The sequence below is a fragment of the Lupinus angustifolius genome, chromosome LG16 (genome assembly GCF_001865875.1).
Source record: "Lupinus angustifolius cultivar Tanjil chromosome LG16, LupAngTanjil_v1.0, whole genome shotgun sequence".
NCBI classification, from domain to species: Eukaryota; Viridiplantae; Streptophyta; class Magnoliopsida; order Fabales; family Fabaceae; genus Lupinus; species Lupinus angustifolius.
This window is the reverse complement of record NC_032024.1, coordinates 8,541,508-8,613,596: the sequence shown is the minus strand read 5'-3', so window position 1 is coordinate 8,613,596 and position 72,089 is coordinate 8,541,508. Positions and strand designations below refer to the sequence as shown.

Sequence of the window (72,089 nt, the reverse complement as noted above, 5' to 3'; positions counted from 1 at the left end):
ACTGTAACTATATTGCAGGTTTGTTCCGTTTGGTGCAGATCAAGATTGCCACTGTGGTGCTGTTGGATGTGGGCGCAAGCTGGGCGTCAAACCTGGCAAGCCTAAAATGTCTTCAGATGCTCCATTATGATTAGTTGCATCTCAGGTGGCTTCATCTTCTCTTAAAAAATAGCTATTCTCTTCAGAATAGTTATATGTCTTTATGACTGATTAGTATATAAACTCCTGAACCAAACTGAATTTTATCGTCTTTCTATTATTTGCAAACCTTTACTATGACCTAATGCTTTGAACTGGTTCATATACTTTGTTGTTCTTCATTTGATTTGCTATATAAGAAACACAGATACTTTGTATGTTCTACTATTATATTGTTTTCATCATTTTTCCTGTTGGTATTTGATAAGGCATGTGTTACTATGCCTTCATTATTGGTGTAGGTTTTATGCTGAAAAATATATTTTCATATCCAATTGCTATGATTTTGTATTTTTTTAACTTAATTATAATTTAGGCTATTGTCTAGTGTAAATATCAGTTTAGATTACTGTAGTGACTCATAAATTGTAATAAATCAGAGGTAGCTAGCTTAGCTTGTATTTGCTTCAATTTGTAAAATACTTATGGCAAAAGAAATAATAATATTATTACGGCGAACAAGCTTAACAATTTTTTGCCAAAGATGGAAAAGTGAAATGCTATTCTTAAAATTTGTGGTGGTAACAGCTACTTCATTCAGTAAAGTAGGAAGAATTGGTAATGGGTCTCATTAGGCACTGTGTTCCAATTTGGTGCTTTAGTTACATTCAAAGTTGAATATGTTCACTGAAGAAGAACCGCGACTATAGTGGTTTTTTAAAAAAAAATGCAAGGTGCGTGGAATATAATTACATTAACAAATTGTCTGAAACATTTGTGGAAGGCTTCTAAATTCTTAAGACAGACTAAAATATGTTTTAAATCGATAAAAGTCATGAATCATGTAAATCTGCTAGAGCTGCATAAGCATTCTGTGTGAGGAGGGGCTGGCTGCACCTCCATGAAGGAAAATCTTTTCAAATCATTTTAATATCAAATATAAAAATATTTATAATGTATAAAATCTATGAACATATTTCTGGTGCTAGCCCTGATTTTAAAGAGGCTGATTGGTGACCTAATGGTCACACATTTTTGTTGCGAAAACCTCTTCGCTCTTTGGGGTACCTTTGTGTAAATTAGCCTTTCCCAGACCCCACAACAGTGGGGGGAACCTCATGCTAGTTCTTTATATAGTAATAGTAACATAGTAATTCAGTAAACTTCAATAATTGTATTTCTAATATTGTTGGATACGATACACGTAACTTCACTGTTTACCATAATGCAACGAATAACCAGAATCTGGTTTTGACGGAAAGTTTATCAGCGGCAACAGAGAGAAAGAGGAATCAGGATACTGTTTTGACGAGACAGGTCCAGGCGATGGTGAGGAAGACGGCACAGCGACAATATTAGCTGACATTGCATCTGAGACTGCCTTGGACTTGGTCTTCTCCATCCGAGACTCAAATGTGAGTAAAAAAGATTCCAGATTATGAAGTGTAGGCAAATCGACTTGACTCTCAATAGAAGTAATGACAGGTTGGAACTCCTCATTAAGACCATTAAGACTAGAGCATCAACAAGATTTTTAATTTTGAGAAAATAAGCGACAATGGAGGAAAAACCTTGTGTAATAGAATGAAGCTCAGAGCGAAGTTGACGACTCGTAGCCTCTGTCTGAGAACTGCAAAAGTTGTGTAACTCCTCCCATAGTTGCCACGAGTGAGTACAACCCACGACTCGAGGTTGAAGATTCTGACAGAGAATTGAGAATCCACGAAAAAATCGCCTGATCTTGCTCCTCATGGCGCAAGTAAGCAGAGTTAACACGATTAATCAAGCGATAATTGTCGGAGAGAAAGCGGCGAGGAATATCGGTGCCATGCACGAATCGATTAGCACGATTCGACGTTAGCATCGCAACCATGAAGTGACACCACACTAAGAAATTCTATTAAGTCAGCTTCATCGAGGGAGAAGGAAGAACGAGAGGTGATGCAACCAATTGCAGTAGAGAAGACGATGGTGGTGAAGAAGGCGGTGAGACTCCAAGAACGGTAGAAGGATCCATCGGCGTCAATGATACCATATAAAGGAACATAGAAAGTGAAGAAGAGGAATTGAATTAGGGCACAAAGAGAGAGAAAAATTGAATATGTAAATGTGTTTTATTGAAATGAAAATGTTCATTACAAAAAAAGAGAGGGAAGAAGGGTATTTATAGGTGGTGAAGCTAAAACAATTAGCTTACCAACACCATCATTCTAAAACAGAAAATACAAGACTAATATACATTAATGACTATTCTCTAATAGTTGCCAACTAAATTAGGTATACTATATGAAAAATACTACTCCGTAGTGTTCAATGGAATAAGGGTACCCCGCTGCACGAGGCTCCCCACCTAGTGGGGTATGAGGAGTGGTAGCTGCACGCAACCTTGGCCTCATAAGCAGCAATGTTGTTTCCAAAACTTGAATTCATGATCTCCTGATCAAGGCAACCAACCTTACAGTTGCGCCGAGGCTCATACTTTGTAGTGTTCAAAGGAATACTGTACAAAATTAAATACACGTTATGTTTCTTGTGTTTCATTTACTTGCTTCACTATGGTTCCCTTACATATTGACATGTGGAACTTGTTATAAACTAGTATCTGAACTTGGGGAAGAATGGAATGACCTTTTCATTATACTCCTGTGTTTGTTAGGCTTTAGCAAAGAGAGGATGGGGTTAAAAAGGATTAAAACATCATTTTAAGGCATTGTATTTTTAGAGCCCATATAATTCAAATGAATTGAAGAGTAGGAAGATTTTAATTTGCAATTGCGGTTGCGTCAGAACTGTGGTAGCATTAAGGGCTGTTGCAATTGCGATCACTGCTGCAACCAAGATTTTACGACCACATTATGTGGTGTGGTCCATAATTGAAATCAGGCTTCCATAAACTTAATGTAGCTGACAGTGAGTTGAACATTCATCATTTTATTTTATTTTCTAATTTTGGAACAAATAGAATTTAAATGGTTAAAAGATTTCAATAGTGTTTAATGAGTAGCCACTTATTGACTTTTTTAGGTACTTCAGTGGTTATTATTCCTAAATTGGAAATATTTTTACCAATAATTCCCCTTTTAGTAACTTTCCATGTTTTTCTTCTGGGTTGTTCTAATATGGTATTAAACCCGGTTATATCTTCAAGTATTTGATTGGTAAAATGTTTACACTTTTAAACAGAACAAATCTCAATAACCATCATCTCCCATTTTCAATTTGAGTAAGTCAATCACTAGAAATCTAAGTAGCCAATCTTGGATAGCAGCTGACCTCAAAAATGCTACTTAAAATAACGAGTCCAGGTTTAAGCGAGTTGGCTAAATCCATGATATTGCTGTAATCTTGATGCAACTAGGTGCGATGGCCATCCGCTGTTCTGTCATGTGGAAGGGCTGGTTAACTACCCATATAGAAATATATTCCATTCACAAGTTCAAATCATATCCCCTTCCCCATTTAGAAAACTGTGCCTGTAAAAACATTATTCCGTTCAATAGTTACCATGACATTTGAGCTTAAATTTGATCAACAGTATCAAAGTCCAATTCTCTTAAAAGCTTAAGCTATTAAGAGAAGGAACCATAAATGATTTTATATCCCAAACAAATCCTTATGTCAACTTCATTGGCCTACACATTGACCATTTGAAGCGTGGACAATGTGTAGGCTGAAATTTCCCTTGTGATGCAATTCTACCTAATTAGGAAGAATGGATCTTGCAACGATCAAGCTCTTAACTCCTCGAACACATAGAGATTTTGATTCTCTTGCTTAGACCAACTCCCAAAATTTGTGTCAGGTTTGGAGAGCCCAATCACTAAAGAGATTTGCATCTAATTGGATAAGCAAATAACCAAATAAGTAGGCACGACACCATATCATGACCTAAAATAGTAAGATATCATGTCTATGTGTCTTTTCCATTATATAGTCTTCAACTTATCTATTTATTTTCAATGTTGGATTTCTTTATCGTCTGGCTGTGATGGCTAATCTTGTCTCTTGAAGCAATTTGGAGTAGATAAAGGAATAGCTTTACTCTAGGGCTTTGAGCATAAAGCATGATAATTTTTGGATTTTGGCTTTTCGATATTAGGACATTTTATGTTTTTAAATATATAAGAGGTAAAATAAAATAATAGGGAGAATACATAATCCTTTTGGTGCGATGACCATATCTCTCCGATGGATCTAAAGGAGTTACTACACATTCTATCTTCTCATCTTCTTTCCCATTTTCATTGCATCTTATCCTCCGTCCAAAATATCATTCCTTAAGTAATTAGCTCAGTCGTGTTTATTCATTTTCATGTATTACATGTATATTAAATTATAAATATCCACCTTATTGTCTAATTTCGTTTATTTGTTTTTTTGGAAAGGTTTATCGGAGCGGAGGTTTGCAAATTGGTAAGCTCGTCTCTTATTTTGCTAGCTATATACTACTAGATTTTTCTTCTGAAAGAAAATATGCCTAAAATGTGCTATCTTTTCCTCGTTTAGTTTTATCTTCTATATTATAAAACATTAGAGGGGGAGTCTCGACGCAACGGGTAAGGCTGCATATATCCACTCTCCCCAGACCTCGCTAAGCGAGAGCCTCATGCATTGAGTCTTCCTTTATTATAAAATATTCATTTTTTCCATTGTGCTTGGCATTTCAGGAGGTTCTGATGTTGTTGATCAACCAAAGTGCTTACGCAATTGCATTGGTGAAGTTATTAGGATAAAACACCTTGAAAATGTGAGGTATGTTAGAATTGTCTACTTTTGAATTGTGATACTACCTTTATGAAGTTTAATTATTTATTTATATGTACTTATCTTTACTCAGCAAGCCCATTTCATATACCTCATTATTTCTAGAGTTCAACTTTAAGGTATTTTTTCATATAATGCTGCAGGTTCGGGATTATTATACGGTTTGATAAATATTCCCAAAAGCACTCGGTAAGAGATTCTTTGGGTGGACTTTCATAATTTAGAAGAATACTGTAATCAAACATGAGTACGCATTTGCTTTTGCAGATCATGTTTGAGGATGGCTGTGTTGAAATTTATGACTTTTCAAAAGAAGACTGGAACTAGGAGATTGTGATGCAACTGTTGAGTAGTAATTACTTCCTTGTGAGTATTTCTTTTGTATGTATCTCTACGACCTTGTTAGATATTATTATATCTTAATAAATATCTCTGACTTGCTATGCTTCCTTTAATATGTTGGTTTGGAAGTGGTGAAATAATTTAATTGGCCCCTCTTAATATATGCTAATTATGGACCAAGACTAGATAGCACCTCATTCAACGTGTTTGACTCTAATTCTATCATGGTGTATAATATGTTTTATTCTCTCCCCTGCTTGGCCGAGGACACTTCTAACATTGAATTCAAGATTGACAAGCAGTGTGTATCATTCTTGATGGGTATGCTTAATCCAACAGAATTGTAATTGTTATTTATGGTGAAGTCTATGGTTGCAGCTGCACAACTTAGATACATCAATGTAATATCTGAGCTAGATTTGGTGTATATGCATAGTAAAACTTTGGTCTAGATTTGTTGTTCTTCACAACCTTCTATGCCATATTTTCTTTTGGAAATTGAAAGTGATGAAATCTAAATTTTGGTATACCCAAAGTGCTACTCAGTTCGAAATTATGACCATAATCTGGTTATGATACTTATTGTGATATGTGTAGTGTAAAAATATTTTTTACACGTTAAAACAATGTCCGATGTTGATTTTTTTTTTCGTTCAAAATTTGCATGCTTCATTACTTTTAAATGGCAGGACTCTTAATTGTTTCCCCTTCTCTCAAATGGTGAAGTGATACAAAGATGAAAAGGATGAACAAAAACATTCTAAAAGTAATTTTATATAAATTTTAACTAGACCTACTAAATAAAATGTATGTATGTATTTACCATAGTATGCATGTTTTTTAACATGACATTTTTTGCATATTTACCCTATTGTAATGTTTCTTGTTTAAATAAAATTATCTCCAAAGAAGGATACATGTGGTGGTTAGTTCAAGGAATGCAAAATAATAAAGAGGACTTTTCATTTTTTTCCCATGAGGGTTGATTTAAGTGGTAAGAAAACTTGTACTCAACAATTACCAGTTTCATGTTAGGAATTTGAGTCCATATAAAATACAAAAGAAAAAAATGTTAGTTATGGACATGAATTGTGATTGACCGAGTTCAAATCGTGTTGTGCCCTCTCTCCCCTCCCCTAATTGATTGAAATTGATCAATATAAAAGCTGAATTATAAATAATTTCCATGTTTAAGTTAACCTAAAAACTGATTGGTGAACACCCAAGGTGTCCTTGGAGTGAAGCAGAGTCGTTATGATGTGTGAATTCCAATTCCAAAACATTTGTCTGGAAATTGAAACAACTTAACAGTTACTCTTCATTTCATACTATAATAATCAGTTACAGATCCATTGTTTTCCTTTCGTTTTATTTTTATTTTCTGGAGAAAACAAAACAACGGAGAAGATGAACAGAGCCTTCAAGAAAGTGAAGATTATGGTAGGAATGGAAGTTGAAGACCAAGAGCAACAAGCTGCGGCATTGGAAGACAACAACGCCAACTTCATGGACGATTTCAACTGCAACAGCACTTTGTCCACCATACAGGTCCTTTTCTTTCTCTACAATTTTCACTTCGATCTGCACCTCAAGTGTGTGGAATATCAATCTTAAGCTTGAAATTTTCCATAAATATGGCCATACATGAGTGATGCGCACCTGCAAGCTTTTGACTACTTGAATTGTTGTAATTTGTGTTTTGAAGTTTTTTGCGTGCTTGGTCTCACATTACATGTCATGCAAAATTTAATACGCTAATGTTTTTTATTCCTATATATCTATGCAATTAAGGTAGGCACAATGCCAGTTTTACTTCTTCCTTGTCAACACGATTTTGAGAAAATGTAGATGCGACATATAATTTTATTTTGAATATTCATTTATCCTCGTTCAAAATTTATTTTGCAGGGATAACCCTCCCCGACCTCACAAGGTAGAAGCCTTGTGCACTAGGCTATCTTATTCAAATTTATTTGTGGCTTTGGGGTGGATCTAATGATGTAGCCTTACCACGTGCACAACGCTCCTACTAGTTGTGGACTTTGGTGATGATCTAATATACGCTGTCTTACCCCTGTAGGAGGGCGGAATCTTTTTCTATGACTAGAATTCATGACCACCAAAGTCACAAGGAAAAAATCATACTGTTGTGCCAAAGCAAAGGTGCTGCAGGATTCTCTTATAATTATGGAGCATGAATGATAAACTTCTATGATTTTGATTTTTTACTCAGAATGACAGTAGAACAGATGAAATACAAAATACATGTCTATCATGCAAGGATAATGAACCAATCTCATAATGAGTTCCCAACTTTGTCATGTTACTTCGATGGCAAATATTATTTACTTAGTTGCCTTTCTGAAAACTTGGCTTTCAAATCAAATGTTACTCTTTTCACCTTTACATAGCATATTAGCTTTAAAACTCAAATTGATATTCACAGACATGAATCAGCACTAATGTAACGGCACTGTCTTTTTGTCCCATCTTACAGTCAATGCTTGTGTTCCTCAAACCAATAAAGTTTGCGATAACATTCACTCTTGGCAATTTGCTTTCACATGGAAGGTATCTACTGTTCAGCTGTGTAATTACCCTATGTTGCTGTCTGGTTATTTTATTTCCTTGTGCTTTTCTATTTAAGATATTGGAAATGGAAATAAGTTCTAGTGGGTCTCTAGTTCACTACAGTTCAGTCACATGTTTCAAATATTAAAGAGTTTGGTGTGGGGTGTATTTTTATTGGCTCTTTATTGGAAATGGACAAAGATTAATTTCCCCCCTCATTCTGTCTTTTTGTCTGTATAAATTGTTGTTACATTTTTCAATATGAACTAACATTTTAAATTAAATTGATGAAATAATCCGTAGCTAAAAAAGTTGAGGGCTCATTTTTGTATACAATCGTTTAAATGCCATGCGTGATTCTTTTTTTCCTGGCAGTACAGCATTGCTCATAGGTCCTAAGAAGCAAGTGACAGTGATGCTTGACCCTGTTCGTATCTATGCAACAGCTATATACCTTGCAAGTATGATAGTCGCCTTGTTTTGTGCTCTTTATGTAAGTCAAATTGCATCTATGTTTGCGTATTTTTAATTAATAAACAACCTTTTCTTCCATTTAATAGTTCAATCTCCCATTTTTATGCATTTAGCATGTTCATAACAAGTTACTGACACATATTTTGGAGTTTGAAGCACTAGTTTAGTTTGGTATGATATAATTTTTCCAAATTCCTTCCCTGTATCTTCTATATTAATATCACCGGCAGTTAATGTTAACTTGTCTACACTCATTAACATCTGTATGCTGTATGTGCAGATTAAGTTCTCATAAATGTAGTGAGGTAGGAGTGTACCGAATGTATAGAGAAATCAGTGATAAATTCATTTCACATATATGCCCTGAACAAGAATGGTATATGGAAAGTCTGCAGTACCACACCAAAATTAGTTTTTTCCATTTTAGTTGTTAGGTCCTATAGTTTTTCTGGTTCCTTAAACTTGGTTTAGCCATATACACGTAGGCTTGTGATGGTGGTAGGATTTGTCAGGTAATACAGTGATAATTACTCTCGCAAGAACAAACAGATATGGAAAATCTATCATGTCAGTGAAGATGTATATTTTTAGTTGACATGGCTTTGATCTTCTGCAGTTTCTATGATAGATGATATGCTGACTATGGGCGAGATTGGTAAATGGAGAAATTCTGCCAAAATGCCTACAGATGAGGCCAAAGTAGGGAAGATGGAATGTATCAAACATAGCTATCAGTGGGAACTTCAATTTGTTATTAGCTCTACGGTGAAAGAGGAGGCAGGAAATATGATTCCTTGAATGGTGAAGCTCAACCCTTATAACCTGTTCGATATATAATAAAAGTTAAGGATTTTCTTCCACCACCATAAGCTTTTGAGATAGATAGTTTATGACTTGATATGAGGGCTTCTATGAATAAGTGGTCTAGTTTGATTCTCATCACCTCATTCTTTTAAGTAAAAGTCAAATTTCAGCACATGATAAAAATGTGTTTATTCCACAATACAAGTCGCAAGGGCTCTAGCGTGAGGCGATGTGTTAGAGATATAGAAAAAGCCTTTCGTGTAATTTCACCTAACAACTTCAGTTTTTGGGAGAATTGGTCCATCATATAACCTTTTAGTATTAAACATGCACTAAACCAGATAAAGCAGTTCTAAGCCAGGAGAACTTTGCAAATGGTTGCAGTTTTCATGATATAACTGGCCTTTCATTGGTTGACATGTGAACATCTGATGCCAATACTTCTCTATTAAAACTACAATCGTTGAAAGGCACAATAGGTAAGTGCCATGGGTTGAAGTTGGCATACACAAATGCAAGAATTGAGCACCTACCACTGCCAATGTGTATTTGTTTCATATTATGGTGCAAATTATTTTATATAAAAATGATAAGAACTAATATGCTTAAGTTTTTGTTTTTATTTGTAACTTGAAATATGCAATATTATTATCCAGTAGTGACCCCATGCTTGTTTTAACTGCTGTGTGTTTTAGTATTACCTCTTTTCAGATATTGTGATTGACTGGTATAGCTTGAGCACTTTTGCAAGATCCATGACTACCAATTCTTCAGGTATAGCTTGAAATATGTAATATTATTATCACGGTTTTGTGCTTTGACACAGACTTTTAGATCTGCATTGGTCCTCTCTATATCCTTGCAATTCTTCAGAAAGGTTCTCTGGTGCTGAAATACAATGGATGGATTGTGATTCTCCATGCTTGCCCCTTTCTTTGTTGGTGTCTCTGTCTAGGTCCCACTTGGTTGTTTGAAGCAAAATCTTATGAATTTGTATTGTGTTATTTGTGTACTATAAGAGCTAATGTAAAGATTTTTGTTTCTGTCAACATGTTGTGCTTTTCCTTCCTCACTCCTGTTCCTTTCTTTTGTTCTCAAATCTGCATGCTGCTTTGGGGAATGCTGCATCTTAATGTCTGCAACCTTTTATTGAAAGGACAAGAGCTTTATGATTTGTTTGGTAGTTGGATTTTAGAGGGGGGAAATAAAAAGAAAAGGGTTGAGAGCTATGAAATACACTTGTGAGTTTAATGTGAAGCATTTATGTATTTTTCTTTCCCTTAAAAAGTCACTGGCAAACAGAATCTTAGGTACCACCAAAGTCCACAATTTTGTTTGTAATTGCTGATGGAGATTGATAAAAATAAAGGTTATTTTATGTGTTGCATTTTGATGTATCCACAAGAGAAATATATTTGTAGTCTATCATTTTCTTTGATTTGTATAGTTAGGATTCTTTTTCCTTTCATTTTGCTTCAAATATGATATTAGGTGTCAATATGTCAATATAATCTACACACACAAAATCCTTTTTAATTACAATAGAAAACTCTGCTTTTTTACTACTATGAAAGAGGTCCTACTTGAAAATATTACTCAAAAGAACCAAACACTTGCCAATGAATCAGTAGCTTCTTTGTGACATAAACTTTAATGATTAATAATAAACGAGAATACAGTTTACATGTCCTCATGAATCATAAGAATAACGTACATGCAATTTTATCTTATCATATAAATGAAAACAATATGAGAAGCTATGAGTATGATGCATCAAGTTGTAGTAGCTGCTGTAAAACCAAAAGAAGCATAAGAAAAAGAACCACCATCCCAACTATCATGGACAATTTGGGTCTTAGCTTTTTCACCAGCTGCTCCCATTGCCACATGTAATGGGAAGAAATGATCTGGCCAGGGATGAGCAACTTTTGCATATGGTGCCTTCTCTTCATATTCATTTACTTCTTCATATCTACAAACCCATTTATTTAACACTACCATTAAAACATACACAAGAGAATTGATGCTACAAGCATCTCAGAAACTATGTCATGAATAACACAGACATGACGACTATCTAATAAAGTTACGTGACTAACACAGACACGGCGACTATTGTGAAATGTCTATGATTTCGATATGAATATCGGAAAAGAAAGGAAATGAATATATACCTTCCATGAAGAAGAGAGTCTTTTAACCAAGAGATAAATGCTAAAGCCCATGGAGCAGGAGGAGTAGTACGAGGTGCAATTGTACTGAGATTATGGGTGGCACTGCCAGACCCAATGATTAGAACACCTTCATCCTTAAGAGGTGCTAATGCTTTTCCCATGTTGTAGTGATAAGTAGCACCTCTTTTGGATGAAAGAGAGAGTTGACACACTGGGATATCTGCCTCTGGGTACATCAACATGAGAGGCACCCATGCACCATGGTCAAGACCACGTTTTCTCTCTTCATCAACATGGTCCAACCCAGATGCTAGTAATAGCTCTTTTACCTTCTTTGCCAAGTTTGGTGCCCCTGGTGCTGGATATTTGAGCTGGTAACACATGGAACAAGTTAAAAGAGAAAGAAAGAAAAAAAGACAAAGCATGTATATTACAAAGAGAATGAATAGGAAATGTAGCTGTTAATCGTGATTAAACATGATAGATATTAAGGAGCGGGAATCGTCGAGGTATTTGTGCAAAAAAGTATAATACGTGTAATTGCAGAAATTCTTAAAATGAAAGAATTCACCAAGATGACTATAAGTATATGAAAAAGGAACCTTTAGAAAAGGTAAAAAACCAATATATTGAGAAAGTGCAAACCTTGTACATGGCTCTAGGGAAACCATAGAAGTCATGAATGGTTTCATTTTGGTCAACAACGTTAACCGTTGGGACATTCGTGTCCCAATGGCCAGAAATGACAAGAATGGAAGAGGGTTTCTCTGGAAAAACCTCCTTCCATGAATTCAAGAACTTCCATGCTGGAATTGATTCATCTATGGCAAGAGTTGGTGATCCATGAGATATAAAAAAAGTCTCCTTTAATTTCAACCCCATATTCTTCTCTTTCTCTTCTGATCCTTTGTCAATAGAATCAACACTTTCTATCATCTTTCCTTTTTGTGGGGTAGATTTAACAGAACCGTGACAAAATCTGAATAGGCTAGTCATTGATAATATATTATAGGCTATTGATCAAAGAGCTATATGTATATTTTATTTTGACAGGCCAAACATTATATATATGTGTGTGAATATATTTTCTGTTATGCGCCTATGTTTTTTGACATTTGACCATATATGTAGTATAATAACAACTATGGAATTATTTAACACATTATGACAATGGGAAATACTTATGCCGTTTTTGACTTCCATACAACTTTTGTATACATTTTTTTATTAAGACTTCATTGTTGAATTGATATAACTCTTTAATGACTAGTGGTTAGGACTTAGGCCCCTTAGATTATAAGTAAAATTTACATATATTTTACTGTGACTGAATATATCTACATTAAATATACTCAATATATTTTTACTACTCATGCCTTCAAGGGTGTGGCTAGAGGAAAGGAGAGTTAAAAGAAAGAAAAAAACTGAAGCAATTATTTTTTTTAACAGGTATCCCTTCACTCTGCCTATTACCAGAATAGAGAACTAGTTTTCCTCCTCATTTAGGACAACTCAACCAACCATTATTTATTTTTCAAGGAATGTATTAGGATTCAACTTGCTTACTATAATATTAACAATTTGTTGGTAACAGTCAAAAGGTGATGAGATCCTCGCAACCATGATGAATTGTTTGATAAGTCAAGGTGTTATTTGCCATAAAAACTTTGGAGTTCTTGATAAGAACAAAAGGGTATTGGTTCAACCAAGACCTTGGGAGACAAATCTCATTAAAGATGGATAATTCCAATCAAAATTTCAATTTTTTTCCCCTCATTTTTAAATAGTTGTATGGCTGATCACTTGGCTTCACGAAAATTAGCACTAGCAATTACACTTGAATGACCTAATTATGACAATAAACATCAACTAATGACTTATTGTAATCAACCCCAATCTAACATGGATTCCCCTTAAAAATGTTATTATTTTAAATCCAAAAAGACTAAAAGGATTCAAATAAAAACACTATTAATTATAAGAGAATAAATTATTTTCTAAGATAACTTATTTTCTTCGTCTAGTAAAAGCATGACATGTGTATTGTTTTGTTTTAAAAATATTTTTATAAAAAATGATTAAATAAAACATATAGTAAAAGCATGTCATTATTTTAGTGACTGGATGAGAGAATTTGTCTATGTGTGTCAAGAGATACTTTATTTTGTAACTATAATCATCATTCACGTGATAACCCAAAAAAAGGAAACAAATCATATCACTCTCTCTCCTTGAACCATGAACCACACATCCATTAAAGGAAACAAATCATCTCTCCTTAAGTTGTATTATAATCCTTCAAGAAATGAAATAAATCATATTACATTCTCTCCTTAAATCACACGACTACAAAATGAAACAAATCATTCTCTCTTAAGTTGCATTGCAATCCTCTAGAAGAAAGGAAATAAATCATATCACCCTCTCTCCTTGAATCACACAGAACCATAAAAGGAAATAAATCATTCATCCTTAAGTTGTATTGTAATCCTCTAAGAAAGGAAATAAATCATACCACATACTTATTCCAAGGAGGAAACAATTCATTTCACCTTTGAACCACACAACATTCTCCCATAAAGGAAAATTATCATACCACTCTCTTTCCTTGCACCTTTAATGACAATGTTTCCATGAGTTATATAGAAGTTATTCTTTATTCAATTGAAAAACAGGTGAGAATATACATAGCTGGCTGCCCAAAATGCATGGGTCTCACTTGCACATATTATTTTATTGAATGTAACTTGATGACTTGATTTGAATTGAACATCCTCATCATAGTATTTTTTGAGTTTGGCTTTGGGACAACCTCTTATTCTTCAAATGTGTCTCCAACAAATGTCCTTGAGTTGATATTTGTGCTCCAAATTGTAAGATACCCCCTTGACATACATTAAAAGGGTTGTAAAATATTTAAAATCGTATTTTTTTTAATTTAACTTTGTTCCTTATGTTTGCATATTGAATATATTCATCTATATGCTTTGTCGAAAAAATTTAGGCTAATTTAATGAGATAATTCATTGGTATGCAAAAACAAAAGGATGTTTAAGATTGTTTTGGCATTCATTTTCGTCAATGTCCATAGGATTACTATTCTATAAGTCATTGAGCTTATAGTCCTTGATAGCCAAGAGCTCCTTAGAAGATTTGAAGATTATCATGTGCCACACATTCATTGAAAGTATCATTATTCAGTTCATTCGTTAGCTGTGTGTGCTGTAGGATTCCCTAATGTTCATTGGAGCTATTCAGCTCCACCCCACCATGTAATGCAGGCAGCCAGTGTCAGCATTTTGAGTGTTTTTGGGTACTATCAGTTGGCCTTTGACAAATGAATTAATCTCTTTCAGAATGTGTGGCTGCCCCCTCTCAGCAAGTGTTGCTCTTAGAAACTGAATATTTGACCTTTTGATCATCCTGAAGATCTAGCGGAGCCTTACACCACTAGATCAACACCTTATTGATGGCCTTTTGAGTTAATAAAACTCTTTTTTCCCTCATAAAAAAGAAGAAGAAAAACACTTCATATTAATCTTCTTCATCTAGCTTTGAAACCTTTAATATTAATAAGCTTAGCTTCTAGCTTGGAAAAGGAATCAGCAAAATACATTTCTCTTGGCAGCTAACAGCTCAGCTTTATATGGGTGTGAAATACTTTTAACTGTATCCATGTACCAGTTTACTTCATCTGGTTCAGTTTTAATAACACAACTGAACCAGAATGTTTAATTCCAAGTTCAATCATTGAACTAACTGCTCCATTTTGGTTTTTAGAACAATGATCTAGATTCATGTTCCATAAATCAGTCTTCTCTTAAATCGTTTTAGTAAAACTGTCAATGGTCAATGAATTCCACTTGGAATCAAAACAACTCAATAGATATTGAATGGCAATTGGTAAATGTCTAAGATTTTAAAGCATGAAGAATGTGAAACCTCAAGCATATATAGTTGCACTACTAAGGATAACAGATCAGTGTTATGCATTTTTAACATATTCCTTAAGTAAAAGACTAATAGACCAACCATCATTCAACAATGAGGGAAACCCTCAATTTCTTTTATTCATAATATGGTATATATTGACACAATTAAACACAATACATCGTAGAAGCACAAGTATAAAATATCCAAGCAACACATCTTAATCGAAGCAGATTTCAAGTTGAAGCTGATGTAAACTGATAAGAGGCATAAGAGAGAGTGCTCAATTGAAAACTGCTGTGGATAAGTTTGGCCTTTGAATTTTCACCAGCAGCACCAATTGCAACATGGAGTGGATAGAAGTGATCTGGCGAGGGATGAGCCAATTTTGCGTGTGGCGCTTTGTGTTCATAATCATTTACATCTTCATACCTACAAAAGCAATTGAAGAACTTTCACAACCAACAACTTATGAAGAGTCACAGTCTACACCATTCAATACTTACTACTTGCAATTTTTCCATTGTCATTCATATAACTATAAAAGGAGTATCATGTAACACGTAGCTTAGTGGTAGCACTTAATGGAATCAATGACTATAAGTCTCTTAGGTCATGGGTTCAAGTCGAGGCTCCCTTTAGGGGGAATAAAGTTTGAGGGCGACACGCTCATTAAATTCATGGACCCAAGGAGTCGCATGTCTAAGACTGAGGTGTTACATATCTCATTAATTATAAACCTGGCAGTTAACATTCTTAATCAGATCAATTTTGCATTCAGAAAATGTGAACATCGAAACAGAGAAAAACATACCTTCCTTCAAGAAGAGCATCTTTCAACCAATCATCAAATTCCACGGCCCATGGAGCAAGAGTGGCGCTCTTTCTAAGTGCCCTCAAATTATGAACAGCACTTCCAGAACCCATTATCAATACACCTTCATCTTTAAGAGGGGCTAATGCTTTTCCTAAGTTATAATGGTAAGTCCCATCCTGGTCAGATTGAACTGACAATTGGCAAACAGGGATATCAGCTTCTGGGTACATCAACATGAGTGGAACCCAAGCTCCATGATCAAGCCCTCGCTTATCGTCTTCGTCTACACGGCTGAAGCCAGAACCTTTGAGGAGTTCCTTCACCCTCTTTGCCAATTGTGGAGCTCCGGGTGCTGGATATTTAAGCTAGTAAAGGTAGCATGTAAGAGAGGGATACAATAGATAGATGTAAATGACAACATTATATGCATATCATATAATAACGATACGATAGTTGAATAGTGTAAGATCTCATCGAATCCCTGTGTACCGTATTAGGCTATAGGTAAAATGTTCGATTTCTGGGAGTTCCTTCCACCTATTAGGAGGGACACTCGCGCAACCCGAAAATGATTAATTCTTTACCCGAAAGATTAACAGAAATATGTTGTCCCAAATTATGTTTCATATATTATCCCTCCTCGATGAAAATGAAGCAAGACAAACAATAATAAAAAATTTAAATTGAAAGCACAAACCTCGTACATGGGTTTGGGGAAGTTGTAGAAATCATAGATGGTGTCGTTGTTTTGTTGAATAACGTTAACGGTGGGGACTGCGGTGTCCCAATGGCCAGAGATGACGAGAATGGAAGTGGGTTTGTGAGGAAACACATCATTCTTCCATGATTGTAGAAACTTCCTTGCCTTAATGGATTCATCAATGGACAAGGTTGGTGATCCATGTGATATGTAAAAGGTTTCCTTCAACGCCATCTATTCTCTTCTCTTTGCTAATTATTCTCTCAATTTCCTTAGCCTTTATAACAAATCAATAATCTCGTAAACGGGTCAACGTTGATGTCTAGATTATACGAATGTGTAGAGATCGTGGTAATAGGAAAAAGGAATAAATTTCACCAATCTCATTTTTTATGTGGCCTTCATCTACCTAAAAAGAAAATCATTAAAAAAAAAAATATTTTTTATATTATTTTATGAGATTTGATTTATTTGGGAGATGAGGATGTGAATTTTGGAATAGTAAATTCCTGTTCGAGAAAAAGGCAACATATATACCAATCTAGGAAAAATTAGGGTTGAAAAGAAACCGAACATAGTTGAGTGAGTGCTCAGCTTGATTAAATTCAATAAGTATTTGCTTGGTACGAAACATGACTTGAGTTCGATACGATTTTTTAGCTCAAATTCAGCTTAGTTAAAGTTCACGAACCAATCGACATAACTCGAATTAGTTCATTTGAATAACTTAAATAATTAATTAATTTTTAAAAAATATTGCATAAAATATTAGTTTATATATATATATATATAACAATAATAAACATAGAAGAATCGTATATAATAGTAATAATAAACATAAAATATTAGGTCAAATATAATATATGGATAGTAATATATATAAATATAAATATATTTATATCGAGTTAGTTTATGCAATGAGCCTAAACCCTCAAGTTTAGCACATTTGGTTCATGAACAAGTTTATCGAACTAAATGACGAGTCGAATTTTGAATTAATACTGAGTTGATTCGGTTCATTAACAACCTAAAATATATGCATGGACATTGTGAGAGCTTTATACACTGTTATTGTAATATTGACTTTTAAAAAAAACAAATAAACATTATGCTTAATATAAGAGTTTTATATAATGTATATAAATTTTTATCCTACCAATGTATAAATATTACATTCTTCTATAAATGATGAGCAATAATATTTTTTTCTACCCACGAAAAAAATGACATAACATATATCACTTATAAACCAATCATTGATAAACCAATATAATTTTTGACACATGTCAAATATATATATATATATATATGAGAATTTGTAAGATAATTTAAAAGAAGAATATATTGTTTTCCATAAATAATTATGTTGTGTGGTGGAGTCATATCTTTATCATTCAATTATGATATTCTTAATGTATTTTTAAATCATGAGGAAAACGTGTATGAAATCATTTTATATTTTAATTATTTATCATTTATATTTATTAATTAATCACTCTTTCAGATATAACCATAAATTTTTATATAAATTTTATACTCTTAAATGAGAAGAGTTTGTATTAGAGGGGGGAAAATCATGTTTGCCAGGATAACTATATCTCTGTATCTCAAACACTGGCACCACCTCAGTGCAGATCGTCGCTGAAATTGAATCTACGGTTATAATTTAGTGACCTGGTACAGGTCAACCCGGTTAGCAAGTGGAATCAATATTTGTCCAAGTCACGATATATAGAGTTGGTTAAGCATCAATTATTTGGACAACTGGCCTATCGTGTGAATGTGGATATTCCACTCATACCCGTCTAACTTAAGAAAACAAGGAAAACTAATCAATAATAGAACCTATTCTTGAAATCGTGCAAAGTTCAAGAGTAATACACCCTTCATGTCTATGACAGGCTTTCATTGAAAGCCATCATTCTCAATGGGAGAAGAAATTGGACAAATATGGGAGTTCTGTTTTTTCATTGACTCATATGGGAATGTTGTTTTTTCATTGAAGCTTAATATAAAGATATTGGTGGTGCTAACCTGCCAATTATTTATTAACCGTTAGATTAAAAATAACGATAACCAGGTACCAATGAGAATTTTTAGAAGTCGTGATGTTATTATACCACTTCTGTGTATTATTAATTTTGTACAAAAAGTCTTGGAACACTTTAATGACTTTTATAAGCAATACATTTCTATACCCAGCAGTCATGTAATTTTTTTACGACGTTTGAGTGAATTATTTTATAATGTGCAGAAGTGGCGTAGCTTTCTTACAACTTCTGAGTTCAAACCATTGCTCATCAACTTTAGTTCATTTGTTTAACAGCAAGTTACTTTGCATGGGGACCCGGGTTCGAGGATAATGTAGTTTTCTTCCTTATCCTCTTCCTTTGTAGTTTTCTTCTCTAATAATAAATAACATTTCTTCGTTAAAAAATATAATGTATTAATCTGTTCAGAAGTCTAAGGCCTTGTTGAAACCATGAGAAATTTTAATTACGAGTCAATTCTTTATAGATATGAACTTTGTCTTACCGGAGAGAAAATGTTCAAGGCTTTGCCAGCAATTCAGTTGCATGAACCAGACATAGAAAAATCTGAAAATCACCACCCGCATTTCACAAAGGGTGATAAAGCGGATTCGTGGTTACTGATGTACTTCGCTGGTCCAGTTGTAAAATCCAAAAGGAATAGGATTCTTCTCCATTACTAGGAATATGAGTGGATGATTTTTTTTTAAGTTATTTAATTTAAAAATAAATTAAAATCTGAACCCTTCAAAATTTATTTTTGCTACATATCATAATCTGAAGTATGTACTAACCTCTCCTGTAATGGACATACTTCATATCATGACATGTGTCTTAATCTTGTTAAGTACCGGACCCGGATCATTTCTTTGTGACCATTGGATCAAAGGTCATATCATAGTCTTCATTTTTTCCTTTGTCATATCCAACATACCTGTTTTTTGCTCTTATTTTAGTTCTTGCATGACATCCAGGGTATTATTTCTAAGATATCAAAAAATTTGGCATAACGTGAAAAAGTAAGGGTATATCCATGATCCATATTCAGGCTACTATGACTATCTGGCTGTGCATGAAGGAATGGTGTGTTTATTGAACAGTGATGAACACAAGCTTATTAGAACTATGTCATGCCCACAGTGCTTCCTGACGCAAATAATTGATACTTAGCGAGCTAGAAATGCAATTACAAGCTGTAACGACATATACGTCCAAAGCAAGCAACCTTCACAATTCCATTTCAACATATCAATATTAGTTGACAAAGATATGGAGAGTAAATTCCATGTTACTCAGAAATGTTGAGCCTTGATTGGCCTAAACATCTAATACACATGTCAATGGGGACATCAAGTCGCATGAACTTTTCCAACAAATCCACATAGAGTTACCAAGTAAGTCATTTTTCCATCCAAAAATCATCATTCATCCCACATAGCTGCAGCAATTGAATTCTGTAATGAGAATCAAGTTCTTCTTGTACTGAAGAAAGCAACTGAACATCATGAAGTTCATCCAGATATGACAGTTAATCAACCAGTGCCCTCCTCCCCCCAATACTACTGAATAACCAGTTATTTATTTCCTCAAGGAGGATTGGAATCCCAAGTCTCTTCCCTGTATCTTCATAGGCTATTCCTCATCTCAAAGTGCATATCATGTCTTCATCCACCTACTAATTGCATATACACATCAAGACATGTGAAATTTGTAGAAAATGTTTTTCCTTTTGTTGACTTGTCCAGAAATATTGAGCCATCAAGATCATCTTCTGTTGAGGAATGGACTGTTCTTAATGTCCCTATATTGCACACTGAGCAGCATGTTGTTGAGGTCACTGAGCAACCTCTTGTTGAGGTCAATGAACCACCTCTTCTTGAGGTGCCTTATGCTGCTTCCGTTACTGATACATCACAACCCACCTCCACTTCTCTTTTGCCATCCCCTCAACTCTCCCATATGCCTTCCCCTCCATCCTCAAGAACCATTGTTACCAGACTACATAATAATATCCGCAAGCCCAACCCCAAATATGTACACTTAACCACTCTCAACCTCTCTCAAATAGAACCACAAACAATTACCCAGGCTCTTAGAAACCCTCAATGGCAGGCTGCCATGACTGATGAACATCACAAAACTTAGTACCTGGGATCTTGTTAGAAATCACACCTGGGATCTTGTACGTCCTCATCCATCACAAAACTTAGTAGACAACAAATGGGTCTATCGCATCAAATAGAAACCTTCTGGTGCAATTGAATGCTACAAAGCTAGACTTGTAGCAAAGGGTTTTCATCAACGAGCAGGCATTGATTTCACAGAGACCTTCAACCATGTTATCAAGCCAACTACAATTCGTTTGATATTGATCCTCGTCGTGACTCGTGGCTGGCCCATTCGACAACTTGATATTAATAACGCGTTTCTACAAGGTTCTCTTCAAGAGGATGTCTACATGTCACAACCACCTGGTTTCTTGGACAAAGATCATCCTACTCATGTGTGTAAGCTCCGTAAAGCTATTTATGGTCTCAAACAATCTCCACGAGCTTGGTACAATGAGCTTCAGTCATTTCTTCTTTCCTTTGACTTCACCAACTCAATTGCTGACACTTCATTGTTTCTTTATAATAGACAAGGTCGACTATTCTATTTACTCGTTTATGTAGATGACATAATTGTTACTGGGCCCTCTCCCAATGATGTGCAGGAGTTTATTAATTCCTTGGCAATCAGATTTTCGTTAAAAGATCTAGGGCCACTGTCATACTTTCTTGGGGTTGAAGTTATGAAACATCCTCATGGGTTGTTTCTTAATCAAAAGAAATGCATCAGTGACCGTCTCTCTCGATTCAATATGAATTATGCAAAATCAATTTCAACTCCAATGATAGTTCATCCTCCACTCACTCTTACTGTTGGTAATACTTTGTCCAATCAATCTGAATACCGAGCCTTGGTGGGAAGCTTGCAATATTGTCTCTCACTTGTATGGATGTAGCATTTGTTGTCAATAAATTGTTATAATTTATGCATAAGCCAACTGACTTACATTGGGTTGCTCTTAAAAGGCTACTGCGCTATCTCAATGGCACCATTGATCATGGTCTGGTTATTCATCGAGATTCCCCATCTTGTCTTCATGCTTATACTGATGCAGATTGGGCTGGTGATCATGATACATATTTCTCAACCTATGATTATATTGTTTATATTGGTCGTAATCCTTTGTCTTGGAGTTCTAAGAAGCAACAAGGAGTTGCTAGATCATCCACTGAAGCTGAATTTCGTGTTGTTGCCTCCACCACAGCTGAGCTACCTTGGCTACAATCACTGCTCAGTGAACTACGATTCACTTTACCTTCCTTACTAAGAATCTATTGTGACAATCTGAGTGCTACTCAATACTCCAAGAATCCGGTCTTTCATTCAAGAATGAAGCACTTAGCTCTAGCTTTTCATTTTGTCTGTGAACAAGTTCAACTTGGGAAGCTTCGAATTCAACACATTCCTGGAGATGATCAGTTAGCCGATGCTCTCACAAAGCCCCTTGCCTTATCCAGATTCTCAACGTTACTGTCCAAGATTGGCCTAGTCTCACGACCATCCATCTTGAGGGGGAATATTAACAGATAAATCCAACTTCAGTTTTTGTTTTTCTGTTTTAGAATATCATTAGTTTATTCTTAGTTCAAATTGTTGTTAGCATCTTTTGCTCTTATCCTTATAATTGCTTAACCTTAGCTGGTTGTTTGTTAAGTTGTTACAACAACCTCATTTCCTTCTATAAAAGGAAATCATTCATAATTCAATAAACAAGTTGAATGTTTTATCTTATAATACTTTACTCTATATGATGTGTCACTTTTTATATTATTATTAAAATGTTTCTTTTGGAAGAAATATGATATATAGTATATTATACGATTGAATTCAATACACGATAAGTAGATTAAATAAGAGAACTATATATCTTATGATGGCGCCACTTATACAAGTTGTCCTTTATTATTATGCAATTCATATTGAAGTGTGACTTATAATGAGGTTTTGTGTTTGTCATGATTTAGAGGCTCACACAAATTATACCAAAGTTGTTGTCTAATGTGAAGTGTATTGTACATATACATGGAGCCACTCTGATCGTCAAAAGCTGAAATGGATAAACATTATAATTAATTTATGCATTATTAGTAAATATTGAAAGGGTTTTCCCATATTTTACTAAATAAATAAAAAAACAAACCTTGGGGACGACTTCTCTTTCTTATAATGAGGTTTTGTGTTTGTCATGATTTAGAGGCTCGCACAAATTATATCAAAGTTGTTGTCTAATGTGAAGTGTATTGTACATATACATGGAGCCACTCTGATCGTCAAGAGCTGAAATGGATAAACATTATAGTTAATTTATGCATTATTAGTAAATATTGAAAGGGTTTTCCCATATTTTACTAAATAAAACAAACAAACCTTGGGGACGACTTCTCTTTCTTATAATGAGGTTTTGTGTTTGTCATGATTTAAAGGCTCGCACAAATTATACCAAAGTTGTTGTCTAATGTGAAGTGTATTGTACATATACATGGAGCCACTCTGATCGTCAAGAGCTGAAATGGATAAACATTATAGTTAATTTATGCATTATTAGTAAATATTGAAAGGGTTTTCCCATATTTTACTAAATAAAAAAAACAAACCTTGGGACGACTTCTCTTTCTTAATGAGGTTTTGTGTTTGTCATGATTTAGAGGCTCACACAAATTATACCAAAGTTGTTGTCTAATGTGAAGTGTATTGTACATATACATGGAGCCACTTTGAACGTCAAAAGTTGAAATGGATAAACATTATAGTTAATTTATGCATTATTAATAAATATTGAAAGAGTTTTCCCATATTTTACTAATTAAAAAAACAAACCTTGGGGACGACTTCTCTTTCTGTTTTTCTTTATTTCCTTAGTTGTGATTTGATGATAAACAATAATCTTACCATTTATCTTTTTAGTTTTAGTTTATAAACTATAACATTATAAACTTTTGTGAATATAATTTGATCGTATTATAATTTGTTTATATGTGAACAACTTAGGTGAGAGAAGTTAAATATCTATTTCATATAGGTAAGATAAAAAGTTATTTTCTTACAAAGTAAATTACAAAAAAAGATATAAAGTTATTTATTATGTTATGATTATTTTGATTGTTTTTTATACTCCTTTTAAAGTATACATTTTTAATATTTATCCACTATATTTTTAAACTTTAAATACTTCATTATAAATGTTAAAAATATTAAAATAGAGATAATATAAAAATTAATATCAATATTTTGAAATTGCATGACCCAAATAAATAAAAGTAACTAAATTTGAATTAGACAATTCACAAAATCAATAGTGGGAAAATGATAAAATAGTCAATCCAAAAAAGATAAAGTACTATTCAAATTTGAAATAAAATTGGTTGAAAAAAATAAAAATAAAATATTAACTTTCATGTGTATCAAAAAACACTAAGTTTACAAATTATTCTAATAAATTTAAATAAGGTTTATCTATCAGAAAAAGATCTGACCTTTATAGTACTTTTTAACCCATATAACACAACAATATAGATCCAATATCACATATTAAGAATGTGTGACCAAAATTTATATATAATCACTATATTATTTATTTTGATTATTTTTTTGAATAGTCAATAATAATTAAATATGAATGAAATGATGCGATAATAATAATTTATGGGTGGTAGTCTTATTTAATATTTGCCATGCACTTATAGATGGTAAACAGGTAATGCCTACGGGCGCGCCCGCACTTTTTGTGGGTGGATCATACAAATTTTACTCATTTGCTCATTTTGCTCTGTCTGTTTCACTCGCCAAGCCAGTGGGCATTTTAACTGGGCAATGCGGGCAGACCATAAGCGGTCCACAAACATAATTTAAGAAAAAATTAAGAAAATTTCAAATAAGTTATGATGTAATGTGATTTTTAATTCCGAAAAAATTGTAATCTAATATAATTTGTTCAATTTCATATAAAATATCAAAGTTTTTGTTAATTTTTTATCTTCAACCACTTTATTTAATTCAATTATATTTATTAAATGATTTTTTAATTATTCAACAATGTTTGCAGCCCGCACACAAGCCCGGGTATACCTGCATCCGCCTAAATTTTTGTGGGCACTGACAAAACAAGTCGAGCAACCCGTTTTGCTATCTATACATGCAAATAATGCAATGGTACGTATTAGAAGACCAGTAAATTTAAAAAATAAAATATAGAAATAAAATAAAGAGAAAAAAATGTATGCATTAACAGTTTTATATGTTTTTATTGCATTATTCATATTTAATTATTATCAACTCTTCAAAAATAAAATAAAAATATTGAATAATATATTAATATAAATAAATATTTGCATAGTACATAAATATTACAATCTAAAATATAATATAAATAATGATATAACTGTCATATTAATTTTAAAGAAAACATATATTTTAACCCCAAAACTAAACATGCAAAGCCAACCACAGATAACATTATCCAAATGACAACATCCACAATTCCGAATGGTAGTAGCTGTCTTAGTTTGTAACTGTGAGTGGCATTTGTAAGTGTAAAGTAATGGCTCTTCTTCACAACATATCATTGTGTTCTACTTCTAAACCTCTTCATCTCTCAACTTCTAAACCTTATCTTTCCATCTCCTCTTTTCCTTTTCGTTTTCCATCACAATCACTCTCACTCAAGCAAAATCATCACCAACACTCTAAAAAACTCACATTTTCATTGACTGAATCAGTTTCTAGCACTGCCCTTATTGCTCTTCTATCTGCTTCTCTCTTTTTTGTTGATCCTGCACTTGCCTTTAAGGTAATAAATACTAACTAATATTTTTTGTCACAAAATTACAAGGTTTTATAGTTTTATAATATATATGACAGAAGACAGAATCAATTTCAACCTCATTATTTTATTGAATGGAATTATTTGTTTTCAGGGTGGAGGCCCATATGGGCAAGAAGTAACAAGAGGACAAGATCTCACTGGAAAAGATTTTAGTGGCAAGACTTTGATCAAGCAAGACTTCAAAACGGTGTAAAATTAAATACATTTTGATTATTTGTACTTTTGTGAGAAACAAAAATTAGTTAATTTGATGATGACTTTGAGTACTTCAAAGATCACCAAAGCGAAGTTATTGCCTTTTCCTTTTTACACTTAAGGCCCGAAGTGTCTTCACATTGCATCTAAAGGGAAAAAATGTCAAATCATATTATTTTTTCTGTTTGTTTTGATGCACTACCTTCTCTAGTACAAGAGAGAATCTTAACCGCAATGATGCTAAAGCACCTGTATCCGGATGTGTACTCATGGGTACTCCTTTGGGGTGTGTGCTCATTGCTACTCCTTTGGCGAGAATTGTTTTAAAACTATGACATTTTGGGTTGTAACTTGGAAATCTAGTACTTTCCCGTTTTTCTTAGCCATGTCATAATACTGAATCCGAGTCAGATAATTAGTCTCTTATCTTCACATCTCAGCTTGTTTGGGGTCTCATCTCTCATATTATGATGCCACATCCTTTACTGGTGCAAATCTTGATTGTTTATACCTGATTATATTGTGTAGCCATACATTAGATTTTTTTTTAAATGTTGTATCTTGTACCTGTATCCGTATCGCCATATCGGGTGCTGGTACCGTACCTGTATTCATGCAACATAGATGTTGGGTCATATTTGGTGTTCTTTTTTATTGAAGGTCTAACATGTTACCTATTGTTACAGTCCATACTGAGACAAGCAAATTTTAAAGGTGCAAAGTTGTTAGGTGCTAGCTTCTTTGATGCTGATTTAACAGGTTTGCCTAAAATCTCATATTATGGCCAATTACACTCACCTACGTTCATGTTAGATAATTACACCTCTCATCCTTCTTGTTTAAAAAATTATCCTCACATTTTTAGTGTAATTTCAACCATTATCCGTTACGGGTAAATGTTACATAAATTAAACTTCAAGGGAAGTTGATGTATGTTCTGAAAAAAGAAATGTAACATGTATAAATAAACCACAGGTTGATGATATCGGCATAATTTCCCGTGTTTATAACGAGTGCAGACAGATATTATTTGACTTAGTGGCTTACCATTTGCAATAACAAAACCTCCCTACTACCTCTCTTGTTATCAGGTGCTGATCTTTCAGAAGCTGATCTTAGAAGTGCTGATTTTTCCTTAGCAAATGTAACCAAGGTAACTCTTTTTATTTCCTGTATTGATAGACTGGAGTGTATTTGTTATGTCTCTGTTCTATTGTTGTATTGCACTCAACTTCAAAAAAATTGCATAATGACATTGGCTGAACATGGGGCAATTGTACTATTACAGATTATACAATAGATACTTGACAATCAATGCACAATGCCCTTACTCAACTATCTGATCAACTATTTTCGGCGACTTCTTAAATTACTTAAAGAAGAGAAACAGTAAATGTTACAAAGTAGATGCTACCGAATTTTCGATATAAAAGAAACAAATAGAAGGTTTAAGTGATATAAGAGTAAATGGAGATGAATCTGTTCTAAAAGATATCACTGTGCATTCCTCTGCACTTCATCCGTGCCTGATCTCATAAAAGAATGCTTCATGATACATAGCATCTCTCTTTGAAGAATGCTATGTGGATGATTACGAAAAAGAAGTTTTAATCCTGTTACCTTAATTATTATAATCGATCATTAGCATAATTGTTAGTGCGCTGCAATTAGATTGCATGCTATATTACATGTATATATAATCAGACAGGAAAGGATGCAGATTATTGGATTCAAATATTATTTTAGTCGAAGCTGAAAATGTGCCTTGATCCGCTTAAGTCAGTAACTAATGATTTTTTCTTCGTTCATTTAACTATATTGGTCCTGTTGGCTTCTTCTGCCGGAATGACTCTTTCTGCAGGTAAACTTAAGCAATGCTAACTTGGAAGGTGCACTTGTAACAGGAAATACATCTTTCAAGGGCTCAAATATCACAGGTGCTGGTATGTAATAGTTCCACTTAGCTATTTATATGCTACAAGTGGATTTTTGAGGGAAATATGGTTATAAAGATGTATTTATCTCATAATAGCTTTTAACTCATTACAGGTCAGATATGAGTATTAATTGTTGATTATTTTTCATATTTCTAATTCCGAAACCAAGCTTGCTAATTAATTAAAGCCAGGCCATTGACATACAACTAATCTTGGGTTTAAGCAGTGTATGAAGTCAAGGCTTTTAGCGTTTTAGGGAAAGAAAGAGCTTTTAGGAGAGGGGAAACTGGGAAAGCAAGTTCATAAGAAAAAATCCTTTCATTACTTAAGAGAGACCACTATATCTAGGCAAAGCGTGTAAAGGGCAATAAATTTCCCTGCTATAAGAATGCATAATTACCAAGTTTTGTTGACTTTCATTCCAAAAAACACAAATTTCATCAAATAAAGAAGCCCAGTTTGAACTATATTTGTGTTTTATATACTATACTAATAACCGTGAGAGTGAGCTTGGTGCAACGATAAGGTTGTTGCTTAGTGACCATGAAGTCATGGACTCAAATCCCAGAAACAATCTCTTCGCTTGCAGGGATAAGACCCTACCCATACCTCACTAAGTGGAAGCCTCTTGCATTGGGCCATCCAAAAGAATACTATACCAATAACCAATATTAGAATGATTTTTGTGATTGTTACTTGTGATATAAAAACCTGGATGCTATTCCAAAGATGATTGCGAATTTGTTGGGCCCCCAATTACAAGGGTATACAAAAGAAGGAAGCAGGATCAAATGAGTAAGGGTAAATGGGACACAAAAGAAAAAGAGTATGTTGCAATTGACTCTAACTAACAGGACACGTGGCAAGCAGTGAGGGGGAGAGAAGATTTGGAAAAGGGTGAATATGAAAGAGGAGAATGTGAGGGGAAAGAGGCAGGCAATCATTTGGGAATTGTGGGGTGGCTGTTGTCACAGGGTAGATTGGGATTATTCCCTTAAGTCACTCTATTATTCTCTTGGGATTATTCCCTTAAGGCAATCATTGCATATTTCACTGATAGCAATGTATAATACTGCACTGGTTTACATAATTTCTGCACTGGTTAAGCTCTTTTCTGTTTTTCTCTTTTCTTACTTGGCTGGTATCTATTAGAATTCCTCGAGAATTAATAATTTCCCTTCATATTTTTACCTTCCATCACTAATAAAAGTGCAGTAAATTTTGGACATACTCAGCATGCAGTTCAGACTTCAGATGCAAGAGTATTATAGTTTAGTGTAATGACTAATGCACTACACCTACATAGTTTCAGTTCCTACCATCTTATGTTCTTGGATTTAGTCATGTAGCACAACTGAACTAACACATGTAATGGTGAGAGCCATATATGTAACACATTTATTTTTTACTTGTACTAATTACAAGTAGGAATGTGATCTTACTTTTAGCTTGAATGTCAATATATTTCTAGCAGTCTAGCACAATAAGAGTGGAATGTTTACATCTTCATCTAAAAAGTTTGATGTTTAATGTAAGGAAACTTATACCAAGAAGTTATTAATGTTTGCTTTGTATCTTCGCTGGAGCCAGATTTTACGGATGTGCCTCTCAGAGAGGATCAACGCGAATATCTCTGCAAAGTTGCAGATGGGTAAGATCATATCCTTATACTTAGCACTCATTTTGTTGTCTAAATATCCTTCTTCACTAACGAGTTGTTTTTATGACAGGGTAAACCCAACAACTGGAAATGCGACGCGTGATACGTTGCTATGTAAATAGTGTTTCGTTGATGCTGCATCTCAAACTATAGAGTTCATTGAATAAATTGTTTATACAAAAGTGCTTTAGGTAATGACAGTTAAAGTAAAAAAACATGTTCATTGTTTTGGTGGAGTGCTTTATTGGGACAGCACCGAGTTACACTGAATTTGATTGAACATTATGTCTACTTCTGTTGTTGTTTCATTCATTTTTGTTGTGTTTTGTGCTTATTTACTACACATATAAGTATTTGCAAATGAAGAACTTGGATTTGCATGGAAATCATCATAGCAATTTTTTCTGCTTGGGATAGAACATTCATCTCAATACTTGTCTTATGTCTATTAAGTTAAATTCTTTAGAGAAAGCTAAGAGAATAGGTTCATTTAATTGATTTTCCTTGCTCATAAAAAAAATATAACTTGGATTAGAATTCAAAGAGAAAAATATGCACAACAAAGTTACAAATTATAGATCATTTTATTTCTACATTGTTTCTATGCGATTTTGCTAACTAACTCTTGTGTTATTAATTAACTATTATGTAGTTATTCTAACTTTGATTATAGGTTATGAGATTGAGTTTTTAGAAAGAATACTAGATTAAAAACTTGATGGGAAGTACTTAAGCTATATGGGACGGAGTTAGAAGGAGAGATTTGAACTTTCAACCTTAACCCAAAATTTTTGAAGACAAATGCAAATGGGAAAGAAAAGGAATGGAAGTAGCACAAATAATATAAATATATGTTACCTCAAAATGTATTGATTTAATATAGTAAGGTTTACTACTTATATACTTATACATAATTGTTCTAAAAAGTGTAAATTCTAAAAGAATATGGGATATCCGACTATGTTAGGATGGTTCAAAATATTACCCCAAGCTGACTTGAAAACATATAAGTGTCATTTCCATAAACTCACCTTATTACAATTAGCTTGTAGATTATGAGCTGATTCAAGTGGTACATGCTTGATTCCCCTTAAGCAAGGTCTCAGGTTCGAGTCTTGTGGATGAAAAAAATACTTGCTGGGAGAGTTAGCCCTACATATCTGTGAATGTTCCCGACTCGGACATGATTGTCTCCAGTGCGAAGATACATATGGGAAACAAAAAAAATTAGCTCGAAGATTAGATGAATTAGTAAGATGATATGGGCCTTGAGCACCTTACATTATAATGTTTAACTATCTTTATTCTTTTGGTCTGTCCACCATCCTCACCTAATATGACCCCATAAATTCACCTTCATATTTAATTGATTTTCTTAAATGTTAGTAATATAAATAAATAGTAGATTATGAACTATCTGATTATAAATATTTACACTATTTTCTATGGTGTCTTTGATAAAAGTAGAGTTTACTTCTTTACCAACAAAGTAAAGTATTTTTTATAAAACAAGATTAAGAGAAAATAATTCATGGTCTAGATTTTTGTTGACCATGCATCATTTATAACTCATCATTTATGCATTGATGACAATATATTGAATTATTTCTGCGAGTATGTAAAGTTGTAAACATAAAATTAATTTCCTCATGATTAAGCTTCATAGCATTGAACAATTAATTTTCATTATTGTCTAAGTTTAATGCTTAACAATCATTATTCTTATTCTCGTATCTAAACTATTATTCAATACCAATATTTATGTGAACATGGCATGCAGTAACAGAGCCAAAATATATGAAAAGTGAGCATAGATTATTATTGTTGCATTAATTTGTGGTTACCACACAGAAATTCAAATCCAAAACAACATAAAAGAAGAAAAATGAAAGTGACCCCACAAGTGCAACGGAGAGAGAGGAGTTTCTGGGAAACGATTGAATTTTCATTTTGAAGAAAGGAAATGTTTTTCAATTTTGTTCCCTAAACTCATTATCTCCGTAAGTTTTCATTTTTCTTCATTTCAATCGCCATTTTTGTCTTTTCTCCATTCAATGCTTCTATTTTTTCTTCAATGTGGGAAATTTAAGCTTTAATATACATTTTTATATTCCTTTTGTATTGAATTTTAGTTTAATTCCAATAGATTAGATCATTGTTAGTACATGATCGCTAGGGAAATGGGTTCAAAAGAAGAAAGGTAAGATTTAATGGTAGATCTATATGTATTTTTTTGAAATTTAAAATTATGTAATTTAATTTGTTTGGACAATTTGATGCTATGAGTTTAAAGTTACTCGGGCATTGGTATAGTGGTGTAAGGCTAGATCCTCAGAAAGACCAAAAAGTCAAAAGTTCGATTCCTGGGAGCAACACTTGTTGGTCTGGGATGGACGGTCACACGCCCCTAAAGGGATTACTTCCATATCTATAAGTTGAGGGGATACCCTTGGTAGTACCTAAAAAATGTTGTATTATAGTTCCATCTGAATTCTGGATCAATTTTCATTACCCTATTGATGTGGGTTAATTTTGTTATATCTTATATGGATGTGCAAAATTTGTGCCTTCAATGTGATATTTTGTTGTTCCAGACTGTGTCTTTGAAGTTTAAGTTCAGAATTGAAATTTTCAACTTTGGATTAAAGGAACCAAAACCACCTTCAGTGAGTACATTTATGATCCATTAACCTGTAATCTATGTTATTAAATGAGTGATTGTGCCATCCTCGTCGAACTTCAATTCTTTTTAAGAATTTAAACTATGACAGACATAGTATTGGAATTGCTGGGTTGTACTTCATAGTGGAGACCCTTAATGTCGTTAGACTTGCTTGAGTTAAAATGTTTCATTGAATGAGTGGGCATATAAGAAAAATAAGATCTGTAATTAGGGTATTAGAGAGAAAGAAAGAGTTGCATCTATTGAGGAAAAGATGGTTGAATTGCATGGAAGATTGTTTGAAACCTGAGAAGAAGATCAACAGAAGCCATAGTTAGAAGAGTTGATCACGTGGTGGATAGCCCCAAAATTAGAGGAAGACCAAGAGAAACTATAGGTGAATCATTAGAAAGGATTTAGACCTGAACTACCTGATCTAGGATTTGGTTTTGATCCACTATGATGTCGGCTTGATGAATTTCTGCTGACCTAGACTGTAGAGTTGCATTAGGTTCGAAGTCTGTGTTTCTTATCTTAGTAATTATGTTGAAGTTGGATGATTTGTGTTACCAGTGCTATATGAAGTCACTAGCATGTAGAAATCCTTATGAATGTATTGATTAACACTGTTAATATTGTTTTTCCTAGGGCTTTTGTTCATCTCAGTATTCTAGTGGTAAATGTCCAGCCAATTCATTTGTCAAAATGGGACATATAAAGATGCAAATGCAAACCGGCCTGAATGCAATAGAGGATCAATCTGAGCAATGTGGTGCTGGATATCCTAACAAAACTACTATAGCATGCATGATCAATGCAGAAATTGGTGCTGTTTTGGCAGTTATGCGAAGAAATGTTAGATGGGGAGTTCATTATATGTCAGATGATGACCAATCAGAACACTTTCTTGTTCAGTCTTTAAAAGCGTTAAGGAGACAAATTTTCTCATGGCAGAATCAATGGCATACCGTCAACCCTATGTTGTATCTCCAGCCTTTTCTGGATGTGATTCAATCAGATGAAACTGGTGCACCAATTACTGGTGTTGCTCTTTCATCTGTTTACAAGATCCTAACTCTGGATGTGATTGATCAGAATACCGTCAATGTTGTCGACACAATGCATTTGGTGGTTGATGCTGTCACAAGTTGCAGATTTGAAGTGACTGATCCTGGATCAGAAGAAGTGGTATTAATGAAGATATTACAAGTTCTTCTAGCCTGTGTGAAAAGTAAAGCATCTGTGGTGCTGTGTAACCAACACATTTGCACCATGGTAAATACTTGTTTCCGCATAGTTCATCAAGCAGGAACCAAAGGTGAGCTGTTGCAGCGGATAGCACGGTACACAATGCATGAACTTGTTAGGTGTATATTCTCTCATCTTCAGGATATGGACAACACAAAACATGATTTGATAAATGGGAGCACTACTATAAAACAAGAGGTATATGATTTGTTTTACCTATATCCATTTTTGGTTGCATTCTTCACTTTCTCATGGGGATTATTTGTTAGTTGCTAGAAGAAAAAAACTAAAGGAAAAATGAGGATTTCAGGGTTAGGTCTGGTTTTTATTTACGCTATAATTTTTTTTCTATTGTTTTTTTATCTCAGCTTACAAATCTTAATTTGTCATTATTTATATAAAATTTTCAATTTCCATTATAGTGTCGAACAAATCGTATGCCAAACTCGGTGTTATAGATACTATACAGTGTTTGATCACCTGACTGTATACCTGGCTTTTGAGTCTGTAGTACAACCCAAAATGAACATATACCCTTTTCCGGCTTTCCCTTCGGATGCAATACAGTGAAAGTAAGTTAGGGGAGCTTGTTACACCTAGAAATATCTGGAACTCACCAGAAAGCAAGGAAAAACCTTTAAGTAATATTTTATTAGTGAATACATAAGTTGTAGAAAAAATCAATGCATAACTTTAATTGACTCTGCCATGTCCTGCGCCATCTTCATGGACCTCCAAAGAAGAGGAATAAAAGTAAGCAAATAATCTTTACAGGCTACATGTTACTAGTTAGGGTTAGAGTTCTCTAAACATATTATTACATATACTGTTTCTTTATAGTCATATCTGCACATTCTCAAAGACAATATTTTAATTGCTGGTGCAAAACAGAGTTTTGAGAGTCAGGACTTGCATAAATTCATAATCAAATTACTGTTTTTAATTCTCAGGCTAGTGGGCTAAACAATGAGCATGCTTCAGAAAGCAGCCAATTGGAAAATGGGAACCTGAATCCTATATATGATGGTCAGCCATTATCCACATGCATTGCTTCCGGGAGTGCAAGTGTTGTGACAGAAACTGCAATGGGTGGAAACACAGCTATAGCTATCAGTGGCAAGGAGACTGATCCACATGAATTGCAGCTCATGACAGAACCTTATGGGGTTCCCTGTATGATGGAAATATTTCACTTCTTGTGTTCTTTGTTGAATGTTGTTGAGCATGTGGGAATAAATCCTAGATCAAACACAATCGCATATGATGAAGATGTGCCTCTTTTTGCCTTAACACTGATTAATTCAGCCATAGAGTTGGGAGGACCCTCCTTTCGCCGTCACCCAAGATTGTTGAGCTTAATTCAAGATGAGTTATTCCAAAATCTTATGCAATTCGGTTTGTCAATGAGTCCTCTTGTACTTTCAATGGTGTGTAGCATTGTTCTCAATTTGTATCACCATCTTCGTACAGAACTCAAACTACAGCTAGAAGCATTTTTTTCTTGTGTAATTTTGAGGCTTGCACAAAGCAAATATGGGGCTTCATATCAGCAACAGGAGTCTGCCATGGAGGCCCTTGTTGATTTCTGCAGACAAAAAACTTTCATGGTGGAGATGTATGCTAACTTTGATTGTGATATAACTTGCAGTAATGTCTTCGAAGAAGTTGCTACTTTATTGTCCAGAAGTGCATTTCCTGTGAACAATCCATTGTCTTCCATGCATATTCTTGCTTTGGATGGTCTTATTGCTATCATGCAGGGAATGGCTGAAAGGATAGGCACTGGATCTGTAAGTTCAGAACATTCTCTTGTGAATTTTGAAGAGTATACACCATTCTGGATGGAAACGTGTGAAAATTTTGATGATCCAAAAGATTGGATTCCTTTTGTCTGCCGAAGAAAGTGCTTCAAGAGAAGATTGATGATTGGAGCTGATCACTTCAATCGTGATGTTAAAAAGGGTCTTGAGTTTCTCCAAGTAACACATCTTTTGCCTGATAAACTTGATCCCCAAAGTGTTGCCTGCTTTTTAAGATACACTGTTGGGTTGGATAAAAATCTCATCGGTGATTTCCTAGGAAATCATGATGAATTCTGTGTTGAGGTTCTTCATGAGTTTGCTAGAACATTTGATTTCCAAGACATGACCTTAGACACAGCCCTGCGTCTATTTTTGGAGAGTTTTAGGCTTCCTGGAGAATCACAGAAGATACATCGGGTTCTCGAAGCCTTCTCTGAGAGATATTATGAGCAGTCACAACATATCCTAGCTAACAAGGATGCTGCTCTTGTTTTATCATACTCAATTATAATGCTTAATACAGATCATCACAATGTGCAGGTAAAAAAGAAGATGACAGAAGGGGATTTTATCAGGAATAATAGGCGTATAAATGGTGGCAATGATCTGCCTCAAGAATTCTTGTCGGAGATTTACCATTCAATTTGTAAGAATGAAATCCGCACGACCCCAGAACCAGGTTCCGGATTTCCTGAAATGACCCCAAGTCGGTGGATTTCTCTGATGTACAAGTCGAAGAAAACTACTCCATTCATTGTATCTGATTCCAGAGCCCACCTTGATTATGATATGTTTGTTATATTGTCAGGTCCAACAATTGCTGCCATTTCTGTTGTATTTGATAATGCTGAAAATGAAGAGGTATGCCAAATATGTTTTGATGGATTCTTAGCTGTTGCAAAGATATCAGCTTACTATCATCTTGAAAATGTACTCAATGATCTGGTTGCGTGTCTCTGTAAGTTCATCATCATTTTGGATCCATTACCAGCTGATGAATCTATCCTTGCCTTTGGTGAAGACACAAAAGCAAGAATGGCAACTGAGACAGTTTTCACTATTGCAAATAGCTATGGTGATTACATCTGCACAGGGTGGAGGAATATTCTTGATTGCATCTTAAGGTTCCACAAGTTAGGCCTTCTTCCTACTCGTTTGGCCAGTGATGTTGTTGATGAGTTAAATATTTCTGCAGAAAATGGATGTGAGAAGCGCAATTCGAGTTCGTTCTCATTAAGTCGTCCTCCGTCCATTAGTACTCCAAAGAGATCCTCAGGATTGATGAGCAGGTTTAGTCAACTTTTATATTTTGGCACTGAAGAGCCAAGATCAATACCAACTGAAGAACAACTTGTTGCTCATCAGCAAGCAATGGAAACAATTCAGAAGTGTCACATTGACAACATATTTACTGAGAGTAAATTTCTACAAGCTGGATCTCTAATGCAGCTTGCGAGTGCACTCATTAATGCTGGAGCGCGACCTCCTAACGGGAACATCATACATGAGGATGAAGAAACTTCAGTTTTCTGCTTGGACTTACTGATAGCAATCACTCTAAATAACAGGGATAGAATTGAACTTCTTTGGAAAGGTGTTTATGAGCACATATCCAATATTGTTCAGTCAACTGTGATGCCTTGTGCCCTGGTAGAAAGGGCTGTTTTTGGACTTCTAAGGATTTGCCATCGCTTGCTTCCCTACAAAGAGAACATAGCTGATGAACTTTTGAAGTCTTTGCAACTTGTCTTGAAGCTTGATGCACATGTTGCAGATGCATACTACGAGCAGATTACACAGGAAGTTAGCCGCCTTGTGAAGGCAAATGCTTCTCATATAAGATCTCAGTTAGGATGGCGGACAATTACATCACTGCTTTCCATCACTGCTAGACACCTGGAATCAGCTGAGGCTGGATTTGATACACTATCGTTCATTATGTCTGATGGAACCTACTTGCTTCCTTCGAATTATGTTCTCTGTGTAGATGCTGCGAGGCAGTTCGCTGAGTCTCATGTAGGACAGGTAGAGCGGTCTGTAGTTGCACTAGATCATATGGCAGCTTCTGTACATTGTTTAGAAAAGTGGAGTCATGATGCTAAGCAAGCAGCTAAAGAAGAGGAAGTGGAAAATATGTTGCAGGATATTGGGGAAATGTGGTTGAGGCTAGTGCATGGCCTAAGAAAAGTATGTTTGGATCAGAGAGAGGTGGTTAGAAATCACGCATTGTTATCTTTGCAGAAGTGCTTGACAGGAGCTGTTGGGATTCATATCCCACCTGATTTATGGTTACAGTGTTACGATCAAGCGATCTTCACTTTGGTAGATGACTTGCTTGAAATTGCTCAGGCATACTCTCAAAAGGACTACCGAAACATAGAAGGCACACTTATTCTTGCCTTGAAGATCTTGTCTAAAGTTCAACTCCAGTTAGTCCAAGAACTATCACAGTTGCCAGATTTCTGCAAACTATGGCTGGGTGTGTTAAGCCGTATGGAAAATTATATGAAGGTGAAAGTTAGGGGTAGGAGAAGCGAGAAACTTCAAGAGCTTGTGCCCGAGCTTCTGAAAAACACTTTGCTTGTTTTGAAATCAGGAGGCATACTTGAGCAGAGCAGTGGCTCAGATGGAAATAGTTTGTGGGAACTGACATGGTTACACGTGAAGAATATTGCTCCATCATTGGAGTCCGAGGTGTTCCCTGAGCAAGACACAGCATTTGCAGCACAAATAGATTGAAACAGTTGGAAGTTTGACACCTGATGCAAACATTCTTGTTCCTTAGAAAGAAACTGTGGTCCAAGATGGTGCTGGTATTAGTTAGTTCTAGCTGCAGTGCCTAGACTACCTGAATTGGTTTTTCTGTGTCTCTGAACCTCTCAGCCGTTCTTCATAGATTTTCATTTTTTTATCTTGATGCTGTCTTTCCGGTTCTCATGTTCATTCTGCATAATAGGACATAGATGCGGTTCACATCTTTATTAAGGTTGGTCAGGGTAATTCTGAACTAGCCTTTCATTGGGTGTTCCCTCTTTCTCAATTTGCCCTTAGGAAGCTTGTTACTACACTAGTGAAATTTTTTGTTAGAGGTATCATGTTATAACTTGAGAAGCATTTGAGTGCTTTTTTTGTTGTCAGGTTATTGTAATAGAGATGGGTTCCTTCTTTTCTCTCAATGAGTTTATGTAATAGGCAGTTAGGTAACTAACTGCAAAATATCAGCAAGCATTTTCTTGCTAAATTGTACAGAACTGGAAATTGTTATCTCTTAGCTGCAACATGTATTTTACTCAGTATGATGCAAATAACAAGTTTTGAATAATCATATTGACATACATTTGAACATCCAAGGATATGTCTTCTTATTTGTTTGGTTTGACTGTTTTCCTGTGGAGATAAATCAGTTGTAGAGATAAAAGTTGTTATCCTTAATCTTAACCCATGATTGCCTTAAATTTCATTCTAAGCTAATGACTGCTCAATACATGATCTCTGATTTTGATAACAACTTTGTTATTTTGAACCACATCAGGGCAACCCATTGCACGAGAGTCTCATTTAGTGGGGTATGGGAATGGTAGATGTATCCAAATTTTCCCCTCTTATTTTGAACCACATGTTAAGGTTTATATGTTTTTGTTTACTAACAAGGGTGTTAGCATAGTTCTAGTCTTTTACCCTAATAATAGGGTGGGAGGTTACCTAATAAAACAAAAAGATCTTTTTTGTTTGTTTAGTGCTTCATGTATTTGTGTGCGGGCAAGGGAGAGATTCAATAAATTATCCATGTTTAGTGCTTCATGTATTTGCTATCTTGAATTTTCCAATGTTATGCAGCAGGTGTTGTTTAGAGACACATAGAAGGTGTCTGAGATTATCCAACAATAAAGGTTGACAATGAGCTACTTCATAAACTTTATCATTTATTTATGAATAATGATATATCTTCTTACAAATCTTCATACGCCACAAGAAAGTGATGAGAGAATATGTTATTTTTTCTTTATTCATGCTTACATAAAGGAATTACTTGAAAGACTTTGAAATGCAGTTATATAACCCTTGTACTTCATTCACCAATTTTTTTGTAAAACAAAAAAGGAAAAGAAATGCAGTTATATGAATAAAAGGTAATTGAGAGAGAGATTAAGAGCATGTTGTCAAAGTTTTTTTTATACAAATAAAAATAATTTTATTTGAAGTATACTTTATTTTATTTTAGAAAAAAGTTTAGATGAGTAAGATTTTCCTAATTCTCACTAAGTTATGATAGACCTCATGATTTTGGAAGCATTTACAGATGTACTGATCAATGAAATTTCCTACGATAATATTTCTTGACTTATTTACTTTTGATGCTAACCAAGTTATCGTCTTAACTAATATATAAGAAATTAAACTTTTTAGTATGTGTAATTATTCATTCCAACAAGTTTACTGTGCTTACATGAGAGGTGATGAATCAGTTCCATATGGATGATGTATTTACTATATGTGAAGACTGAACAGTCTTACAGTTTATTACCATATAGGTGTTTGGTGGAAGCTTCAGAGAAACAGTTTAGTATTTTACTCTCAGAAGTCAGAACTGTTATCTCTCTTTCATCCGTGTGAATCAATGGACCCCCCAACCCTGTGAACCCACCAAAAACAAACAACAGAATAGCTTCAGTACAAAAAGGCAACATGCAAATCTAATAACAAAGACCTTTTCATCTTAAACTTTTTCTCTTCCCTCATAGATTCTTAAGTTGCTTTCAAAGTTTAATTACAGTGACATGCAACAACCCTACACACACCATTTATATTGAACTCCCTTGCTACCTTTAATTTCATTATATAAAGCATCTTCCACTCATAATCTTTCTTTACTATTGATCACCAACATATGGAGGAATCTGAGTACATGATTTGGATGAAGAGAAAACAAATATTGAAGTCACATATTCAAGCACCAATAGTTATAGGAGCATGCAACAACAACAACAATTCATGGGAAGAAAAGGCTTTTGCTGAAGATGCAAAGAGGATACTTGGAGGGTGCATATGGCCTCCAAGATCTTACTCATGCAATTTCTGTAAAAGAGATTTCAGGTCAGCTCAAGCCCTAGGGGGTCACATGAATGTGCACAGAAGGGATAGAGCCAGGCTCAAACAAGGTCTTAGCCCTTATCATCAAAGTAAAGAAGCCCTTCATCGTTTTCATCATTGTCAGAAAATTCACCCTAAGTCATTAAGTAATTCTCAGTTTTCTTCAGTCAATGAAAGGGAAGAAATTTTTAATGATTTGGGTTGCAATGATTATGTTGAGACAAGTTTGTCTGTGGGATTGAATTCAGTGTTTGGCCAAAAATCATCACCAAATGGTTCATGTGATGAAGAAGCCATGAGTTATAAAAGACCAAAAATTTATATTCCTTCTATGCCTGTCTTTATCAAGCCATGTTCAAAAGATAGAAGCATGGCTTTCAAGTCTGCAGAAGAATTTGTACTTGGACTTAAGCCTGGAATGGAAGACTTGGATCTTGAACTAAGGCTAGGAGAATCACAGAAAGTTAAGTAGTATACAATGAAGACAGAAGAAGTTGTAATGAAATGTCAGTATTTGCCTATTTTTGTTTTGTTTTCTATTAGGGGTTGATAGAAGATAAGGAAGAACCTTTTCTTTCCTGCTAATTAAAGCTTTAGTATAATGATAAGGTTTATTTCCTTGAAATAATTTAGAGTATAATTATTAATATTCTATCTCTAGTTGCATATGTTTATTTTATTCAAATATGTAGATGTTATGTTTTTTTATTTCTGTTTGTGTCCTTTTGAACATAAAATCATCAGTGTGTAGCTGCATGCAGTTCATTGATGGCAACTGACAAAGGAAGATACAACACTACAGTCCTTTTGCATAATTATATTATTTACATTTCATATACAAATCATATAATGACTATAGTTTTAATTAAACACTTGATATCTCAATACCTACACACTTACAATAACACATGATGTCTTACTCAGCTGTTGAAAAAAACATTTTTCTTTGAAGAATAAGTAAAACCTCACCAACCAATTTTGATCAAGTTGGTCAAACTATAAGTTATATCATATAGTTAAATGGAAAATGAAACCTCCAAGATAGGGTTTCATTATGCAGGCATGCAAAGAAAAATGATCACATATATTAAAAAAATAAAATGTTTTTTTCTTCTCCATAATTGAGTAAATTAGATATTCAAAATTTATGCACACAATATATTAACATGGATGGAGCCAGTATAAAGATATTTACACATACCATGCATATATCAAAACATAACAAAAGTCTTAACTAGAGAATATGCATAAATAATGAAGTTATCTTTCTTCTGTGATCTGTTTCTGGATCTCAAGTCTCATCAGTTAACTGCAAGTTAAAGACTGTATACATGAATCAGAGAGGTAGGAAAGTTCAACTGAAAGTTATTGATTAAAGGGGTGCAAGAACTGACAATTACAAGTCACTTCAGCTACAAATATTCCAGGGTACTAATAGTACTCATAAATAAATATATATATATACAAGTATCATTCTTAATTCATTTATGTTACTTAAATTTAAAATTAATAATGATTAAATTTAAATCATGATTAAATTTAAATCATGGACAATTCAGTGACATTATAAAAAATGCTCGTGAATCATTTCCCCCCTCTTTATATGTTGATATAATATATAACTCTAAATATGAAAAGAATAGAATAACCTTTTTTACCTGAATTATTCTTGATCAGTTACCTACTTACTACTTCACCTCATTATTCCCATAAAGTCTATACTGTTCCGTTGTTTTCCACATGCTTCTTCCTAACACATCCAAAAATCCAACCAACCACACTGAAATTTCATATAATGCAACACAGTGCCAAAATATTAATTTACTCTGGTATAGACAGATAGTACATCACATCATGGCCTTATTAGCACGTCATTGTTTCCCCCTATTAATTGGATATATTCATGTTAGTTAGGTATAAAAAATGATCTAATCTCTTAAATTTTATTTCAAATTATATTTCAAACTAATGATATTGAAGTAAAAATAAAAAAATAATAAATTTTTAATTTTTAATTGACATTTTCATTAATCCAGGATATATACAAAATATTTTTGTCCCATAACTATTCCTCTTTGTGTAATTAATGTGGTGTCTTGAAATATCTTTATTATTATTAAGTTGGCATAATATCTAATTAACTTAGCATGATAATTGCTCAACCCAAGTTTTATGATAATCAACATATTAAATTGTGTTCACGTCCTACTTGCGAATACTCTCAAGACCTTATATTGCGGACTGTTATGAGAAAATGTGATAAATAGTAAATGTGAAGATTCCCATAATTGGAAAACATTCAAAAAAATACACAGGGAGGAGTATGTAAAATCATAGTCTTCACATGCAATCTTTTTGGGCCCAAGAATTTCGTCAATCTCGTCATTTAAGCTTAAATATCATCTACAATATTTTATTCTCCTTTAAAAAAGTCTCTCATAATTCAACTTGAACACATGATGTAGTTACATATTCCATTTATTTACTATCACTAAGCTATATTCAAATATGTAAGCATAGACTAAAACCTTATATTGTAATCTATTTGTGATTACTCCTAAAATTATAATTACTTTTTGTCATGTTATTAAGGAGGTGCAATGACTCAAAGGGTTTTTATGTTCCTCTTCTCTCCTTCAAAAGCCTTAGTCCAATAAATTTTCATCCAACAGCAATTAACCAACTTATTACATAGCCATCTAAAAGTATATAGAGAAATATATTGGGAGAAAAAAATTTGTGCATAGACAATGTATGAGTTTTATACCATTGTATTATTTATTATCAAAATATTTAATTATTATTGAGAAGAGTAATTCAAATAAATAGTATATGATACATTGATTGTGTATATATCTTACAACATTAATACATAAATATTACACTATATTGTATGTATTTCAATTTCAAAGCCCGAGAATCATCTACTTGTAGTAACACAAAAACAGTGTTAGCCACCTTAAAGTGACATCGACCGTTCCTCCAGAATACACGGCAACGTCATAGTCCCTTCTTTTCAACCTTTCTTTGTAAGGAAATTTTATGAAATATCGCTTTTGACTTCATGTTCTTTGCAGAGAGATACAGAAACATTGCTATCTTTTCTCTGAGTGAGAATTTATGTTATCCTTCAAACAAAAGTTTCCCATTATGGGTTTGATTTATATTGGTTCACCTAGTGATTGGACATTGGCACAAAAGAGAGAGATTAATGAAGAAAAGAAAGTTAGTTGTGACTTTATGATTAATATTGGTTATTACTATGTACCATATGGTATATATTTCAAGGGATGAGTGTGATAAAAAACAAAAAAAATCAGACTAAGAACCATACATTATAATTAATTTGATTACATAAATAGTTGATTGCCTTATATGATTATTATAAGGTTGGTAGTGAGTGCTATGTATTGGTTAAGAATATGTGATAAACTTATAAGTTCGATTAGGGTATTTGACAGTTAATGTTTTTCTTTTCATTAATGCAACACCTTCTTCATTAATGTCTTCAGAGTGATCACATGAGGATGATGTGTATGCTTCTAATTTTTTCGTCTTTGTATTTATTGTGACAATTCAGATAGATAAATGTTCCCTAGTTTAGCAAGTTATTTCCTTTATTTAGGGTGCTTTGATATATGTGGAGTATATTGAACTTTTGATAGTATTCCCCTACCTATTGCCATATGAGAAATGCCTATATATTGCTGATGTTTCATTTAGTTTATTTAATAGAAGTTTCAGGATCAGTCTCTAAGTTAGGTTTTAGAGGATAATGGTGAGAAGGGAAATATTTGTGAACCATGAAATATAATATTATTGTAATATAAGATGATTTTGAAACCTTTTCATTCATTTTATTCTTTAAAACTCAACTCATAAATGAATATTTAAAATCTAGTAACGTCAAGGTTTGAAAACTATAGCTACCTAGCACGTGTGTGTCTATGCATTAGGAGTGTTTAATTTCTACCATTTGGTAGTGAAAACAACTATACATACATTTGGTCGTATAATAAATCTACTCATTGGTTGTGAAAGACACTTTGACAAATGACACTTCACAAGTTTATTCTCCTTCCTACAATGTCTTTTTACAATTCCTAGAGAAACCCAACTCAAAGTTGTTGCTATATCACGATCCAAATAGAGAAATGAAGACCCTTTGTTTTGTTATCTTAAAAAAAATTGTTCTTTTGACAAAAGGGAAATAAGAATGGTTCTACACTCTACATGCACGTGAAGACAATTATAAACTGTAGTGAATCTCTTCCGTGACTTTGATGGGTTTTGTTATTTTGTAGGTACCTAATTCTAATTCTAGTGACCTATATAATGTGCAACATGATTGAAATTCCTACATGAACAAACATCTCAATTCAACATGCAAGGCAAAATCTCTTAGGATTAGTTAAATCAGAAAAGTTCCAAATTAGTCACTCGTATAAATAAATAAATAAATATAAATTTACTGCCAATCTATTACATTTTTAAGAGAGAGAGATCATTTGAATCATGAGTACAGATAACCTTATATTTTCATAACACCATCATGAGACATTACTATCAAATCATATAGGTTATTCAACAATACATAAATACAGAAATATGCAAAGGAATTTTATATATATAAAAAATCATATAGGTTATCAAATCGTAAGATCCTAATTAACAATACAGAAATATGCAAAGGAATTTTTATATATATAAAAAATAGTAGACATAAATCCAAATTCAAACTTAATTTGCTTGAAACACAATTCCAAATCTAATCTCAAAGTATACATTTGGTAAAAACATAATATCAAATCCAACTTCAAAGCATAAATTTGCTAAAAGCATTCTTTCAAATCCAAATCCAATATCAAAACATAAGTCTAAATGCAACTAAATCTAATTTAGCAAATCATTCACATCAAACTGTCTATTCATCTTCCAAAGGGGTTTCATCCTTATTTTCTTCAACATCGTTTATATCTTCCCCAATATCTTATCCAATGATTTCTCTCATCAAATCATCTCCATCACATTCTAGGTCGTCCAAATGATCTTCATCATCATTATTGTGCTCCACGATCCACTCATCATCAGATGCGATGTCATCAATAGTTAGTTCGACATCCTTCCTAGCTTGCTTCTTTTTGGACAATTTTTAATTGGGCCATAACAAAAATAACATCGTTCATTGTTTCTTGCTCTAATTATTTCTTCTCTTGGTATGGACCTAAACAAATAGTCAATGTAAATATAATTACGCTTACATTTGTATGGACATAAACAAATAATCAATAGACATACAATTCAATTAAATTCTTACCATTTCAAAAGCACTCCAATTATGCTCACATCCAGAGGAGCTACATGTCAAGCTTAGTATACGAAGAGCAAAAATTTTAAGCTCTGGTGTTTCATCCCCGAAAAACTCCCAGCAATCTGTTGGAGTCTTCTGCTTTACCGTTGCCAAAGCAAATGGCTTACCAAAAAAGCTTCGTTTATTTGTAAAACAATTCATCTGAACAACAATCTTAGATTGATCTTGAATATCAGGCACCATCCTTCCTATGGCATCAAAAAACCCATTTCTAACTTCAAGATCAACATTAAACCCCGAAGAATAATGTAGTTGAGGGTTAAGAAAATATCCTGCAGCATGTAATGGTCTACGAAGTTGTCTATCCCGTCTATCATCAATGATTTTTCATAGAGGCATATAACTATAAATAATATCATAAAGAATGACGTTAGTTGCAAATAAATAGCAAAAGGTATTAATACATGAATATTAGTTCCAAATAATACATTAATGTTACCTATCTTTAACACCATTGTAAGCACTTTGTATCTTTTCCTTAGCTTGATCCATTGCTTCATATATTAATCCCATCAGTGGCTTCTCATAGTCATCCGAATCAACCAAACGAAGAACTTTCATTAATGGAAATGCACCTTTCAAAATAAAAACAATACTCTTCCAAAATTCCTTATTCAACACCACATCTTCAATTAATCTCCCATCACGTGTCCTGACAAATTTGGTTGCCTTCCATTTTGCTGATGTGAACATTCTTATCAAACTTGTTTTGTTATCATTAAGGCAACCCAAAGTTAAGTATGAAGTGGCAAAAAGAGTGAGGCCCGGTCTCACTAAATCTCATCCCTTTGTGTGTTATTGCAAAAGAGAAATTAGAGAAGTCATTGCATAGATAAATGTTGTAATTTTTCTACCTTTATAAATTGTGTCTGCATGAATGGGAATTTTCTTCTCAAACTCCTCCAACATTAAGTCAATACAATGAGCAGCACCAGATGTCTAATAAAGTTTTTTCCTTTTCTCCATCAACATCTCTCCAGGAGCTTTGTAATTAGATGCATTGTCTATCACAACTTGAACAACATTATCTTCCCGAATCTCCTCAACAACTTCATCTATCATCTTAAAGATCCTATCAGCAGTTTTTGCTATGTGTGATGCATCAATAAACTTCAAGAAAATTATTCCCTTGGGATTGTGCACTAAGAAATTCAGGATTGTCCTCCTCCTCTTGTCGGTCCAACCATCAGTCATTATAGTACACCTAACTTTCTTCCACTCAGCCTTGTGTTCTTCAAGTCTAGCATTAGTCAACTTTACCTCTTCCTTCAAATATTTGACGCTTATTTCCTGGTAGGATGGAGGTTTGAACCCTGGACCATGCTTCGCAACCAACTCGAACATTTCAAAGTATTCATCACTTCTTGCCACATTAAGTGGAATGACATTGTTGTAAAAACACCTTGCAATGGCTTGATTTGCTTCCTCTTTGATCCCCTTCTTAAACATATTGTTGATGGTGGCTTGAGTGCTAATCTCGTTCCTCTTGAATAAGTTTTCATTTTCTTTCTTTTTTCACCAACTTTAGGTTGTTCCTCCTCACTCAAAAATGAATTGGACTTGTTAATTAAGTTTTGTTGTAACTAGCAACAATCAATAACATTTCCTTCTTTAATTCATCATTCACAGCAATACAAGGTTCAACATCCTTGTTAGTTCCAGCTAGATGATGCTTCAACCTATATGTTCCTTCGCTTACAACATTTTGACAGTATTTGCATTGTATTTTTCTCGTTCCATCAACTACAATTCCATGCTATGTCACTTCTATTCCCACGTGCATTCCTGGGCAATACTTTAGAAGCACTGCTTTGGGACTCAGTAGCAACACTTGAGCCTCCAACAGTTGGGATTGAATTTGAGTTACCTTCTCGGGACATATTCAAATAGTGATTGCTTGAAATAGTAATGAAGGAGTAGTGAATATTTTAAATTAACAAGCAGTGGAAATAACCACAAGAAAGTGTATAATGTTTATGTAAATAATAAAACAAATGAAGGAAATAATTTTGAGGGGTGAGTGGTGGCAGAGTGTGGTATAACACGTGTAATTGGGTTATGTGATGGAAAAGAGTTTTTGAGGGAAATGGGTTATGTGACGGAAAAGAGTTTTGTGAGGGAAATGGGTTATGTGAGGGAAAAGAGTTTTTTGAGGAGTATGTTGTGACTAATTCTGTGAATGGAGAAATGAGAATAATGACTGTGATTCTGTGAATAGAGAAAGGAGGAGAAATGAAGGAGAAAAGGTAGACGGTGAACAGTGCACGTAATGGAGTAGACGATGAATAGTGCACGTAATGGAGCAGACGATGAATAGTGCACATAATGGAGAAGACGGTCAAAAATGTATGTAATGGAGAAGACGATGAATAGTAACCGTCAATGGAGAAGTCGATGAACAATGATCGTAAAGGTAGAAGAAGATGAAAAGTAAATAAATGGAGAGAAAAAATTGTAAAAAACTCACCTGGGTGCAGAATAGGGTTCAATAGTGGACTGGGTTCTAGGGTTTCATTGACTTGGTTTGCATAAACGGGTTCTGAAGCGGGTTGAGGCCCAACAATTGCGCAACCACAAAGTTGAAACAATAAACACGCCGATTCCAACGAGTTTACGTCCTAATACTACGATTCCACGATTTTACCTGCTCTAGAACATGTTCTGGGATCGAGCACGGCCATGGTTGCTCAACGCGTATACTCGTGTGATTTCACGAGTAGAGACACGATTTTAACTACCTTGGTGTCTATCGGTCTTTAAGACTCATGTGATCTTTGAATAGGAAAACCTTAATTGCTTGAATACTGGGATGGATCAAGAGTCATATTTATTATGGTATACATTGTGACTACACTATTATTCCATAAGTGTTGTCATTAGGGTCATGTGACAAACGGACAATGTTAAAGTATCAAGAAGAGAATTAACAATATTTGAACCTAGAAAGGGAACAATTCGGGTTTAAACAAAGTATTAGCTGACTTGGATAATAATTTCATTTAGTTTTGATTATTGGCTGACTTGCATGGCATAACTTTTCAAGAAATATGATAGCTTTTCTTCTCCTTCATTTAGAAATAAATAATTATTTGAGAAAAATTGATGTACTAACCGTATAAGAGTTTTTTATACTATTACTATATCATTCACTATTCATATCTAATTATGATTGACTTTTCAAAAAAGTAATTCAAAGGAAATATGGATGATACAAACCGTGTACAAATCTTTATACATACAGTATATAAATATTACACTTTAATGCACTTTGTTAAAGTCAAGTATATATGACACAATATTAGCCTATCTTATGTTACAAATGTTTCCATGTGAGGTACCAAAACCATGTTTTCAGTACAAGAAGTCAAGAACGAATCCTATCAATATGTCATGTATTCCATGAAAATAATGATCCTTGAAAACGCCCTTGCAAAATTTGACACAACCCCACTAATTAAGCCTTGTCTAGAGCCTGTGTATCTATCTCTATTTTATGCAAAAACATACAAGAACATCCATTCATTACTGTTGTGTTGGTTGTATAACATGCACTTATTGAACTAATATAAATACTTGTATGTTGAGAAAATTATCTAGGTGAGAGGGACAGCAACGTAGAAAATATGGATGTTGGAGGGTTTTCACTTTTCAACTAACATGCACTTTTGGATGGAATACCAACTAAACTCAACCTAGATTATAAAGGGGGTTTAGGAGTACAAGACTCCCTTTTGTGTGTTCTTCTTGGTGAGTTGGAGGAATCCACCAGTCACTTGTTCTTTTCTTGCCCAACATCCTATATTATTTGGCAAATACTCTGTTTTTACTTTGATCTTACCTCTATTATTCATAATAGAGTAAAGACTCATTTGTCAATTCATGCATCTTTGTTATGGATGAACAATAAGAAAAATCACTTATAGATGGCTCTTTGGTTTATCACAATTTGGACTTTTTAGTATATTAGGAACAAATTTATTTTTAAGAACAAGCGTTTTCAACTTGATGAGATGATGAAGCTTATTTTACTACATTCTTGGAGTCTTATCAATGTCTGCTTCCCTTTCTTTTCTTTTTCTCTAATTGATTGGTTGATGAACCCTTCAAATTGTATTCTTCTTTATTAATTGTAGATATTTAGTGGATAGGAGTACCACTTGTTCTCCTTTTTTTTTATCTCTATATTAATTATCTTATTGTTGATAAAAAAGCTAACATAGTCTTACTTTTAATTGTTGATTGAATTAAACGTTTTAGATATTTGTAATATCAGATATTATTCTTCATAAGAGAATATTATATTGGTTCCTAATTTGTTTTTACCTTTCCAACAATTGCTTGCTAACAAAGGGAAGCAACAACCAAAACTTAATCTTATTAGGTAGGATTAGTTACATAAATCGAAATGACATCATAATACTTTATCATACATTATTTTTATTGATAAATAGTCTATTGATGAATTTTTTATGGAATGCCAATAAAGCGGAATGCAGAAGTACATGAAGTCACATCCTAGAATTTATTGTAAATGGATTTCAACCCAACATGATAATAACACACTATACCAGAATAGCAAAACAACAGTGTTTAAAATTGTTATATAACAAAGTTTTTGAAGTGTTTTCTATGTGAGTGCAGTAGCACATAATGTCATATTCAACAGAGTTTTTTGAATCGTTCTAAAAATTAGACATTTAACAGTGCTCACTGAAGCAAGCGTTGTTAAATATCTACTTTTTAAATAAGACAATATTTCTCCCACACATTTTATCAAACATATGACAAGCATGTCCAACTCTACCACATTTACAATAGATTTGTTAAATCACTAACGACTCCAACTACATTCAACCTTAACAGATTCCAATTTTATAAAATAACATATGAGTAATGAGATCTTACGCAAATTGTTCATTCTTTCTCCTCCAATGTGCAAGTTGTTATAGATTGTTCTTGTGTTCCTCAGTGATCAATGCAAGCTGCAAATACAAATAAAAATGGCATCTCTAAACAAATTATAAAAGTTATAAAAAAAATACAAAATTAGCAGCAATTGAGAAAGAAAATTTATCATTGTACTCAAACCATGTGTTCTAAACCAGTGAACCATAGCAAAAAACTTAGAACACAATAACTGCATAATTTCACAACAAATAAAGATCGCACTATTAGTGAAAAGGTAAATAAATGAGCTAAAATAAGATAACGATTTACCTTATGCTTGAAGAGAAAAACAAAAAAATGATAACTTGCTTGAAGTGAGAAACTAAAAACAAAAGAGAAAAAAATGTAACTTATGGAGAAGAAGAAAAATAAGAGAAATGATAAACTGAATGATATGTGTATTATTGTGTGAGGTTTTGTTTTTTAATTTGAAAAGATTTTCGCTCACTAAAACAAACGTATAATAACGCTTATTGAAGAAGTGTTATTAAATATATGAAACTTTTAACGGTGCTTTCTTCAATAAGCATTGTTAAAGATAACACTTTTAACATCGCTTATTGAAGAAGTGCTATTAAACTACATATGAAGTATGATCTTTAACAGCGCTTGCTTCAATAAGCGTTGTTAATGATAACACTTTTAACAACGCTTATTGAAGAAGTGTTGTTAAATATATGAAGTATGACATTTAACAACGCTTGTTTCAATAAGTGTTGTTAAAGATAACACCTTTAACGATGTTTATTGAAGAAATGTTGTTAAATATATGAAGTATGACCTTTAACAGCGCTTGCTTCAATAAGTGTTGTTAAAGATAACACATTTAACAGCGTTTGTTTCAATAAGCGCGGTTAATTCTCTTCTGCCTGATATTTAACAGCGTTCAACACATAAGCGATGTTGAATGAGTGTTGTTAAACATCAATTATGGCATAGTTTTAAAGCAAGATTTTCAATTTTGTTTTTTTGTATGCCATGTACTAATTGCAATTAGGTCCACTATGTTCATGTCCATGCAATGCTCGTCTAAATTTGGACAACATGTGCATATCTGTTTTTAAATAGGGTGTGAAATATCATGCTCTGCCCGCCATAAACATGGGCAGGGCAGACTTACGAGCCTCCCTAAACAAAACTAAAAAATATATACAAATTTATGTACACTTCATACAAAATAAAGAATATATATATTTTACACACAAATATACAAATATATTTATCATAATAAACAATCATACAAATGGAACAATACATACAAAATATAAATGTAATATATAATACAAAATATGCATATTACATAATTTACATGCAAAATACAAAAGGTATACATAAATATAATATACAAAATAAAAATGCATATACATAATAAGAAAATGATAATATTTTCTTACATTTGATATGCAAATGCATATATTACAAATTGAACAAACTTTTTCACATTTAACAAATTACATACTTTTACATATTTGATATTCAATATTTTATCTAATAATGTATGTGGGCCACCCATTTTGCCCTTTGAAAATGTTAGTGGATGAATAGGGCAGGTTAGACGGGCATTTTAGGGCGGATGTGCACATTTTTCATGATTTGCTTGCCCAGTAAGTATGGGCGGGCCCATAGGTTTTGCCTAAATTATCACATGTATAACTAAAGGTATTCAACAACTCATACTCAGGATTTTTCAGTTTGTGATGTAGTTTTTTGTTTGTGAACTTGTATTGTTGATCATATTCATCAACTTCTAAGGTGAGTAATAATATGAATTTATGTGTGGGTTATGTTATGTTTCTCCTTGAGAACTAAGATATGAAGCGAGCAACATGTCTTTTTCTAGGATTAAATGCTTTAAAAGTTAAATTAAAGGTTTTGTCCTCTCCTATTCATTCCTATTTCCATGTGTTCCACGAAGCGTCTTATAGTGTTCTGAAGTACAGGAAGAGAGTTTGAGTTTATTTGCACGTTGAACCAATTGTGGCATGCTTTGAAACATCTTGGGTGACCACGTGGATACTAAATTTGTCGCTTAAGTTAATATTTATAGGAGAGAGATAGAGATGCATGCTAGAGAGGGTAGAAAAATATATGTCATCTCCTTGTTCTTGGTATCACATATTTATATGCGGGTGAACTGATTTGCACTCCAAGAGGAGATACACAATTAGGACTGGAAACGAGGCGAACTGAGTCAAACCAGAGTTCAACTCGGTTTAGTTTGATAAAGATTTGTTCAATTCGAAACTCGACTCAAATTCGATACAAGTTTTTTTATAGCTCGAGTTCGGCTCAATTAAAGTTTGTGAACTGTTCTATTCAGTTCAAATTGGTTCATTTGGACAACTCAAATTATTAATTCATTTTCAAAAATATTAGATATATAAATATAACATTTATTTATATATATATTATATATATATATATATATATATACACGAGCCAACTTATGAACCTAACGAGTTGAACTTGTTCAGCTCAAGTTCGGTTCATTTATTTAACGATATCAATTTTGAGCTCATTTGGTTTATGAACCAAATTTATCGAGCTAAATAACGAGTCGAGTTTGGAACAAATACTGAGTTGGTTCGGTTCATTACCAGCTGTGAATATCCAATTTTGTCCGGCCCTAAATACCTTTTCAAAAAATTATAACAAATAAAAATGTTCTTTTTTGGCTTAATGATCTAACACATAAAATCTCAATTTGAATTTAAAAAAAGGGTTTAAATGAATTCATTAATATTTAATGGAGTTTATTTCAATTCCCTCACAAAAATATTTCCAAAAAGTAAAAAGGGAATTGTGAAAAGATGTTTAAAGGATAATTAATAATTTCATGATGACTTATGTTTAATCTAATTTTGGAAATTCAAAAATAATTTTTAAGTGACTTAATGGTCACTTATTAGCTAGAATCAATTCCTAAAAATGTTTACTATGATAAAATTCATTAATTTGCATGTAAGAGAAAATATATTTTACGATCCTGCCAAGATAAAACTTTTTTAAGGTTTTTATGAAAGTTGAACCCAAATCTAATTTTTTAGAGTCAGAAAAATTATTTTAGACTTCTCAAGAATTGTTTGGCCGTGTTCTAAATAACACTTTTTTAAGTGTCCCAAAAAAACAAAACAATACTCAAATGCAAGTTAATGATTATCAAAATCTTTTTTGGTTTTATTATTTGAATTTGAAAATCTTGCTCTCAATGTATGTGTGTAAAAGCTGATTAAGTATGCATTAAAAAGATTATACTAAAGAGTGACTGAATCATATTTTAATTACTAGTTATGGCCTTGAGACAATTGGAGATTAATAGAGTGTGTATCAAATTGAGTCATGTGCAAAAATTAGCATTAAGTAGCGATGGAAATCAGCTCCTAATTGGGAATTATTAAGAAAAAATCAAATGCTCATTGATCATATCCTATGAGTTAATGGGTGGTCACATTCTTCCATATTTTTTTGCACATGTCTTGGCTATAAAAAAAATGCCACACTCTTAAAAAAAAGGGAGGATACACACTTGACAAAAACTCCAAAAATGCCCACATTATTTTTTCTTTCTTAAAGATTCACAGTTCAAAATAATCTCTCATAAACAACAAATACATATCATCCGCAACAACCTCAAAATCTCTTCTACACAATGACCCAAAAAATAATTCAACAAAATCCATTCAAACCCTCGACATTCAAAAGAACTCATACCATCCACGATAATCCAAAAATCTTCTACACAACACACAAAAAAGGATCCCAACAAAAACCATAAAAATACATAATCTCTAACACTCCTAAAGCTTCTTTGTTTTCTTTCTCGCTCAAACAGTTTTGATTGCAAACCTGATTGGGAATCTGGTTTCAACGTAGCAGACATTAGGCCAACATAATTTGTTGAAATCCAAGTTGACACCGACTTCAACCTAGGAGTCAATACATGTACACAATTTCACCACTTGAATTTTTGTTTTTATCTACTTACGTCCTTCCATTAATAATTACTATAACAATAGTTTTAATACATTTACCATAAAAATAAATAAAATGTGAAATTGGATTGTTTGTTAGTTTATTTTGAAATCCCAATTTTTTTATATAATTACATAAAAATAAAAATAAAAATATTTTAATTCAAAACTATGTTAAATATGTTAACTCTAATTTTAGAGTATGTTACGGTGTTGGACGTAGGAGCTACATTTCACTTCCTTATAATTCATAGGATTAAGTATATTTCTACATCCAAAAAAGAACCTTTTTAAAAAAAATGAAAAAAATAAAAATTAGAATTTCTTTAACCATCTTTTAATATGAGATACGATATCTGACGTAGGGGCTATGCTTCACTCATTTTAAAAAATATTTTAAATAAAAAAAATAGAACTTCTTAACCAATTTTTAATATGAGATGTGGTATCGGACGTAAGGACTATGATTCGTTCATATTTTTTTTAAATATAATTTAAACGTTACATTTTTTTTAAGAAATAAAATTAAGTCAATCAACAAACTTCTATCCAAAGAACTACATAGTCTTGATTTCCATAAAGGAGATACGTAAGATCAAGATCACTTTTGTCAAACATAATAATAAACTCAAGTTTTTTTTGGGTAAAAATATAATAATAGCAGAATTAATAATTCATGTAATATAGTAGGATACCGTTCAAACGAGCAACTGTGGTGCTAATACATTCCCTAATGTGTAATCGACTCCCGAACTTGGATATCAAAGTCCAAGGCCCAATGCGATTGGGCCAAAAGAATTTTCAACATTTTTGACTGAAAAAATGTAGTGGCGACTCTAATGAAGTCGTGCAGCCAAAAATTAGGGCGCAACAGCTAGTGACTCTGTTGGAGATTTTATTTAATAGAGTCAGGCACATAAACGTTAAATGCATGAATTTTTATTTTTAGTTTTAGTTTATATTTTTATTTTATTTTATTGTTATCATTTACAACATATTATCATATTAGCATAAGTATATGCTCTATACCTCTAGTATTAGATTATAAGGGACATTCACCTTGTCGGTGAGATTTTGGACTTCACTTATATTGGCATGATGAACCACTCAGGTTGTTACCAAATATCATGGGCATTACTGGTTTGGACTACAAGCCCCACTTGTAATCCATATGGTATTTAGGTTTCCTCTCTTTGTGATTGGATGCAATATGGACACCTTATAAGCAGACCTTATAAGATGTTTTATATAAATGTCTTATATACCCATCCTATGGTTAGGGTCTTAGATAACCCATAAAACCTATTAAGTATACCATATTTATGATATTGAATGCTTACATGCATCCAAAAATATATTATTCGAACATTCATTCATTTAAGAATAAAATTTTCATTGATTGTCTTATGCATTTATTCATTGTATTCAAAAATAAAAAAATCTTCATTAATCGACTCATGCATTTATTCATTACATTCAAGAATAAAATCTTCATTGATTGACTTATACATTCATTCATTGCATTCATTCATAAAAAATCTTCATTAATTGACTCATGCATTTATTCATTACGTTCAAGAACAAAATCTTCATTGATTGGCTTATGCATTCATTCATTGCATTCAAAAATAAAAATATTCATTAGGATGGGGGAGAAATAAGGAAGAGAGAAAAATAATGAAACACTAAAACACTTCAACAACTTATTGGGGTTGAAACACTTCAGTAGCTGGTTTCCGCATATTCTTAACAACCAAATTTTGAAGTGTCTGGAACATAATGCTTAAATGATGTAATGCATAAATCAAAGAGGTCCAATGGAGACATAAGAACTTCCAATAAAAAATACTATAAAGGATCAATAACCACTTGAAGTGGTCATTTAAGAAAATTAAAGGCAATTTATAATTAGTAGAATGGCTTCATGGAAGTAAAAATATATTGTCCTAAAGATTGAACTTGCAGGTATTCTAGAAAAGATTGAGCAATTGCCTCATTATGCTATTGCATATACCTCAGAAATCTAAAAATAATAGGTAAGAAAAATTTGAACAAAATAGAGCATGCATGTAATGATTAAGATTGATGGATAATGCTAACAAGCTTCAAATCTTAAATTAAAATAGAAAGCTCCAAAAAAGAATGAAATAGGAATCAGAGACGTTGAAGATGGATAATGTTTTAGAATAAAAACTCCAACAACAGTTGCACCACCTCTACCATTGTTCCTCATCTGAGCAAGCTTGGCAAACCAATTTAGCAAACCTATCTGGTAATAGAATCAAAAATATGGAAGTGAGAAATCTAAATAGAAACAAAACCCCAAATCAAATAGAACCGTAAATAAAAAATAACCTCAAATCAAACAAGGTATCAAATAGAACAAAACCACAAATCAAACTAAAAATCAAACATAGTCTCACATCAAACCCTAAACCAGGTTCATTGTGATAGATTAGATAGTGAAGAGGAACACCAAAGTGAGACTTTCAATGAGAGTGAGGTTGAGGGTGAGAGTGAGAGTGAGGGTGAGCGTGAGGAGGGTGGGACCGTGAGAGTGAGGAGGGTGAGACCGTGAGAGTGAGGTTGAATCAAAGTGAGAGGTATATTGTATTTGTGATGTTTGATATTCAAGAACGGTTTCTTCTATTGTTTTTTATAGATTATTAGGCCACGCTAATAAAACTGTGGTGGGATGCCATGAGAATAGTTTTTGGGGTTTTGTATATATAATCGTGGCCTATTCTATTTCTTTGAATGGTTTTTCACCGTTATGTCTTAAAAACGTAAAAAAAAGTGTAAGAGAACAATTTAAAAAACTGTTGCCTAATGTGTTCTATAGCCACGGTTTTATCACAGTTGTAATTGAAAGCGTTGCCATAAGCCAAAAATGTTGTAGTGACTTATGTATTCATTCATTGCATTCAAAAATAAAAAAATTCATTGATTGGCTTTTGCATTCATTCATGCATTCAAAAAGAGAAATTATTTCATTCATTCAATTATTCATTCATTCATACACTTTTAAAAAATAAATACATTATTCATACACACTTACCTATTCATTTATTCATACATTCGTAAAAACAATAATTCAAACATTTTACTTCATGCATTACTATAACATTTCATATTTTATCATATCATTGCATTCATTGGCGCAAACCTTCTCATATAAAAAAAAACATTTCATACATGCATTCAAAGTCAGACACATCATACATTGCATTTTTTTAGTGGTCTCTTGCATCCGATAAAAAAATAAAATTACATGCATTCATACACCTTATACATTATAAAAATATTTGCATCCTCACACTATTCATACATCTCAACATATGCATAGTCATACACGTTTCTTGCATTTCATGCATCATTTTGAGTTATATGTTGCATGTCAATCAATGTAACATGATAAAATGTTCACCTTATGCAAATCATATATCACTAAAAATCGTTTTCTACGTGCATTTCATGATCTCATTGAAGGATACTCATATGTTTGAGTTGGTTTTTAAGAATGCTACTGTTAGACTCAACTGAAAGTAATCAATATTGAAACATAAGATATTCAAGAAAATAGAGAACTCCCAGTTTTTTATCAAGACCACATAAGCTACACTTGTCACACGAGATAATGCATTACCTCCAACCTCAACTAAAGTTAGAGACTCATTAAATTCTCATTTGAGGACCCACTCAAGGTCAAGCTTATCTCACACTTACCTGTGTTTCCTTTTTCATGAATAAAGATTTACTCTCAAATGCATGTTTTATTAATGATATCATTCATCATCCTATACTACACTCTACCACTCATATTTACCCAAAACAAACACCACAAAATAAACCCAAATAAAATTAACTCATACATTACTATGAGATATTTGTTTTCTCTCTCACTCAAACAATTTTGATTGCAAACCTGATTGGGAATCTGGTTTGAACGTAGCAGACATTAGGCCAGCATAATTTGTTGAAATCCGAGTTGGCACCGACTTTAACCATGGAGTCAATACAAGTACACAACTTCACCACTTGAAATTTGTTTTTATCTATTTACGTCCTTCCATTAATAATTACTATAACAATAGTTTTAATACATTTACCATAAAAATAAAAAAAATGTAAAATTGGATTTTCTGTTAGTTTACTTTGAAATCCCATTTTTTTATATAATTACATAAAAATAAAAATCTTTTAAAACAAAACTATGTGAAATATGTTAACTCTAATTTTAGGGTATGTTACACTGTTGGTTGTAGGGGCTATATTTCACTTCCTTATAATTAATAGGATTAAGTATATTTCTACATAAAAAAATAACCTTTTTAAAAAATGAAAAGAAAAACAAAAAATTAGAATTTTTTAACCAACTTTTAATATGAGATACGGTTCGAATGTAAGGGATATGTTTCACTCATTTTACAAAATATTTTAAATAAAAAACAAAAATTAGAACTTTTGAACCAATTTTTAATATGAGATGTAGTATCGGACGTAAGAGCTATGTTTCGTTCAGATTTTTTTATAAATATAATTTAAACGTTACCTTTTTTTAAGAAATAAAATTAAGCCAACCAACAAACTTTTATCTATCCAAAGGACTATATAGTCTTGATTCCCATAAAGAGGATACGTAGGACCAAAATCACTCTTGTTAGACATAATGATAAAATAAAGTTTTTTTTGGTAAAAATATAATAATAACACAATTAATAATTCATGCAATATTGTAGGTACTGTTCCAATAGGTAACTGAGGTGCTAATATTTTCCCTAATGTGTGATCGACTCTCGAACCTGGATATCAAAGTTCAAGGCCCAATGCGATTGAGCCAAAAGATTTTTCTACATTTTTTACTGGAAAAAATGTGGTGGCGAATTTAATGAAACCATGCAGTCGGAAATCGGGGCAGACACCAGCCCTATAAACAATCATCGTTGATATGTGACCTTGTCCTTTCAGCCAATCAGTTAACAATGATCTGAAATGGGGTTACCTTTGTGTTGTGGGCAATGTCATGGACCTGTCCAATCAATAACTCAGGTGTGTTGGTGGTATGACTTTTCCTTTGGCGTGAACAAAGGTTTTCCTATAATAGGTGATGACTCAACCATATCATATTTTTTACCTTTCTAGAATTAGCACTGGATTATTAGGCGATCAACGTTACCTTATCTAAACTAATCATGTTGGTCAATTCTCTTGGTTCAAATCATGTTACCTAATTGATCTCGACAGTAGAATGAAATAAATAGATGTGTTGGAACAAAATAAAATAGAACATATGAGTTCTATTATATCTTTAGTTTATTTTATAAACAAAATAAGAATATATTACCATAATAATAATAATGATATTTTGACTTCATCAAAAAGAGAATAGAAAAGAATGTAGCTCACTCCAAATAATACATGAGGCTTTTTTGGCAAGTTGATCATTGGTGGAAAGGAAGGGAAGTGGGAGAAGAATGGTGGAGAAATGAACTTTTTGTACAACCATAATTTTTCGTCCTTCCATCTTTTGAGAGGAAGGGGAATGTTCTTTCTTTTACCCATACAAAAAAGGAGGTACCCATTTGAATTTGTTGTCTTTCTTTTATAACCTCCTACCAAATCCTCTTACAAAAACTCATATTAACAAGAAAATAATATATATTATAAATGATATTTTATTTATTAATAATAGATTTATAAGTGACACATATTATTTTCTTATAGGTCAAATTATATATCATTACTCTTTCAATAATGTTTCTTTCCTCCCCCCTCTATATAAATTGCATCAAATGGGAGTCCTAAATTTATAAGTTTAAAAACCACTACTTTTATTTTGTATTCTTTCATTTATATATATAGTTTTACTTTAAAGAAGCATGGGAAACTTTGTAGGTGAGAGGACCCGCTTTAATGAATGCAGCCTACAAGGGTTTAAGAGTGTGTACCTAACGGACTCAGTCACATGTCAATTGATTCTAATATTGTCATAATAGACTCCTTTGTTTAACCTTGGCAAAAACTTCCATAAACATTTCTATGCTAGATACTTTTATTTTATGACAATACATTTTTAAAATCCTAATCAAACAATCCGTAAGTTTTTTGTTCTTCAAAATAAAAATGATTACAATTTTAAATTGATAAAAAAATCTTAAACAAATGATAATTAATTATGATATAGTGATAATGGTTTTAGAAAATATACTAGTATTATTCTCTTCGAAATGTGATATTTGGTTTGCAAAAAATAAACAAAAAATAATAGAACATGAGGTAATTGTAATTAGAAGAATTTTAAGAAAATTTATGAAGAAAATATAGATTTACCGAGCATAAAAATTTGCCCCCTTCTCTCAAAGCATAGTTAATGTGTCCAATATTTCCGGTGTTGTAAGAATCAGATAGTCTGATCGGTCTGATCACTGATCGGACTTGAAAACGACTCTGAGTTGCCATCTTAATTAAACGAGGGGTTAGACAACTTTGAACCAAAAAATTCTGATCCAACCGTGTTAAACAAGATTAACACGAGAAGAATAATGTTTTGTTTTACTCCCATAAAAAAAGATTGAAAGATGTTATTTTAATATAATTATACATGATTATTAATTATATAAATTATCATTTATATAATTATATATTATAGATAAAAAATATTAATTATATGTGAAATCATTCAATCTAAATGTTTAAACCGGTTAAATCTAATATGAGACTTTGTGGATTTGATATTTGACTCATATTTTACAATATTAAATATTTCCAACCCCAAGAATTTCAAACCCGTTTTCCTCACTTTTTGGAGTATAATACCCAATGATAATGGAAAGATATGGTGCTGTAAATGATTTCTTAACTATGTAACTCATACCATAAAATGTTAAAATTAAATTCATAATTAATATTATATTGAGTAAATATTCATTTTGTTTTCTTATGTTTTTCAATCTTATCAAGTTACTCCCTAATAAATTTAAATTATTAATTTAGTCCTCAACAATTTGAATGTGGACCAATATTAGTTCTTCTGTTCATATCCGCCAGTTAATGTTAATGGTATGATCTCTATGTGGACCGCTAACTGCTAACTTGGTGAGACATTTCTATCCACATGGGCGTGTATGACATGTCACTGGATGATTTTTTTTTCCACAGAATGTTGTTTTAGGTTATAGAATTTAAAAAAAAAATTGCACGTCATCCAATGACATGTAAGACACGCCCACGTGGACGAAAAACATATCGCCAAGTCAGTAATTAACGTTCCACATAGATCACACTCTTAACTTTAACTAACAAATATAGGGATGACAACAGGGCGGAACGGACACGGGTAGTACTTTCCTGTACCCATACCCGCATTATTTATAGATACCCGTACAGGTAGCAGGTATTTGCGGGTACCCCATGGGTTTTTAAGTTTCACTATATATTTATATATTTTATAATAATAAAATTTATAAAGATGTTAAATTTATCATATATTTCAATCACTATAATTCATTATAAAATAATACAAAAATAGATAATATATAATTCTAAAATAATAATAAAAATATAATATATATAAATTATTTAATTAAAGAATAAATTTATAAATATATGGGTACATGTGGGGCGGGTATCATGATACCAGCTCCCACCCATAGCTATTTTTTCGGAAACCCATTTCGGGTACCCAGAGGGTGAGTATTTTTGTCATCCCTAGACGAGTATGGACAAAAGGACTAAAGTTGGTCCATGTTGAAATTGTTATGGGCTAAATTAGTAATTTAAATTTATTATGTACTAACTTGGTAAGGTCAAAAAGCATGAGAGACCAAAATGAGTATTTAATCTGTTATATTTTATATAAAATGAACCAAAAAAGTAATGAGTAATCAAATATTCTCCTACAAATCATCTTATCCATACAAAAAGACATACTAGCTCAAGTTAGACTCTGTCTTAAACAAGCTGAGCCTATATAGCATATAGGAGTCTGACTCTGGCCTGGTAGCATATTTAAAAATATTAAAGTATAGATTTGGCCTGTTCAAAAGCATGACCTGACTTGTTAGACTGTTTATAGGCTTATTATACTATATAATCTTGAAATAGGTTATCATGTCTACATTTAAATAGGCTAATATGCATACTTTTAACTACATCCTTCTAACCCTAATAATTCAATTATATTTTTATATACATTTTTGTATTAAAATTGTATAATATCAACATTATTATATAATTTGACTAAATATGCATGTTTTTTAGGCTTAATATGTCTTTTGGATAGCCTAAAATATCATCTCGTAAACTAAATATGTTTTTCAACAAGCGTGAGAAGTTCACAAAATAGTCTGACCTAATCTGTTATAAGTCAAATAATAGGTCTTTGATAGATGGTCTAACTTGTTTATACTTTGAGTCCAAATCAACCTCATCCGTGATTAAGGAAGGCAATATTGTCTGGAGGACATTTTCAAGAATAATCAACAAAATATTGCAACTACCAAGAATATTATTTTGTTACTCATACATATTAGAGGAAAAAATATATGTATGAATAATGTATGAATTATATATATTATCATTTATCATCCATCATTCATATGTACTTGTCATTAACTCTTCAAAAAATAGTCTAAATGAATGATAAATAATATAATGACTTGTATAAATCCTTGTACTAACATATAAATATTATACTCTACATGTTATTATTTAATATTAAATGCAAATTAGAATATACATATAATATTAAATATCATACTACGATTTTAATTTTATATAAACAATTCCATAGTAATATACATATATAATATAAGTTTTATAAGTCAATTTGTACTTACAGTATCCTCATGGGCCAATTATACTTTCTTCACTTACAGCAAAACTCTATTTAATTTTCGTCGATTGTACATATTTCATAATATGTAAAGTTTAGAATATTGATATGTATTACTTCGATCCGTATTTCATTACTCATAGTGAAATTGAATATACATGTATATAGTATCAACATGAAAAATTATTGTATTTATGAGAAAAATATATAAGAATTTTTATATTATTATTACATATTTATTATTGATATTTGATCATTATTAAGTCTTAAATATAAGTAATGCAAATGAATGATATAGAGTATATTCACGGTAGAGGTGAGCATGGGTCGACTTAGGACAAATCATAAATATTGACCGAGTCATTTCTTTGAACTCCGACCTAGACTCGAAGCTAACTTGATCCTAAATATCAAACTAGTTAGTTTTTAAACCCGAACCCAATTAAATATAATGCATACTCATTTTAGACAAAGTCTTTTGAATATTATTTATTATTATGAATATCTAACTTAGCATATAAATTCATACATATATATATATATATGATAAAAATTAGAGAATCAATTAAACTTTCGACCAAAAAGGTGTCATTACTCTTTACACATTTGAATAGAAACGCATACAAATATAATGAATATCATGAGACAGATCAGATCGAGTCATGCTTGGTCCATACATGACCCTAAATATTGATTGAGTCTAATTTTTGAACTCGAATTCAGTCCAAAACCTAATGAGACCCGACCATATTCAGCCTAATCTTGATCAGTCACACCAGGTGAGTGGGCAGAGTCGGATCATGCTCACCCCTAATTGGTTGTATACAAATCTTTATTATGACAATAAATATACAGGGAAAAATGTATGCGCTGACATTGTATGAACTTTATGTAGTGTCATTGTATTATTCATCATTCATATTTTAATCATCATTACTCTTCATAAAAAGTAATACAAACAAATAATGAATGATATGTTGAATCTTAGAAAACTAAACTCCATTGATGGTCATAACAAGAAATGAGAAGATCTAACTAAAAGAAAAGAGTGAATTATTTCATTGATAATTTCAAAAGGATTTCAGGGCATTATATTTATACAATGAATGCCAACAAGAAATCCTAACCACCCCTAAACAGATTCTGTTAATAACAGAAAAGAAAAACTACAAAACAAACTAAAAGCTATAACACAAAGCATAATAACTTGAGGCTTAAGTAACAGTTGACTTTTTAGTTCACTTTTATGACCAAACAATGGATGAATGTATAACCCAACTTCCTTCTAAGAGTTTTTTCCATAATTGTCCCATGAATTGAATTGGATGAGAGGCCAATCATTACATGCTCCAATCAATGAATCTGACTGAGGGAACTGATCTTGGTGTGCCTCGCCCAAGCCTCCTGGTTGATGGGCCACGATCAGTTGATGCATCAGACTTGGTCAATGATGCGCCAAGGCTGACCGAGGTTGATGCGCCAAGGCTAACCGAGGTTCATGTGCCACACCATGAGCCAAGACTGACCGAGGTTGATGCACCAGGACTGACCGAGGTTGATGCGCCAAGACTGACTGAGGTTCATGCGCCACACCATGCACCAAGTCTGATCGAGACTTCTGCGCCACACACACCACATACGCCTGATGCAAATGCGAATCTCTGACTGAGCCACAGTTCTTGCTGATGCATCAGACTAAACTTTCTGACCGAGTTCTCTAGGCCTTGATGCGATGTTGTGTCCAACCTGCATAAATTGAGAACAACATGAGAATCAATTATGTTTGACACTGAGTGTGTATGAATCTTTAAGCAATGGTGGATTTTGATATAAAATTTAAGGGGCAACAATATTTAATTACAATTTATAACTAAAATTAATTGAGTAACAAAAACATAAAGAAATATACATGGTTGGGTTAAAGCTAAAATTTTCAGCTATTTCTTTTTCAATATAAATCACTATGTTGTCTACAAGAAATCCATCTTCTATTTTACTATATAATTTTATTTGGTTCTCTTTATTGCTGAAAATGATATTTATATAGTAGCTAAACCACAATAGCTAAAATAATAAAAATAACTTGATAAAGTAATATATGACTAACAATATATAGTTGAAATTTTTTAAAACTTGAATGACTAATAAGGGTGGAAACAGGCCAGGCCGCCTACCAGGGGCCTATTACCTGGCCTATAACAGGCCAGGCCAGGCCAGGCTTTCTTCGTAAATAGACCAGGCACATGCTTTTTGAAAAGCCTATTTAGTTAAATAGGCCAGATTGTAGGTCATCCAAAAGGCCTATTAAGCCTAACAGGCCGACCTATTTAATTATATTATGTAATATGTTCATATTATACAATTTTAATATAAGTAATATTATTATACATATGTAATATTAATATAAAAAATATAATTTAATTGTTAGGGTTAGAAGAGTCTAATTAAAAGTATGAATATTAACCTATCTAAATGTAGATATGATGACCTATTTCAAGATGATATAGTAAAACAGGCTTTTAAACAGGCCAGGCCTAGGCTTTGAAATTTTTTTTAAACAGGCTAACAGGCCAGGCCCAGGCTCCTACATACTATATAGGCTGGGCCTGTTTAAGGCAAAGCCTGGCCTGGCCTGGCCTGTTTCCACCCTTAATGACTAACAACATCATGAACAGAATGTTGACATTAACATATCAAATTAATATTCTCTTCCTCATTGAAATTCAAATGATAGAATTTTTGGATAAAAAACATATATTATCAACATTAAGTGATTTATAAGCATCCTAGAGTATATAACTATATATTACCAATATATACATAATCTTTTTTATCAAGTGTAAAATCATTACGATCTCAAATGAAGTCATGTTATTATAAGCAATATCAATATTTACATGTGTAAGAGAACTTGATCAATTATGTATAATTTCTAAAATGACCACACAAATTACACTATATTTATTTATCAAGCTTCAAATTAAAGAAAGATGTGAACTTCAACTAATATCGTATGTAAAGGAAATACATCTGATCTATTGTTCCAAAAAGTGTCACTATATGTCATCTTTTATAATTTAAAAATATAATAATGAAGTATTTTCTGACCAAACATAACAAGTGACACGTAGAGTAACACACTTTGTGAGACGACATATGTGTTCACGTAGGTAAAATCAATGTTATTAATACCATACCAATTATCAAACTGACCAGGGTACTGATATAGTTGTATAGTGGTTTAACCGATGATTTACTGATTAAACCACATATAAGTGAAGTTATATTTATTTATATATATATATATAAGAAGCCAAAACTTGAAATAACTTCCTTCATGGTGTAATTTTCATTTCCTATATTGCCCTTAACATTATTTAATTTTTACAAAAAAACTATATAATCCTAAGCAACTACCACCAGTATATTAATTAACCACATATCTCATCTTAAATTAAACATTATCATAAACACAAAAAAATATAATATAAAGTACACCGAACACAACAAATATATTTTAATTCAAAAAATTAAAATATATAAAAATTGAATATGTAGTATGATACAATATTCACTGGCAGGTACGAAGTGACTGTACACACTAGTATATATAAAAGAAATACACTGTAAAGTGATAAGTTTTGGTTGGTTTTTTATCGTATGATTACATGCACCGGCCGACATGAAACTGCTTTTATAACACTGAGTAAAATGGTAAGAAAAGTGTTTTAATAAATTTAAGAAAAAATCGAGCAAGGCAGTTGCCCCTGCCCCTTTAAACCTCTGTCACTAAGACCTGCCCCTTTAAATGTGTATCTTTTTTTGTGGACTAATTTTAAATGTACAAAGTGGGGTTGCATTAAAACCTTATTAGGAGTATAGTTGCTAAATAAGAACTATAACGTGTTGGTAGTTAAATATAGAACAATATTAATGAGTTAATAATATAACTAAAATATTAATGATTAATACAATTAAGATGATACATTAAAATCTTTCCTATGATCCATATTGACCATTATAACTACCTGATTGGTCAAATTGATAAAACCAGCCCACATGCTAGTTTCCTCATCACCTCTGTTTAATATGCTTAACTTGTGTGTAGTTCATTTATTTAAAGTAGGATATTCATTTTATTCATAAAATTAATTTTTTCAAAAAAGAAATGTTTCCTTTTCCGGATGAACAAATTCCAAAGCATATGATTCAATAATCGGATCCTCTACTATCAAAATATTATTGTATTATGTCGAAGCGAATCAAATTCTACTAAATAACATAAAAAATATTTTTTGATTTTTGTTTTTAAGTTTATATCAATTTTCAATTAGTTTAAGACACAATGAGACATAAAAAAATGGATATATAATCTCCATTCAAAACTCATACAAAAAATGTGAGAAAAAAAAACCCAAAAAAATAGCGCCAAGGCAACGCAATAGAACCAGTGGTTGAAAAGGTGAGAACTTTTATTCCTTATTATCACAACTTTACATTAAAAACAAAAAATAACAAAAAAAAATAATGAACATAAAGTATTCTTATATCTTATTAGCAGAAGTTAATTTATCTCTGTGATACTATACATTTTTTATAATATTTTAAAATGAAAACTTTTAATTGAAAGAAAATAAGATAAATTTTAAATTAAATTTAAGGAAATAAATTATTAATAATAAGATATTGATATAATAATATAAAACTCCATTAAATCTACAAATTAATGATTAAATTTACGAAAGTAATATTTGTTAAAAAAAATGGGACACCACCTAATTATAAAAAATGAGGGAATAGTAAAAACATAATAAACCCTAGGACTAAAACCTCAATTATCTTATATATGTAACTTCTCCCAGTTTTCGTGTCTGCCTCTCTAGTATTCCACCGCCGTCGACCACCAACCACTGTTGCCGGCCGAGCTCGGCGTCGACCACCCTTTTGCTTTTCAGAACAGGTGCATTTTTCTGCTCTGCACCAAAATCGTTTTGCTATTTGTTCTCACCTCTCAAAGTTTGTTTTTTAACCTTTTTTGTCGTAGTTTCAGTGCTAATTTTCCGATACTTGATTAAGCATATGGCTTGTGTTAGGGAAATTGGGGTGTCTGAAATCCTGCAGGTTTCGTTTTACTCCCTCTGTTTGAATTAATATCTGAATGTTAAGTCTGTTATATTTGATGCAATTGTATTTATGGGATTTTGGTGATTTTGGTTTCAGGGTACTTGTAGGCAATCTTTGTTTTTAGGGAAGAAGTTTCAGAGACAGAGGGATGGGAGTCGTTTGCATTGGGGTACACTTTGTTATAGGAATCGGGTACTCGGTTCAACTCGAAAAGCTTTGTCTTTAAGGTGCCATGCTCAAGAAAATCCTAGAGCTGTGGTTTCCGGTGGTGCGAGCAGTTCAGTTGATGACAAATCTGGATTGGTTAAGAAGCCTGCGTCCGAAGTGATTCATTTGTATCGTGTACCGTTTATACAAGAAAGTGCGGCTGATGAACTTCTCAGAGGAGCTCAAACAAAAATCTCTAATCAGATTGTGGACTTGCAGACCGAGCAATGTTATAATATTGGCATTGCTTCATCGCTTTCTAGCAGCCAGCTTTCGGTTCTTAAATGGCTTCTTGGAGAAACATTTGAGCCTGAAAATCTTGGACCTGAGAGCTTTCTTGAGAAGAAAAGGAAGGAGGGTTTGAATACAGTTATTGTCGAGGTTGGTCCCAGGTTGTCGTTTACCACGGCATGGTCTTCTAATGCTGTTGCAATTTGCCAAGCATGTGGATTGACGGAAGTGACTCGTTTGGAAAGATCAAGGAGGTACTTGTTGTATACCACTAGCGAATTACAAGATAATCAAATCAATGAATTTGCATCTATGGTGCATGATAGGATGACTGAATGTGTTTATGTTCAGAAGCTAACATCCTTTGAGACCAGTGTAGTTCCAGAGGAAATTTACTACATACCTGTCGTGGAGAGGGGACGTAAGGCGTTAGAAGAGATTAACCAGGAAATGGGTTTAGCCTTCGATGACCAGGATCTAGAATACTACACTAAACTGTTCAGAGAAGATATCAGGCGTAATCCAAGTAATGTGGAGTTGTTTGATATTGCACAGTCCAACAGTGAGCATAGCAGGCACTGGTTTTTTACTGGAAAGATATTCATTGATGGGCAGCCAGTGAATAAGACTCTTATGCAAATTGTGAAAAGTACTCTACAGGCAAATCCAAATAACTCAGTTATTGGCTTCAAGGATAACTCAAGTGCAATAAAGGGTTTTCCAGTAAAGCACTTGCGACCAGTTCAGCCCGGTTCAGCGTCTCCATTAAACATAACAGCGCGTGAGTTAGATATATTATTTACAGCTGAAACGCATAATTTTCCTTGTGCAGTGGCACCTTATCCTGGTGCAGAGACAGGTGCAGGCGGTCGCATTAGGGATACCCATGCAACAGGAAGGGGGTCCTTTGTCCAGGCAGCTACAGCTGGTTATTGTGTTGGGAATCTCAATGCACCAGGGTTTTACGCTCCATGGGAAGACCCATCATTTACCTATCCATCAAATTTGGCGCCACCTTTGCAAATTCTTATTGATGCTAGTAATGGTGCATCTGACTATGGTAATAAATTTGGAGAGCCATTGATCCAAGGATACTGTAGAACTTTTGGAATGAGACTTCCTAGTGGGGATAGGCGGGAATGGTTGAAGCCAATCATGTTTAGTGCAGGCATTGGGCAAATTGACCACCATCATATAACAAAGGGAGAGCCTGACATTGGAATGTTGGTTGTTAAGATCGGAGGCCCTGCTTATCGTATTGGGATGGGAGGTGGGGCAGCCTCAAGCATGGTCAGTGGGCAGAATCTTGCAGAGCTCGATTTCAATGCTGTGCAACGTGGGGATGCTGAGATGTCACAAAAACTGTACCGCCTTGTTCGTGCTTGCATTGAGATGGGAGATAACAATCCAATCATCAGCATTCATGACCAGGGAGCTGGTGGGAACTGCAATGTTGTAAAGGAAATTATATACCCAAAAGGTGCAGAGATAGATATTCGAAAAATTGTGGTTGGTGATCATACAATGTCTGTTCTAGAAATTTGGGGTGCAGAGTATCAGGAGCAAGATGCTATCTTGGTGAAGCCTGATAGTCACGAGCTCTTACAATCAATCTGTGAAAGGGAAAAGGTAATAAGTACTTTTTGTATTTACAAGTCAATTATGTAAGAGAACTATTCCCTAAGTACATGATCATATCAATATATGAATCTAGTCAATTATTATTACTATTTCTTATGTTATTATTTCCAACAGGTTTCAATGGCTGTGATTGGAACCATTAGTGGTGATGGACGTGTTGTTTTAGTTGACGGCTTAGCAACTCAGAAGTGTCTCTCAAGTGGACTCCCTCCACCTCCCCCCGCTGTTGATCTTGAACTGGAGAAAGTCCTCGGTGACATGCCTCAGAAGTCTTTCAAATTTAATCGGGTTGTTTATGAGCGGGAACCACTTGACATTGCCCCTGGGATCACAGTAATGGATTCTCTGAAGAGGGTTTTGAGTTTACCATCTGTCTGTTCAAAACGCTTCTTAACAACAAAAGTTGATAGGTGTGTTACGGGTCTTGTGGCGCAGCAGCAAACAGTTGGTCCTTTGCAGATTCCCCTTGCTGATGTTGCTGTTACAGCTCAGACTTTTACTGATGTGACTGGAGGTGCATGTGCTATTGGAGAGCAGCCAATCAAAGGGTTGTTAGACCCCAAGGCAATGGCTCGGTTGGCTGTTGGAGAAGCCCTCACAAATCTGGTATGGGCAAAGGTTACTTCCCTTTCTGATGTCAAGGCAAGTGGAAATTGGATGTATGCTGCAAAGCTTGACGGGGAAGGTGCTGCCATGTATGATGCTGCTATATCATTGTCTGAATCAATGATTGAACTTGGCATTGCTATTGATGGAGGGAAAGACAGTCTCTCTATGGCAGCCCATGCTGGAGAAGAAGTTGTCAAGGCTCCAGGAAATCTTGTAATAAGTGTGTATGTTACTTGTCCTGATATTACAAAAACAGTGACACCAGATTTAAAACTTGAAGATGATGGTATTTTGCTTCATATTGATTTGTCAAAGGGAAAGCGACGGTTAGGTGGTTCTGCTCTTGCCCAGGCATTTGACCAAGTTGGGGATGAGTGTCCTGATCTTGATGATATTCCTTACCTTAAAAAGGTCTTTGAAGGTGTTCAAGACCTTCTTACCGATGAACTGATCTCTGCTGGTCATGACATCAGTGATGGCGGCCTGTTAGTTTCTGCCTTGGAGATGGCTTTTGCTGGTAATCGTGGATTTACTTTGGACTTGGCTTCACAAGGCAATAGCCTTTTCCAAACACTCTATGCAGAAGAGCTTGGGTTAATTCTTGAGGTAAGCCAGAAAAATCTGGCTATTGTTTTGGATAAATTGAACAGTGTGGGAGTTTCAGCTGAGATCATAGGACATGTAACTGTCACACCATCAGTTGAAGTCAAGGTTGATGGGGTAACTTGTTTAAAGGAGCAAACTACTATCCTTAGGGACACGTGGGAAGACACTAGTTTTCAGCTGGAAAAGTTGCAAAGATTGCCATCTTGTGTGGATATGGAGAGAGAAGGACTAAAACATCGTTATGAGCCCAAGTGGGGACTTTCCTTTACTCCTTCCTTT

General features: G+C 33.2%; 7 protein-coding genes and 1 pseudogene across 9 annotated transcripts in view; 5 read left to right on the top strand and 3 right to left on the bottom strand.

The window, feature by feature from the left end:
- LOC109329942 overlaps positions 1-8,689 on the top strand; it is a 13,406-nt pseudogene extending 4,717 nt beyond the window's left edge.
- LOC109329943 (extradiol ring-cleavage dioxygenase-like) lies at positions 10,670-20,561 on the bottom strand. The gene is made up of 5 exons (XM_019563854.1): positions 20,557-20,561; positions 15,680-15,683; positions 11,913-12,272; positions 11,268-11,638; positions 10,670-11,065 (listed from the first exon to the last, which is right to left on the bottom strand). Exons 3-5 carry the CDS (start codon positions 12,261-12,263, stop codon positions 10,867-10,869), a joined length of 921 nt encoding a protein of 306 aa, XP_019419399.1. The 5' UTR covers positions 12,264-12,272; positions 15,680-15,683; positions 20,557-20,561; the 3' UTR covers positions 10,670-10,866.
- On the bottom strand, positions 15,305-17,033 carry LOC109329944 (extradiol ring-cleavage dioxygenase-like). Its single transcript, XM_019563855.1, has 3 exons — positions 16,712-17,033; positions 16,012-16,379; positions 15,305-15,629 (listed from the first exon to the last, which is right to left on the bottom strand). The coding sequence occupies exons 1-3, from the start codon at positions 16,946-16,948 to the stop codon at positions 15,434-15,436; spliced, it is 801 nt and encodes a 266-aa protein (XP_019419400.1). The 5' UTR covers positions 16,949-17,033; the 3' UTR covers positions 15,305-15,433.
- On the top strand, positions 25,325-29,844 carry LOC109328825 (thylakoid lumenal 15 kDa protein 1, chloroplastic). Its single transcript, XM_019562424.1, has 7 exons — positions 25,325-25,639; positions 25,767-25,862; positions 26,557-26,629; positions 26,962-27,023; positions 27,732-27,813; positions 29,398-29,458; positions 29,538-29,844. The coding sequence occupies exons 1-7, from the start codon at positions 25,391-25,393 to the stop codon at positions 29,587-29,589; spliced, it is 675 nt and encodes a 224-aa protein (XP_019417969.1). The 5' UTR covers positions 25,325-25,390; the 3' UTR covers positions 29,590-29,844.
- Positions 31,230-38,373, top strand: LOC109330038 (ARF guanine-nucleotide exchange factor GNOM-like). Its single transcript, XM_019564013.1, has 3 exons — positions 31,230-31,467; positions 32,778-33,575; positions 34,328-38,373. The coding sequence occupies exons 2-3, from the start codon at positions 32,835-32,837 to the stop codon at positions 37,916-37,918; spliced, it is 4,332 nt and encodes a 1,443-aa protein (XP_019419558.1). The 5' UTR covers positions 31,230-31,467; positions 32,778-32,834; the 3' UTR covers positions 37,919-38,373.
- LOC109329510 (probable transcriptional regulator RABBIT EARS) lies at positions 39,736-40,903 on the top strand. The gene has a single exon (XM_019563195.1). It carries the CDS (start codon positions 40,068-40,070, stop codon positions 40,740-40,742), a length of 675 nt encoding a protein of 224 aa, XP_019418740.1. The 5' UTR covers positions 39,736-40,067; the 3' UTR covers positions 40,743-40,903.
- LOC109329287 lies at positions 45,261-46,202 on the bottom strand. The gene is made up of 3 exons (XM_019562965.1): positions 46,081-46,202; positions 45,588-45,951; positions 45,261-45,407 (listed from the first exon to the last, which is right to left on the bottom strand). The coding sequence occupies exons 1-3, from the start codon at positions 46,200-46,202 to the stop codon at positions 45,261-45,263; spliced, it is 633 nt and encodes a 210-aa protein (XP_019418510.1).
- Positions 68,212-72,089, top strand: part of LOC109329728 (probable phosphoribosylformylglycinamidine synthase, chloroplastic/mitochondrial) — a 4,940-nt gene continuing 1,062 nt past the window's right edge. The window contains exons 1-4 of one of the 3 annotated variants that reach the window (XM_019563493.1): positions 68,212-68,352; positions 68,443-68,513; positions 68,613-70,583; positions 70,710-72,089. The exon at positions 70,710-72,089 is cut by the window's right edge and continues 1,062 nt beyond it. In XM_019563493.1, the coding sequence (XP_019419038.1) occupies positions 68,472-68,513; positions 68,613-70,583; positions 70,710-72,089 (3,393 nt within the window). In that variant the 5' untranslated portion in view covers positions 68,212-68,352; positions 68,443-68,471. Of the gene's footprint in view, positions 68,514-68,612; positions 70,584-70,709 lie in introns of all 3 variants that reach the window. The other 2 variants (XM_019563491.1, XM_019563492.1) reach the window with 2 other exon arrangements.

What these genes read in the sequence shown, in the direction of transcription:
- LOC109329287 (XM_019562965.1), bottom strand. Translation starts at nt 46,202, where the DNA reads ATGAAAGTTCTTCGTTTGGTTGATTCGGATGACTATGAGAAGCCACTG. An exon ending in TACAATGGTGTTAAAGATAG is followed by an intron (nt 45,952 to 46,080) that starts GTAACATTAATG and finishes CATTGATGATAG; the next exon opens with ACGGGATAGACAACTTCGTA. An exon ending in ATTGGAGTGCTTTTGAAATG is followed by an intron (nt 45,408 to 45,587) that starts GTAAGAATTTAA and finishes TTGTCCAAAAAG; the next exon opens with AAGCAAGCTAGGAAGGATGT.
- LOC109330038 (XM_019564013.1), top strand. Translation starts at nt 32,835, where the DNA reads ATGGGACATATAAAGATGCAAATGCAAACCGGCCTGAATGCAATAGAG. An exon ending in GCACTACTATAAAACAAGAG is followed by an intron (nt 33,576 to 34,327) that starts GTATATGATTTG and finishes TTTAATTCTCAG; the next exon opens with GCTAGTGGGCTAAACAATGA.
- LOC109329944 (XM_019563855.1), bottom strand. Translation starts at nt 16,948, where the DNA reads ATGGCGTTGAAGGAAACCTTTTACATATCACATGGATCACCAACCTTG. An exon ending in TCCCCAAACCCATGTACGAG is followed by an intron (nt 16,380 to 16,711) that starts GTTTGTGCTTTC and finishes TACCTTTACTAG; the next exon opens with CTTAAATATCCAGCACCCGG. An exon ending in GATGCTCTTCTTGAAGGAAG is followed by an intron (nt 15,630 to 16,011) that starts GTATGTTTTTCT and finishes TTGCTTTTGTAG; the next exon opens with GTATGAAGATGTAAATGATT.
- LOC109329510 (XM_019563195.1), top strand. Translation starts at nt 40,068, where the DNA reads ATGGAGGAATCTGAGTACATGATTTGGATGAAGAGAAAACAAATATTG.
- LOC109329943 (XM_019563854.1), bottom strand. Translation starts at nt 12,263, where the DNA reads ATGACTAGCCTATTCAGATTTTGTCACGGTTCTGTTAAATCTACCCCA. An exon ending in TCCCTAGAGCCATGTACAAG is followed by an intron (nt 11,639 to 11,912) that starts GTTTGCACTTTC and finishes ATGTGTTACCAG; the next exon opens with CTCAAATATCCAGCACCAGG. An exon ending in GACTCTCTTCTTCATGGAAG is followed by an intron (nt 11,066 to 11,267) that starts GTATATATTCAT and finishes ATGGGTTTGTAG; the next exon opens with ATATGAAGAAGTAAATGAAT.
- LOC109328825 (XM_019562424.1), top strand. Translation starts at nt 25,391, where the DNA reads ATGGCTCTTCTTCACAACATATCATTGTGTTCTACTTCTAAACCTCTT. An exon ending in ATCCTGCACTTGCCTTTAAG is followed by an intron (nt 25,640 to 25,766) that starts GTAATAAATACT and finishes ATTTGTTTTCAG; the next exon opens with GGTGGAGGCCCATATGGGCA. An exon ending in TCAAGCAAGACTTCAAAACG is followed by an intron (nt 25,863 to 26,556) that starts GTGTAAAATTAA and finishes CTATTGTTACAG; the next exon opens with TCCATACTGAGACAAGCAAA.